This window comes from Pseudophryne corroboree, chromosome 3, assembly GCF_028390025.1.
Source record: "Pseudophryne corroboree isolate aPseCor3 chromosome 3, aPseCor3.hap2, whole genome shotgun sequence".
Lineage (NCBI taxonomy): Eukaryota > Metazoa > Chordata > Amphibia > Anura > Myobatrachidae > Pseudophryne > Pseudophryne corroboree.
Genome location: NC_086446.1, coordinates 290,989,258 through 291,061,346, shown reverse-complemented (window position 1 = coordinate 291,061,346; position 72,089 = coordinate 290,989,258). Strand labels below are relative to the sequence as shown.

Sequence of the window (72,089 nt, the reverse complement as noted above, 5' to 3'; positions counted from 1 at the left end):
TACTGTGTAAAATGGGGACACGTGCCTGCCGTACTGTGTAAAATGGGGACACTTGCCTGCCGTACTGTGTAAAATGGAGACTCTTGCCTGCCGTAATGTGTAAAATGGGGACACGTGCCTGCCGTACTGTGTAAAATGGGGACACGTGCCTGCCGTACTGTGTAAAATGGGGACACGTGCCTGCCGTACTGTGTAAAATGGGGACACGTGCCTGCCGTACTGTGTAAAATGGGGACACGTGCCTGCCGTACTGTGTAAAATGGGGACACGTGCCTGCCGTACTGTGTAAAATGGGGACACATGCCTGCCGTACTGTGTAAAATGGGGACACGTGCTTTCCGTACTGTGTAAAATGGGGACACGTGCCTGCCGTACTGTTTAAAATGGGACTTTTTTTTTTCCTGTGGTGGCCGTGATGAGATCAGATGACTCCACGCCCATTTTAATGAGGCCACACCCATTTTAATGAGGCCACACACCCTTGTCGGGATCGCGCGCGCCTTCGGCGCGCGCTAAGCAGGAGAGGTGAGTTCCCCCACTTCTCCTGGACCACTTTAAGCCCTGTCCTTGTCAATTTCCTCCCCAGCGCCAGCAACACCCATATCCTCATCCTGGTGTACTTCAACAGTGACATCTTCAATTTGACTCTTAGGAACTGGACTGCGTGTGCTCCTTCCAGCACGTGCAGGGGGCGTGCAAATGGTGGAAGGCGCAAGCTCTTCCGTCCAGTGTTGGGAAGGTCAGGCATCGCAACCGACACAATTGGACTCTCCTTGGGGATTTGTGATTTAGAAGAACGCATAGTTCTTTGCTGTGCTTTTGCCAGCTTAAGTCTTTTCATTTTTCTAGCGAGAGGATGAGTGCTTCCATCCTCATGTGAAGCTGAACCACTAGCCATGAACATAGGCCAGGGCCTCAGCCGTTCCTTGCCACTCTGTGTCGTAAATGGCATATTGGCAAGTTTACGCTTCTCCTCAGACGCTTTTAATTTTGATTTTTGGGTCATTTTACTGAACTTTTGTTTTTTGGATTTTACATGCTCTCTACTATGACATTGGGCATCGGCCTTGGCAGACGACGATGATGGCATTTCATCGTCTCGGCCATGACTAGTGGCAGCAGCTTCAGCACGAGGTGGAAGTGGATCGTGATCTTTCCCTATTTTAACCTCCACATTTTTGTTCTCCATTTTTAATGTGTGGAATTATATGCCAGTATCAATAGTAATGGCCTACTACTATATTTACTGTGCACAACTGAAATGCACCACAGGTATGGATGGATAGTATACTTGACGACACAGAGGAAGGTACAGCAGTGGCCTTCCGTACTGCTATATATAGTATACTGGTGGTCACTGTGTCAGCAAACTGCAAAACTAAAATGCACCACAGGTATAGAATGTAGATGGATAGTATACTTAATGAATGACGACACAGAGGTAGGTACAGCAGTGGCCTTCCGTACTGCTATATATAGTATACTGGTGGTCACTGTGTCAGCAAACTGCAAAACTAAAATGCACCACAGGTATAGAATGTAGATGGATAGTATACTTAATGAATGACTACACAGAGGTAGGTACAGCAGTGGCCTTCCGTACTGCTATATATAGTATACTGGTGGTCACTGTGTCAGCAAACTGCAAAACTAAAATGCACCACAGGTATAGAATGTAGATGGATAGTATACTTAATGAATGACGACACAGAGGTAGGTACAGCAGTGGCCTACCGTACTGCTATATATAGTATACTGGTGGTCACTGTGTCAGCAAACTGCAAAACTAAAATGCACCACAGGTATAGAATGTAGATGGATAGTATACTTAATGAATGACGACACAGAGGTAGGTACAGCAGTGGCCTTCCATACTGCTATATATAGTATACTGGTGGTCACTGTGTCAGCAAACTGCAAAACTAAAATGCACCACAGGTATAGAATGTAGTTGGATAGTATACTTAATGAATGACGACACAGAGGTAGGTACAGCAGTTGCCTTCTGTACTGCTATATATAGTATACTGGTGGTCACTGTGTCAGCAAACTGCAAAACTAAAATGCACCACAGGTATAGAATGTAGATGGATAGTATACTTAATGAATGACGACACAGAGGTAGGTACAGCAGTGGCCTTCCGTACTGCTATATATAGTATACTGGTGGTCACTGTGTCAGCAAACTGCAAAACTAAAATGCACCACAGGTATAGAATGTAGATGGATAGTATACTTAATGAATGACGACACAGAGGTAGGTACAGCAGTGGCCTTCTGTACTGCTATATATAGTATACTGGTGGTCACTGTGTCAGCAAACTGCAAAACTAAAATGCACCACAGGTATAGAATGTAGATGGATAGTATACTTAATGAATGATGACACAGAGGTAGGTACAGTAGTGGCCTTCCATACTGCTATATATAGAATACTGGTGGTCACTGTGTCAGCAAACTGCAAAACTAAAATGCACCACAGGTATAGAATGTAGATGGCTAGTATACTTAATGAATGACGACACAGAGGTAGGTACAGCAGTGGCCTTCCGTACTGCTATATATAGTATACTGGTGGTCACTGTGTCAGCAAACTGCAAAACTAAAATGCACCACAGGTATAGAATGTAGATGGATAGTATACTTAATGAATGACGACACAGAGGTAGGTACAGCAGTGGCCTTCCGTACTGCTATATATAGTATACTGGTGGTCACTGTGTCAGCAAACTGTAAAACTAAAATGCACCACAGGTATAGAATGTAGATGGATAGTATACTTAATGAATGATGACACAGAGGTAGGTACAGCAGTGGCCTTCCGTACTGCTATATATAGTATACTGGTGGTCACTGTGTCAGCAAACTGCAAAACTAAAATGCACCACAGGTATAGAATGTAGATGGATAGTATACTTAATGAATGACTACACAGAGGTAGGTACAGCAGTGGCCTTCCGTACTGCTATATATAGTATACTGGTGGTCACTGTGTCAGCAAACTGCAAAACTAAAATGCACCACAGGTATAGAATGTAGATGGATAGTATACTTAATGAATGACGACACAGAGGTAGGTACAGCAGTGGCCTACCGTACTGCTATATATAGTATACTGGTGGTCACTGTGTCAGCAAACTGCAAAACTAAAATGCACCACAGGTATAGAATGTAGATGGATAGTATACTTAATGAATGACGACACAGAGGTAGGTACAGCAGTGGCCTTCCATACTGCTATATATAGTAATCTGGTGGTCACTGTGTCAGCAAACTGCAAAACTAAAATGCACCACAGGTATAGAATGTAGATGGATAGTATACTTAATGAAAGACGACACAGAGGTAGGTACAGCAGTGGCCTTCTGTACTGCTATATATAGTATACTGGTGGTCACTGTGTCAGCAAACTGCAAAACTAAAATGCACCACAGGTATAGAATGTAGATGGATAGTATACTTAATGAATGACGACACAGAGGTAGGTACAGCAGTGGCCTTCCGTACTGCTATATATAGTATACTGGTGGTCACTGTGTCAGCAAACTGCAAAACTAAAATGCACCACAGGTATAGAATGTAGATGGATAGTATACTTAATGAATGACGACACAGAGGTAGGTACAGCAGTGGCCTTCTGTACTGCTATATATAGTATACTGGTGGTCACTGTGTCAGCAAACTGCAAAACTAAAATGCACCACAGGTATAGAATGTAGATGGATAGTATACTTAATGAATGACGACACAGAGGTAGGTACAGCAGTGGCCTTCCATACTGCTATATATAGTATACTGGTGGTCACTGTGTCAGCAAACTGCAAAACTAAAATGCACCACAGGTATAGAATGTAGATGGATAGTATACTTAATGAATGATGACACAGAGGTAGGTACAGTAGTGGCCTTCCATACTGCTATATATAGAATACTGGTGGTCACTGTGTCAGCAAACTGCAAAACTAAAATGCACCACAGGTATAGAATGTAGATGGCTAGTATACTTAATGAATGACGACACAGAGGTAGGTACAGCAGTGGCCTTCCGTACTGCTATATATAGTATACTGGTGGTCACTGTGTCAGCAAACTGCAAAACTAAAATGCACCACAGGTATAGAATGTAGATGGATAGTATACTTAATGAATGACGACACAGAGGTAGGTACAGCAGTGGCCTTCCGTACTGCTATATATAGTATACTGGTGGTCACTGTGTCAGCAAACTGTAAAACTAAAATGCACCACAGGTATAGAATGTAGATGGATAGTATACTTAATGAATGATGACACAGAGGTAGGTACAGCAGTGGCCTTCCGTACTGCTATATATAGTATACTGGTGGTCACTGTGTCAGCAAACTGCAAAACTAAAATGCACCACAGGTATAGAATGTAGATGGATAGTATACTTAATGAATGACTACACAGAGGTAGGTACAGCAGTGGCCTTCCGTACTGCTATATATAGTATACTGGTGGTCACTGTGTCAGCAAACTGCAAAACTAAAATGCACCACAGGTATAGAATGTAGATGGATAGTATACTTAATGAATGACGACACAGAGGTAGGTACAGCAGTGGCCTACCGTACTGCTATATATAGTATACTGGTGGTCACTGTGTCAGCAAACTGCAAAACTAAAATGCACCACAGGTATAGAATGTAGATGGATAGTATACTTAATGAATGACGACACAGAGGTAGGTACAGCAGTGGCCTTCCATACTGCTATATATAGTAATCTGGTGGTCACTGTGTCAGCAAACTGCAAAACTAAAATGCACCACAGGTATAGAATGTAGATGGATAGTATACTTAATGAATGACGACACAGAGGTAGGTACAGCAGTGGCCTTCTGTACTGCTATATATAGTATACTGGTGGTCACTGTGTCAGCAAACTGCAAAACTAAAATGCACCACAGGTATAGAATGTAGATGGATAGTATACTTAATGAATGACGACACAGAGGTAGGTACAGCAGTGGCCTGCCGTACTGCTATATATAGTATACTGGTGGTCACTGTGTCAGCAAACTGCAAAACTAAAATGCACCACAGGTATAGAATGTAGATGGATAGTATACTTAATGAATGACGACACAGAGGTAGGTACAGCAGTGGCCTTCTGTACTGCTATATATAGTATACTGGTGGTCACTGTGTCAGCAAACTGCAAAACTAAAATGCACCACAGGTATAGAATGTAGATGGATAGTATACTTAATGAATGATGACACAGAGGTAGGTACAGTAGTGGCCTTCCATACTGCTATATATAGAATACTGGTGGTCACTGTGTCAGCAAACTGCAAAACTAAAATGCACCACAGGTATAGAATGTAGATGGCTAGTATACTTAATGAATGACGACACAGAGGTAGGTACAGCAGTGGCCTCCCGTACTGCTATATATAGAATACTGGTGGTCACTGTGTCAGCAAACTGCAAAACTAAAATGCACCACAGGTATAGAATGTAGATGGATAGTATACTTAATGAATGACGACACAGAGGTAGGTAGAGCAGTGGCCTTCCGTACTGCTATATATAGTATACTGGTGGTCACTGTGTCAGCAAACTGCAAAACTAAAATGCACCACAGGTATAGAATGTAGATGGATAGTATACTTAATGAATGACGACACAGAGGTAGGTACAGCAGTGGCCTTCCGTACTGCTATATATAGTATACTGGTGGTCACTGTGTCAGCAAACTGCAAAACTAAAATGCACCACAGGTATAGAATGTAGATGGATAGTATACTTAATGAATGACTACACAGAGGTAGGTACAGCAGTGGCCTTCCGTACTGCTATATATAGTATACTGGTGGTCACTGTGTCAGCAAACTGCAAAACTAAAATGCACCACAGGTATAGAATGTAGATGGATAGTATACTTAATGACGACACAGAAGTAGGTACAGCAGTGGCCTTCCGTACTGCTATATATAGTATACTGGTGGTCACTGTGTCAGCAAACTGCAAAACTAAAATGCACCACAGGTATAGAATGTAGATGGATAGTATACTTAATGAATGACGACACAGAGGTAGGTACAGCAGTGGCCTACCGTACTGCTATATATAGTATACTGGTGGTCACTGTGTCAGCAAACTGCAAAACTAAAATGCACCACAGGTATAGAATGTAGATGGATAGTATACTTAATGAATGACGACACAGAGGTAGGTACAGCAGTGGCCTTCCATACTGCTATATATAGTAATCTGGTGGTCACTGTGTCAGCAAACTGCAAAACTAAAATGCACCACAGGTATAGAATGTAGATGGATAGTATACTTAATGAATGACGACACAGAGGTAGGTACAGCAGTGGCCTTCCGTACTGCTATATATAGTATACTGGTGGTCACTGTGTCAGCAAACTGCAAAACTAAAATGCACCACAGGTATAGAATGTAGATGGATAGTATACTTAATGAATGACGACACAGAGGTAGGTACAGCAGTGGCCTTCCGTACTGCTATATATAGTATACTGGTGGTCACTGTGTCAGCAAACTGCAAAACTAAAATGCACCACAGGTATAGAATGTAGATGGATAGTATACTTAATGACGACACAGAGGTAGGTACAGCAGTGGCCTTCCGTACTGCTATATATAGTATACTGGTGGTCACTGTGTCAGCAAACTGCAAAACTAAAATGCACCACAGGTATAGAATGTAGATGGATAGTATACTTAATGAATGAAGACACAGAGGTAGGTACAGCAGTGGCCTTCCGTACTGCTATATATAGTATACTGGTGGTCACTGTGTCAGCAAACTGCAAAACTAAAATGCACCACAGGTATAGAATGTAGATGGATAGTATACTTAATGAATGACGACACAGAGGTAGGTACAGCAGTGGCCTTCCGTACCGTACTGCTATATATAGTATACTGGGGGTCACTGTGTCAGCAAACTGCAAAACTAAAATGCACCACAGGTATAGAATGTAGATGGATAGTATACTTAATGAATGACGACACAGAGGTAGGTACAGCAGTGGCCTTCCGTACTGCTATATATAGTATACTGGTGGTCACTGTGTCAGCAAACTGCAAAACTAAAATGCACCACAGGTATAGAATGTAGATGGATAGTATACTTAATGAATGACGACACAGAGGTAGGTACAGCAGTGGCCTTCCGTACCGTACTGCTATATATAGTATACTGGTGGTCACTGTGTCAGCAAACTGCAAAACTAAAATGCACCACAGGTATAGAATGTAGATGGATAGTATACTTAATGAATGACGACACAGAGGTAGGTACAGCAGTGGCCTTCCGTACTGCTATATATAGTATACTGGTGGTCACTGTGTCAGCAAACTGCAAAACTAAAATGCACCACAGGTATAGAATGTAGATGGATAGTATACTTAATGAATGACGACACAGAGGTAGGTACAGCAGTGGCCTTCCGTACTGCTATATATAGTATACTGGTGGTCACTGTGTCAGCAAACTGCAAAACTAAAATGCACCACAGGTATAGAATGTAGATGGATAGTATACTTAATGAATGACGACACAGAGGTAGGTACAGCAGTGGCCTTCCGTACTGCTATATATAGTATACTGGTGGTGACTGTGTCAGCAAACTGCAAAACTAAAATGCACCACAGGTATAGAATGTAGATGGATAGTATACTTAATGAATGACGACACAGAGGTAGGTACAGCAGTGGCCTTCCGTACCGTACTGCTATATATAGTATACTGGTGGTCACTGTGTGAGCAAACTGCAAAACTAAAATGCACCACAGGTATAGAATGTAGATGGATAGTATACTTAATGAATGACGACACAGAGGTAGGTACAGCAGTGGCCTACCGTACTGCTATATATAGTATACTGGTGGTCACTGTGTTAGCAAACTGCAAAACTAAAATGCACCACAGGTATAGAATGTAGATGGATAGTATACTTAATGAATGACGACACAGAGGTAGGTACAGCAGTGGCCTTCCGTACTGCTATATATAGTATACTGGTGGTCACTGTGTCAGCAAACTGCAAAACTAAAATGCACCACAGGTATAGAATGTAGATGAATAGTATACTTAATGACGACACAGAGGTAGGTACAGCAGTGGCCTACTGTACCGTAATGCTATATATTATATACTGGTGGTCACTGGTCAGCAAAACTCTGCACTGTACTCCTCCTATATTATATTATACTGGTGGTCCCCAGTCCCCACAATAAAGCAGCACACTGAGCACAGATATGGAGTGTTTTTCAGGCAGACAACGTATACTGGTGGTCACTGTCAGCAAAACTCTGCACTGTACTCCTGCTATATAATACAGCTGCTCCCCAGTCCCCACAATTAAGCAGTGTGAGCACAGATATATGCAGCACACTGTGAGCACAGATATGGAGCGTTTTTTTCAGGCAGAGAACGGATAACTTGTGGTCACTGATCTGTAAAACTCTGCACTGTACTCCTCCTATATACAGCTGCTCCCCAGCCCTCCCCACAATTAAGCAATAGTGCACAGCACAATCAAGTTCAACAATAATGGAGAGGACGCCAGCCACGTCTTCTCCCTAACATTTCCAATGCACGAGTGAAAATGGCGGCGACGCGCGGCTGCTTATATAGAATCCGAATCTCGCGAGAATCCGACAGCGGGATGATGACGTTCGGGCGCGCTCGGGTTACCCGAGCCATACGGGAGAATCCGAGTATGGCTCGGACCCGTGTAAAAAGGGTGAAGTTCGGGGGGGTTCGGTTTCCGAGAAACCGAACCCGCTCATCACTAGTTAAAAGCCACTTTAGCATCCAAATATTGATTCTTTATAGCGGGGGAGGGGTTCTGTTTGAATCTCTGATAGGCCTCAGTCAGTCTCTGTTGTGAGTTCTTAAAATTAGAAGCGAATGTCTTTTTCCTTCAGGAGACATATTCAATGAGACGTCCCCTAATGACCGCTTTAGAGGCCTGCCAGAAAACCAAAGGATCGTCTCGCGCCATTTGGGCATTAGTGGCGGAATAATAATCCCAAAATGACTCCAGGTCCTTACGAAATTCTATAGAGGAGGAGAAATCTGTGGGAAAACGCCAGTGCTTAAAGGAACCTACATCTACCTTAGTGGACATGGAAGCCCAAACAACAGAGTGGTCCGACAACGCCATTGGTTCAATAGAAGAATCAAGGGCATGTAAAACCAGGGAGTCAGAGACCATCAAGTAATCAATCCTGGATAGGGAATGATGGGCAGCGGAGAGGCAGGTGTACTCCCTATCCGTGGGGTGTAAAAATCTCCAAATATCTGATACCTGGAGCTGTTGCTCCATATAAGGAATACCAAATTTAGGGGGATTACGGGCAGAGGTGGAGGACTGAACATCCATATACTTTGAAGCAATAACATTAAAATCACCCCCTATAATCAGGGGTGAGGTGGAATAAGGATATAAGGCATTAAGCAGAGAATGGAAAAAGGCTTTTGAATACTGATTTGGAGCATATACCGTACATAGCACATATCTAGCATCCCAAATGGTCACTTCTAAAATAAGATACCTGCCTTCCGGGTCCACCACAGAAGAGACCACCTCCAGTCCCAAGGAGTGCTTAGCCAGGACGAGGACTCCTCTGGCCTTCGAAGAGTAGGGAGCATCAGCCACAACACGCCAGCCGAGCGTGCCTAATTTCTGAGCTTCTGGGGAGAGGAGGTGAGTCTCCTGCAAGAAAACCAGATCTAAACGCAGTTTATTAAGATACAAGAGTATTTTCTTCCTCTTTATAGGGGAGTGGATACCCCCAACATTCCACGTAGCCACCTTGAAACTAGACATTAAACTACAAATCTAATGGTATGTGTTTCCCTCCAATGGCGAGAGGGTCTGCCATCAGGCTCCCAGAAGGAAACCAAGTAGTAGTAGTAATGTACACCCAGTAGGAACAGTAACCTAATATCAAAACCCAAGGACACATTAGGAGGGGAGGGAAGACACAAGACAACAAGAAAAACAACAAACAATATGACAGAAACACCAAACATGTGTCTCTATCATAGATATCCAATAAGGACTTCACAGTGTGAACAACTTAGGTTGATAAAGCAGGGAGTAGTAGGGCTCCTAGCCTCAACCACTTATCAAATAAGATGTATAAAATCAATACCGCATCCAATTTAAGAACTAGAAAACTAAAACATGGGGGGCCTAGATATGATCTCAAGCCTGCAACAGGAGGGGAGGGAGGGGAGGGAGGGGAAGGGGGGGGGGGGCATTGGGGAAGAGATAGAGGCCCCGTTATAAGAACCATCAGTTTCACCATCAACTAGTATTAAATGCAGGTTGGAAAAGGCACATTCCGGGCCGCAAGTCCAGCATCAGGATAGAAATCCGGACACGCCGTTCAAAAGCCTAAGTCGACAGGCATTCAGGGCATGACAGCTGAATATATATAGATTAGTTCCCTTCTTCTTCCATCCTGTCATTCCCCTCCGATAGGAAACTCTCAGCATCCGCAGGTGTGGGGAAATCTTTAAAGGAGTTTCCATCAAAGATTCGTAAGCGTGCAGGGTATAACAGCGCAAATTTACGTCCGGCCGAGACCAGTGATGAGCATATGGGTGTAAAAGCTTTCCGCAGTCGTGTTAATTCCGGAGAGTAGTCCTGGAACAGTAGCAGTTTATTCCCGTCCCATGAGATATCCCTGAGGCGACGAGATGCCGACCACAGCGCTTCCTTATGGAGGAAGTTAAGGCACTTAAACAGGACCGCACGTGGTCTGGAACTGGAGCCCGAGGGCCTGGAAGGGCCGGTTCTATGCACACACTTCCTGTACATCCAAGAGTTCAGGCAACGTGTGGCGCTAGAATTTGTACAACTCAGGGCCGCGAATGGACTCTGGTAAGCCTATGAGGCGTAGATTACATCTGCGCGAGCGATTCTCCAAATCATCTAGCTTCGCCCAAACCTGAGTATCAGATTTCTGCAGACCGGCCACAGTGTCTTTTAAAATCAGCTACATCCTGAAAATTAGAGCCTGCAGTTTGTTCCACATGAGCCAGTCTCTTAGTGAGTTGCTTATATTGGCTTTTTATATGTAGCACTGCTTGCTGTAATGCAGCTGCCTGTGATTGAGCTTGCTCCTGCAATAAAGGTTGCACTGTCTCCTTAACAGCCCGCATAATATCAGCATAGGATAAGGCAGGGTTTAGTGTGGCACTTGGTGCTGCGTCTATAGCAGGAACCTTGCGAGGTTGTTTTTGTACCTGTAGTTCCACGGAATGAGCAGTGTCTGGATGTCCAGGATTAAGAGCAGCTGCGGTGGCCATCTTGGATGTGGCATTTCTGTCCCCGTCCCTTCCCGATTTCTGCTGCTTCTGAGGCATGCTGCCAGCCAGGTACCTCTCCATATAGAGGAGGGGGGACCCCAAAGAAGCTTGAGGGGGTAAGTGGTTGCGGTGGGGTTGCCTAAGGAGGCAATACTCCGGGTATAAAAGCGGCGGGCACCGGAGCTTGAGAGGAGCGCTGCTACTCCATGCGCCGCTGGAACCGGAAGTCACTATCTTCTTTGCAAATTGATAGGGCGTGGAGATCTAGTGGCGTGGTTTCTATAGGCCAACTCTTATCCTGAAATCTTTCACTCAATTACGTAGTGAATTTAATTTACCCACCTCGTTTTGCTATAGGTACCTTCTGCTATGACATGCCTTGTCTACCCAGTTCTCTGATACCCCTCTGCCCATATCACAGTCTACTGTTAATAAGTTTTTGTTATCCCTTGGCCCAAGTGGAACACTCTTATATATGTATTATTTTCTTTTGTCTGCCGTTCATTGTGAACATCACCCTGGCCTTAGGGATAAATGGGTAGCTGATATAGGTTCCATGGGTGATGACTTAAGGTGTGTACACACAGTGAGATTCGGGCTAACCCCGATTCTCACTATGCGACAGGGGATAGATCGGCATCGCAAGCACATAATGAGTGTGCTTGCGATACTATGTGCGATTTTGGCTAAGTGTCAATTTTGACTATCTTTTATACTAGATAGTCAAAATTTACTTGCCTGCACAGTCTATCTAGGCTTGCGATGCCAACCGCGCATCTGCATCAAATCGGGATCGCTAGCTGACTTTCACGTTGCGATTTGCACTAACTTTTCTTACGATTTTGACTATATAGTCAAAATCATAAGAAAATATCTCACCGTGTGTACACACCATTATGGAATCTTGCCCTAGGATCTTCTCTGAGTTCTACTGCCACCATTAGGTTCCAGCAGATACAGCTTTTTTTTGGGTGGTCTTCAGTTTGCCGGCTGTCGGAATCCGGGCGCACAGTGTGCTGGCGCCGGAATCCCGACAGCCGGCATACCGACACGTTTTCTCCCTCTTGGGGGTCCACGACCCCCATGGAGGGAGAAAAAATAGCGTAGCGCGCCACCCTGCCCGCAGCATGGCGAGCGCAGTGCGCCCGCAAGGAGCTCATTTGTGCTCGCCATGCTGTCGGTATGCCGGCGGTCGGAATCCCGGCGCCAGTATGCTGGTCGCCGGGAGCCCAGCTGCCGGCATACCATACTTTTTTTCCTGCATAGGAAATATCTACCACCCGTTAGACTTAAGAAATTTGCTGTGAGAGCCACTGATATAAGTCCCAAATGCAACATCACCCAGGGTCCTTTTTGGCATTTATTGTGGGAATATTCTTTGGTGTGGGCTTTTTGGAATAGTGTCAATCAGGCATTGCTAGTACAGGAGTTATTTTCTCCCTGTTAACGCCCAGGTTGTGTATTCTTGGAATATTGGTACATACAAATACAGCTGTATTTTATTTATTTTTGTTTTTGTTTTGTACATTGACATATTTTAAATAAAAATATACTAAATAAAAAAAATCTGAATAAAGAACATAAAGGTACAAAAGCAGTGATACGACTTTGCTTTCCTGAGCACAGAAAAACTTTCTAATTTCTTTTCTGTGCCTAGCTGTGCACACAGCTTTATTGGTTATTTAAAGTTTAAAACAAATCCATAGCAATTGAAAAAAAATGTTGGGATGACTCTGTTCTGAAATGTACATTAATGGTATGCCATCAATTTGAAATATTTATTATCAGTTTTTTACATAGGGCACACATATTCCGCAGCGCCAAGATTGTCATAAAATGCAATGAACCAGAAGTGATCTAGAAAAATATTTGGACAGACAAGCCAATTCCACTGTCAGACAGGTACATGAAGGGCCAATGGTAGTGACCCATACTTAGGAGTGTGGCCAGCCTCCAGAGGGGTGTTTGGTCAGCCGCCACAAAGGCTTGGCTAACCCTTAGAGAGTGCATGCACTGGGACTCTTTATAAAGATATATATTTAATACTGCTAGTGGAAGCATAATAATGTACCAAATTATTAACAGCAATGAACTATAGAACATACATCAAAGTCCTGTGCAGTATAATATAACATATGTATAATATAATTCAAGTACACAGTCTGGAACCTGATCCCTAAAGGAAGGTGTTGGGCCCTCAGGTAGTTGGGCTTGCCAAGGATTTCCCCTGTACCCCTGTGGGCCAGTATGACCCTGGCTAAATCTTGATCCTGTCACTCAACTCATAACCCTTATATCAAGTGACAAGATTGGCCTATATATTGCCAACCTTAGTATATGTAATCAACTCTCCCTTTTCTGACAATTGCAAATGACAAATGCTGCTTGTAATCATATCTAATAAATATGTTTTGCATATCTCCCAAGAGTGCTGATTCTTGGTGTAGTTTATCAAGAAAAGGGGGTGTGACATCTGATAAATATGGGTAAATATAACAGTCACCAGCAGCAATACCAGTAGGTCATCCATTCATCATTGTTCTGCTGTGCAGAGCGAAGGTGAAGGCTCATACCTCCTAACATTCAGACCGTTGGGATAAAGGTAATGAATCTAGGGACAACGGTATTAACCACTGCCTTATCTGGGACTGACCCTCCTAAATCAGCACAGTTGGGAGATATGTGTGTGCACGAACTCCTGTTCTCTCTGCATTAACGGTCCTTACTAAAGTGATTTGGCCACGCAATTTAACAAGCCCATTTACCACATAGTATCCACTTTGACTATGTTAATTATTTGAGGCTGGCTTAAAAGTATAGGGAAACCAGCATTCTGATCCAGGGCCTGATTCGGATATGTATGCAAACCCAGTGGTATACGTACAAATACGATGGATGGGAAATTGTGCATGTGCAGGACCTGTTGTGCAGATGTGCAGAACGGGTCCTGTGTGATCGCTCACAACCCCCCTAATCTGCAGCATGATTGACATGTTGCAGTGTATGAGGGGGAAGGTGGGGTGGGGTGGGGTGGGGGGGGGAGCAAAGCAGGGTCAGCAACCAGAACTATTCTACAAAATTGGGTTGTGCTGTCACTTGCCACCATGTTGTCGAGTGCCGAGTCCAGAGGACACATACTTTCTGGACTCAGCTGACCAGTACCAACGGCCAGTCTGAGTAAGCTTTGGAGGAATCGTGATGGTGATCCAATGCTGCATCTTTAAATGCAGCACCCAGATTGCAGATACTGTCAGGAGATGTCTTTTTCCTACAGACTCCTCTTGCTGAATTTGCATTTTAGTTGTACAATATTGCTGTGCGGATATGCAAAACCTAACATATCGGAATCGGGCCCTCGGTAGGCTACTCTTCCTAGTGCAGTGTGTTCTAACTCCAGTCCTCAAAGAACCCTGATTATTTTCCATATCTCCTTGCTGGTGCACAGGTGTCTTTATGACATACACATTTTAAAAGATCCACAGGTGGTACCAATTATTTCACTTGTCATTCTGCAAGGATACCTGATACGAATTCAGTATGGGATCTTGACGGTTGGGATCCCGGCGGTCATAAGGCCGACGCCAGAATCCCGACAGGCTGATCCCAATGGCGAGAGCAGTGTTTCCCACCATGAGCTCGCTGGGCTCGCCACGCTTCGGCCCTGGTGGTAAGCTTTGATCGCCACACTAATTTATTCCCCCTTGGGGGGTGGCGTGGACAACCCTTCTAGTGGGGATTCCGGGCCCTGGTTGGGATTCTGACTGCAGGGTTTCCCTTGGCTGTCGGGATTCTGGCATCGGTATCCTGACCGTCATGATCCAGACAGCTGGAAAACTAATGCTGGCCATACACTAGTACGATATCGCGTATGAATGTACAATTTAGACACGTCGTATGATGCATTGTGTGCACATCGTACGTGTTTTGGGTATGATTATTATGATGCGATGCGCGGTCTCATGGGTCGAATGTCACATCCTCAGACCATATGTGCAGCCAACATTATCCGTCGTACTCGTATGCACATTGCACCTTGTTTTATGTACATACAGTGCATTGTATATGATCAGCATCATTATTGAGTGACATTTCCTTCCAGGTGATCACGTGCTTTTTGTGAGGCATACAATCGATTGATAGATTGTATGCTTCATCATATGCACGTAAAACTCCAAATCATATAATTGGGGCTCCCGGAGGATTGGAATTAGGGGTGTGGCCTATTGGCTCAGGGGAGTGACTTGCAATTGCAGCACCTAGCCGATTTCGTGATTATGGGGGCATGACTCCTGTCCCTATCTGTCGGGGAACAGACGCTGTGCGCATGCACACAGCATCTATTCACCGTAGCTCTACTCAGAGCAGCGAGTGACAGGGGGGATCTCCCAACTGCTCTTCCACCTGCTCCCCCACCCCCACCGCGGAACACTGCAATGACTGCTTCCCCTGGAAACATGTACTGTGGAGTTTCCCGAGGCCTAGAGTTGGAAAACAACCCTAAAGGATAAATGAGTGAAATTGCGGCATAATTCCACGTACATTGAGTTCCGCAATTGAACAGACAGTCCAGGTACAATGTTCTTATGGTTCAATAATAGAGTTCCACTATTGCGTTTTCATTGTACTTCATATACATAAATTTGCATTTTATGGAATTTTTAGTTTATGAACAGAGCTAATATAACATTAGTGTCAAATTATGATGCTGCGTGGTGTGACTGGAAACTTTTATTTAAGGTCAAATTAATTACCTGACAGAACATGAAATTCCATGGCTAACAGTGGAACAGCTTTAAGAATTTTCCTTACCACTATGATATGTCCCTTGTGTTCAGCCAAACACTTGACCAAAGACTGAGTTTGTCATGTTTCTATTTGGTTTTAAAGTTTATTTTTTGTTAAAAGATCTGGGAAGCTGGGAAATATTGATTACTGGAGAACTATATTTAACCTCTCAGAATTTGAAAGGGTTAAGTCTTCCCCTCCACTTCACCTGGTGACCTTCCCCTGTACCTGACAGTTAAAGTGTAAAGTTCAGCTCACTACAATCACTGAGCTCAGAGCTAACAAACTGAGAAGTGGTTGCTTGCTTAAGCAGTCCTTTCATGTCCTCATTAATAAGGGCACCGAGACCCTGCCCACTGCACTGCAGACGTTTTTTGGAGACCAAAGGAATCACATAATAAGAAGAAATTTCGTGTGGAACAGAAATAAAAGCTGACACGTTGTCTTTAAGTTGTAAAAGTCGTCGGGGGAGACGACCTTTGTGCAGCTGCAATTGATTTCATAAAAAACAGCTGTATAATGGAGAGATAGCACTGACACAGGCCTGGAGCACACAGTAGCACAAACAATGCCTGGGACTACAGTGGCTGCTGTCTGTATATTGCACATGTATTTTAACTCCAAAGGGCCTTGAATACAGCACTTATCTGTGTGTGATAAAATCCTAATCTCTCCTCCTCTGCTGTCTCTTGTGGTTTCACACTGTCATTTAAAGGGGAAATATAACTATAGTTTATTTCAGTGTAATGAACATAAATCACTCTGCACTATAACCTCCTCTCACCCAGTATTTTCTGCCGTATGCCTGCCTGTATGGAAGAGTAGCTGCCCAATGCTAGGAGTGTTCTCCCACGGTACTGGCAAATATTGGCAAATTAACTGCATCCTATCCAGATACTGCTATTGGACTGTTGCATGAAAGTGCAAGATTGTGGGTACATTTGTCCAACCGAAGGCTGATACTATAAGCACTGAGGTGACATTAAACCACAAGGGGTTCTGAGTGTTGCCATTTAAAATGATGTCATCTCCAAGCGCTGGGAAAACCGGCAGATCGGAACCCTCGGGGCATGGCCTCGGTCACATTAGGCCACGCCACCAATTCGATGCTTCCCACCGTCACTCTGGGGGCAAGCCCAGCACTCTGGAAGCTGCTGGGCTTCCCCCAGCCTCCGGTACACACTTTCCCGGCCAGCGCTGCTGCCTGCATAGCAGGACAGACAGCAGTGCTGCGCTGTCCCCCCCAACCTCCCAAGCGCCCGTGGGACACTGCGGTCAGGGCGGTATGGGCAGGGCCGGTGCTAGGGTGTTCAGCGCCCCCCTGCAAACTATAATTTGAGTCCTATCGGAGAAAGAGCGCTATATAAATAAAATTATTATAATTATTATAATTATTATTATTATTATTATTTTGCGCCCTCCCATAACTGAAAAAGGGACAATGCCGCCACAAAAAAGGGGTGTTGTCTCACAAGGAAGGAGCCTTGCCATACAATAGTACTTCCAGTTCAAATAGTGTCCCTTACAAACATTTTGCCACACAGTAGTGCCCCTTATACAAGTTACGCTACACAGTAGTATCCCTTATACATAAGGCAGGATAGACTCCTGGGCAAAGCAATGCACGGGGGCCCCTTCCCTATTGGCGTCAGCCAGGGACGGATCTAGACTTTTCTTTAGGGGGGGCGGTTTACTGTTTAATCTTGACTCCTCCCTCTACAGTCCCAACTCCTCCCATCTGCAATCCTAACTCCTCCTCTCTCAATTCTGACTGAACTTTTTGAGTGAGACTGAGATAGAGCTTTGTGATTGTTCTATGTACATGTGACTGTGCTATGGGGTAATTGTATTTATTAGCCCTAGTACCCGCACACCAGCAAGTGAGGGTCAAATGCTCTGTAACCCTTGCTCTCCTGGCTCCTCTGTGCTGCTGTGGTATAAGCTGCAGCACATCGTTTTGCCTCAGGCTCTCCCAAGAGAGCTCTCTTCTGCACAAAAGTGGGCGTGGCTATGACTTGTTAGGAGGGGCGGTTGCCCCCTTCGCCCTCCCTTAGATCCGGCCCTGGCGTCAGCTGTGATGTCCGAGGGGTGGGGGGATGAGTGCGGTTTGAGGCACTGGAGAAATGCAGGATTTGCATGGAGGGGGTTTCATGACATGCAAATATATATATATATATATATATATATATATATGTGTGTATATATAACAGGGTTCCATGGAAGTAGCTTGCACATCCTCCCGAACAGCAGGCATAGGAACCAGGCTCGTTTTTTTTTTCAGTAGAAATAACGTGTATTCAATTAGTTAACATATAGGCACATATTTTATAATGAAAAAAAAACGTTGAGTGCCACTTGGTTCCTATTTCAGCTGTTTGGGAGATATGCAAGCTTCCTCCATGGAACCCTGTTTTGCATACGATATTGCTGGACACACCCAGAGTGCCAATTATTTACTGCTTATAGATATATATATATATATAATTTCATATAATACATATATCTCCCAGCTCTGGCTCCACCTCTGCTGCTGGCTCCGCCCCCCCTCCCCCGCAGCTATGGCAACACGCCTGGCAAATTGCCGGGTCGGGGAAGCCAGCAGTAGCGTCCAATGCAGGATCCCACCCGGGAAGGACCTGTTTCCAATTCACGGGTGGGATCCGGCATTGGCGGTGTGTAAGGGGTAATAGAGAGAGAGAGAGGGAGACGGAGGCACAGGGAGAGAGGTGTGGGGAGAAAGAGAGAGAGACATGGTTTGAGAGAGAAAGATAAACATTGGGAGAAAGAGAGAGAATGAGGAATATATGGATAGAGAGAGAGAGGGCTCCCGTGCCATCACACACCTGTAATAGTGGCACCGCTCTTTAAGCTGCCCGCCAATCATTTGACAAGTGCTGGCTGTGTCGGCAGCAAACGTATTGTGCACAGTGACGAGTGGGGGGAAGGGTGGGCGGTACATCAGTACATAGACAGAGAGGGAGACCAACCCCCTCTTCAAGCTGCTGGCACCACACACACACACACACACACACACACACACACACACACACACACTACACATACATACATACATACATACATACATACATACATAGAAACATATATAAATACATACATACATACACATACACTTTCTCTTACTCACTGATGGCTGGCTGGCTTGCAGGCAGGAATCAGGATCCTGTACTGTAGCCTTGTCCAGTGTAGCTCCGCCCCCGTATGGCTCATGTAGCTCCACCCCTTATGCCGTGTAGCTCCGCCCCCTCCACACCATGAAAAAATCCGCCCCTTTTCAGCCGTGCACTGCCGCTGTCACAGGGAAGGGAGGAGGAGGAGGCTACAAGCTGCCGGCGCTGCTAGCTGTCAGTGTGACGGGCACAGCAGCCGGCAGCAGGGAGGCAGCCCAGGTGCAGCACAGGGATGCAAAGCAGGGAGAGCACCTCTCCGGTCCGGCGCCTACCTGCTTTGCATCCCTTTGCTGAGCGGAAAGCGCCGGGCCTGGGTATGGGCTCTCACATGCTGTAAACAGGTCCCGGGTCGGAAGACCCGGTTAACCCGTTTACACTACACTCTTACCTGGGTCATTCCCGGGTCCAACCCAGGTAGCTACCCGGGTAGGATTCCCGGGTCACTTGACCCAGGTTTTTTCAGAGGGAGCCGTTTCCACTACCACAAATGTCATTTTTATATCATTGCCCTTTTCTGCACTATTGACTTTTTGTTTAGGCGTGTAAGTATACAGAGGCAGAACTCTGGGAGGCAACGGAGTCATCTGCTGCCGCCGGGCTCCTGCTCTGAAGGGGGCACCTCTCCTCCCATTCTGTGACACCATTGAATTAAGTTAATTGATAGCTGCCGCTGTCTTTTCAGTGTCCGACTTCCTCACTGGTCCCTGCACCTTACAAATCACACCCTCTTTATTATACTGAATATACACATTTTACAAGTGTCACACCCAGGATTAGAAACCACAACCTATTACACTGGAATCAGTCACTTTACTGATGTATTTTACTGATTTGCTCCTGTATAGGAAATATGCGAATTTTAACTATATGAAGATACTTCTCTGACAATTACACGTAACTTCTACTTCATATAGTTAGAATTCTCATAACTCCATCAGTAAAGTGTCTGCTGTTAGTGTAAAAGGTCATGGGTTCTAATCCTGGGTATGACTGCTAAGAAATGTGTGATTTAAAATAAAAGACAATTAAATGTATAAATACAGTATATACATTTTTTTTCAGAACACACGCACACATACATACATATATTTATCTTAATATAGGAAATAGGGGGGCACCAATATTTATCTTACCTCCGGGCAACTGGGACGAACTTCCGCCACTGTAAGTATATGCTTTAGAGATAGCACTGAAAAAAGGGTACTCCGTCCGATTGGAAGTGCTGGGGAAATTGGCACATTTTTGCTGAGTGTGGGAAAGGCTCAGGAGAAACATTGGAGGTGATGGTAGTCAGGAATCTGCCTACACTTCTAATGTATGTGCCAAGACATAAATGAGGCTTTAACAAGCAGTATTTTAGAATATCATATAAACATTGTAAAGGATGAAAGGGGTGTTCAAGTAGGCAGGACTTAGTGACTTTATAACCCATACAAGCATGTATTTTCATTAATTCCAATCTAGAAAAATAGTGAAACAAAGCATTCTGCATTTATTGCACTTTGTATATAATCCAAGTCCAAAATCTGACATCCATATTCTCTTTTTTGTTATAAAATATATTCTGCAGCCAAAAGATAATATAGATGCCCAGATACACTCCTCTGCAGTCTCAGAATATGTCATATAAAACAGAATATCCCAATTGTGCATTATAATATCATCTTTTTCAAAGTGAGACTCTCCTTGTAAATGACGTTATTCATCGAAACGCGTCGGATGGTTTTGTGTTAGAGCCGTTACTTTTACTTCCTATGCTGTGGACACAGTCCTAGAGCTTGAGGGACATTAACCTGGCTTCTATCCGAGCCCCCCTTTATAGGCCTTTATTTATACATCCTTGTCTGGTAGGAAGAACAAGTAAATGCTGCTACTTGTGGATTTGGCATGTACTGTATATGATTTAATTTTCCCTTTTGCATAATAAATTCTGCCTTGTTATTAAGTAATGGGATATTCTGTTTTATATTACATATTCTGAGAGAAAGAGAGCCATCTAGGAAAGAATCTTGTGAGGAGAGCTTCTGTGCAGAAAGAACCAGTTTCTCGCTGGTCTTCTTCATCATTCCCTTAAGAATACGAGTATACCTTAGGGTGCTTCTGATCCCTATTCTATGTGGAGGAAATATTTGGATCTTTCCCTTTGTCCCTGTAACCATTATACCCCAGGGGTTCCTGATCACCATTATATGTGGAGAATTACTAGGATCGCTTTACTCCTCCACTTTGTAAGGGGACAGCTCACTTTCCCTCACAATCCATCGTACAGGGTGTCACATCCATCGTACAGGGTGTCACATTTCTGAAGATTTGACACTATTACATTCCTTCTTTTCGTTGATTTTATGTTCTACCCACTGTATGGAGGATAAAATATAGTAGGTCAAGCAAAAGAATCCCCAGTTGTTTGTTTGGACATTTATGTTTGAAGACTTTTGGCTTGCGGATGGGACTTTTTCTTTTTTAGGGGCCTATTAATTATACCTTATAGGCCCATTACACATACAGAAGCACTCATTTCTGCGAGTATTAAGTAATGGGCTTATTCATTATTAGTGAAAGTGTTCTGAGTTTACTTGTGGGAACTGACGCAAACTACAGATCTACAGATGCCGTTAGTCCCTGATGGTTCCTATTGGAAGGAGTTTCATAGTGCGTTAAGGGATACAAACGGATCTCTCTGCCTCTAATGGCACTCTCTGTGCGCACTTTTACTGCGAGTAATTAGTGGTGAAAGTGTTAGTAATAGGGAACATGAAACAGTTGCTTTCAGAGTGGCTGTCCTGCGACCAGAGCAATATAGAATTGCTCCAGTACTTAGGTATCCACCACCACAACTCTCGGTGAGTCAGATACTTAATACGCACCCAATAATGAATAGCCCCCTTTTCCTGTATGCGATGTGTTAAACATTATTTGAACGCCTAGTCTCTTGTACCTACAGTATATATTATTCACGTTGTATTATGTGGAGTTTGGAGGCTCTATTTTGTATTAGTAGGGCCGCTGAATGAATAGCGCCTTGGAGATACAGGTATATCATTATTTAATTTATATTAGCTATAATACTGCGTCATATGCTGTACAGCATTGGGATGTGGTTAGAATCTCAGCAGTCGAGATCCCAAAATCAAAAGAGGAACTGTATTAATTTATTCAGGTAGAGTTTAAGGGCGGGATGCTGACCGACCTCAGACTTTTTTTTAAAAGGGCAATCACTTACACAGCATGGTTTTGCCTTGTAAATGATTGCCCCTTTAAAAAAAAGTCCTATATTGTCCGGTGAATTGGGAGGGGATGATGGACCCTTGAAAATTTTAGCTATGGAGCTAACTAATTTTTACTTAATCCCCTTACCATAGTTGCTGCTATTAAACTTCTACTATATTTAGCATCTAAATCTTTTGCCAATAGCTGATATAAAAAGAGCAAAGTGAGTATAAAAAATGGTAATTGATGTAATAAACTTATTTTAACATAATCATATCGCAAAGCAAGCAAACCTCTGTACTGTGACAATTTGCCATTATTTAGACACTGGATCCATGTCACCATATAAACCCAATACAGTCTGAAGAACAAGAAAAGCCATCGTGTCATTATAAATATACAGAAACACTTTATTTTATAGTGACCTTAAGAAAGAATTTTGAGAGCAAAGCTGCTGGTGAGCCAAAGGAAAAAAAAACACCATTATTTCTGTTGACTTGTAGCCTTAATTCAGTTTGATTTATCATGCGGAGTGAGAGCTCACGTATAAATTCTACCCGAAATCCACCTTTCCAAGTGTATTACATCTTCTGTCTTGAGAACAGAACCAGCTATTTCTCTAGTGCAGAGGTCATACAAAGGCTGAGAAAGGAAGGGCCTTGTTTTATTTCCTACACAGTTAATAAAACGGATAAGGAACTGTAGTCACCCTTTTGAAGATCTCTTTTAGTGAGACATTTAGTGAAAGTGTGGAGCCGACTTTTATCTGTACAGCACCATCATGGGGATGGCAGATATTGCCAGGAGCAGTATGCATGTGTAGACGGCAAATATACATACAGTCAGGCTTGGACTGGCCCACTGGGGTACAGGGGAAACCACCGGTGGGCCCTACTGCCTGGGGCCCCACCCCCTCCTCTAGGGATCAGGTTCCAGACTGTACTGTTACTAATTTAGTACATTATCATGCATGCACTACAGTATTTACTGTATATATTTATCTAGGGTAGTGGCTGGGCACACCCCCTCTAGAGACTGGCCACACCCCTAAACATGGGCCCCTACCACTGCATTCCCCCGGTGGGCCCTACATGCCCCAGTCCGACACTGCATACAGTATACTGTATATTGCATACAGCTCTACAGTTGACAAAGAGCAGGGCAATATCAAGCCATTTGTTTTAATATGGCATCATCCTGCGTATAGTTACATAAAAACATAGAACTTCACACCAGATAAGAACCAATTGTCCCATCTAGTCTGCCCTAAACACATGTACATACACACACTTATGCACTAGGGTTTTGGGTCAGGAGCCAATTAACCTACTAGTATATATATATATATATATATATATATATATAAAATTTTATTTTTTTCTGGGGGAAACCCACACAAGCACAGGGAGAATATACAAACGCCACGCAGTGATCAAACCCATGACCTCAGTGCTGTGAGGCAGTAATTCTAACCATTACAACATCCACACTGCTGCACGTAGAATTGAAGTGTGTCATCTACTTATTCAAACAAATTTGCCTTAATCAGATTATATAGCTCTTTGCTTAAACTCAATGCAAACCCTTACAGCTGATATTATGCAAACACGCACGTTAACACATACACACACTCACACACTCAGACACACAGGGCGGGATGTACTAAGGGAAAAATGTGGTAAAACCCCCATTTCTGGGGGTTTTACGGCATTTTCAAATGTACTAAGACCCAGCTGCTGGTTTTTCGCCGCCCAGGGTATCGCCATCTCTGGATGACGATACCCTATAGAAGCCTATGGGCTTCTTATCGCCGGCCGCCGCAACCCGCCGCCTCCACCACCCCCCGCCGCAGGTGCCTCCCCCCCGACATACCTTCCTCCAGGCAGCCTGGACTCGGAAGGTAAACTCCTCCTCCCCCTAGCAACGCAGCCGGAGGTCCTTCCAGGTGCAGGGGGCAGGAGGAGGCGCCGGGGACAGCCTGCTGCCTTGTTCCCAGCAGCTGAGGAGAAGGAGAGCCCAGGGAGGTGACGGAGACCCCCCCCCCCCGCACCACACCACCTCACAGGTATCGCTGGGGGCCTCTGTCACCGCATTGCGATGTTGATCGCATATGTTAGTACATATGCGATCAACATCGCTGCGATGGGCAGCGAGGGGCGGCAATGTATTTTAATACATCCTGCCCACACTCTCTTCCTCTCATTTGTCTAATTTTTTGGGAGCCAATAGACCCAACCGTATTTTTGTGTAAAAAGAACCCTTGAGCCTCTGGATGAAACCCACATCAACATGGACAGAACATACAAACGCCACACAGATCACACCATACTGCAGAGTGGCTAAATCGAACACTATTGCACCTGCAAGACAGCATCAGGCAGTGTTTCTCTCTCTCTCTCTCTCTCTCTATATATATATATATATATATATATAAACGTGGTGATGTGGGCGGCACTCCAAACAGACTTCGCAGCGTAAGTAAACAATACTTTATTAGGCCAACATGTTTCGGGGACCAAACCCCGTCCGTCTGGCCCTGAGGACGGGGTTTGGTCCCCGAAACATGTTGGCCTAATAAAGTATTGTTTACTTACGCTGCGAAGTCTGTTTGGAGTGCCGCCCACATCACCACGTTTGTCTATCCGGGACTCTGTGTCCCTGACTGGGAGGGCACCACAGCAGTTGTCTACATTTGGAGTGGAGTGCCGGGCTGTTCCTGTTTGTTCTATATATATATATATATATATATATACACACACACACACACACACACACACACACACACACACACACATACACACACACACACACACACACACACACACAATCCATTCAATCAATTAGAAGCAATGTAATTGGAATAGACACAAAACTGTTTGTTTAAATGATCCTTAAGCTTAGGATAAGATTTGATAAAATATGAAAACTTATCAGGGATAAGAGGGATAGTTGCTCAACTAACTTGGTCCTAAGATCTCTTGGGTCGAATAACGAAAACTGACAAGCAATATTAATAATAATTAACCTAAACCTAATGATTTTCAGCCTAATTTATGCATAGCCCTTGTATTAGTGAAAATCCAAAATCTGGACCTACAAAAAGGTTCCCCTTGACAGTAAAATGCTATCTCACACTCGACACCACTACCATTTACCACCATCCTCAGTCTGAACCATGAATGGATTAGCTAGGGGGAAATAATTCCCATTTTAGTCTAATTGGACAGCGGCAAATCAGAATTATACTGGAACGGTTTTTAGGAGCCATTCCACACCCCCTTCGTAGACACTCTTGGACAGTCAGATCCAGCATTGCTGTTTATTGAACTTTGCTGTCTACAGTGAATGATGGTTTATGTCAAACCTAGTGAATGGCTTTCAGAAATCTCATTAGTGTAAAGCACCCACTTATATTACCCAGTTGTTTTGGAGGAATAAAATTCAGATGGTTGATGATGTGCTTCAGTTTCAAACCCCTAAATTGCATGCAGGTTAGTCCAAATTCCATCTGTGCATGGAAACGTTCTCCATTCTAGGAGCATACATTTTGCACACCTACACCTAGAGATCAATGGCCAATCCTCACTGACCACCTCCTGGTACTCATGTCCAACAAATTACAGATTGATTAATTCCCCCTTTTGGCGCCATAATACTGTATATATTGTTAGTTGGCCAATTGACTGGAGTGCAATAAATACGATTTCCTTTGCGTTTTGTTTGACTATTGCTCTTTGTATTAACTTTCTTTCATATATTTCATTGGTTGTCTAAAACCACTTCCACATTAGAAAAACCACTGCTTATAGGTTTTGCCAACGCCTATGGGCAATTACTTGTGTTTGTCCATTGAGTCAAATGTTGCCAGCACTCCCGTGGTCTTGGCTATGCTTTGAACTTGTATTACTATATTCTACAACTGGCACAGAGGCAGAACTCTGGGAGGCAACGGAGTCGGCTGCCGCCGGGCTCCTGCTTTAAAGGGGGCACCTCGCCTCCGTTGTCTCCAGTTACGTGAAGGCAGCAATGAGTCAAACTGACTCATTCCTGTACAGTAAGCCCGCCGGCTGCAGACTGTGATGCGGTCCCTCCAGCACTCACCTCCAGGAAGGCATGGCACTTGTGCGCAACTGCAGTGGTTGTGAAAGTTGGGAGAGGAGCTTCTGCTGCTGCGGGAGGGATGGGGGGACAGATGTGCGAGGCGCTGTTATGAACAGCCGGTGTAGCTACAGTGGTCACCTCGGATTCCCTATTGTGGCTGGCGCTCTGCGGGGTGAGCAGAGCCCTCTTTCACTAGTGCAGAGGAGGAGTAGAAGGGGCACCAGGAGAAGATTAGTAACAAGGTGTCTGTGTTCTGTACGTGCCTATATAAAAACGTACGCTCCCTTTCTCCCTCTCTGAGTGCACTGCCATATTCTAGTAAATATATTTTGTGATATACTGTGAGATATATATATATATATACAAAAATAGATATAGCTATATATATACATAGTAGTCACCAATGACCTCCATTCTGCCTCATCCTGTCCTCCACTCTGACCTCCACTGCCACCACCTGCCCCCCCCCCCCCCCCCCCCCGGCTAATATGGTGTCTATGGGCTTCTCCCGCGTTTCAAATAGATCCCTCCCAGTGGCACGTGTCTGCCCACGCATGCGCAGATAAGACTTCAGGAATTCCTATCATAGCAAAGAACAGCCCTTACCGCAAGAGCTGTCCTTTGGAGTTTTTGTCAAGCATACGCCGTTATGCCTGCGAAGAATGGTGGGATATATATATATATCGTCAAGATAAATATTGGTGTCCATACACCTCGCTATATGTATATATATATATATATATATATATATATATATATTTGTCTATATATAGGTGGGGGGCACCGATATGTATCTTGCCTCCGGGCGTCTGGGACAAACTTACGCCACTGAACTGGCACATTATTTAATAATGATATGAGACCACATGGTAAAGCTCAGGCTTTACCCTGGGCACAACAAAACTTTTAAATATGTGTCTTTTAATGGGTAACTGTCAGGCACTTTGCTGTGTAAAGGAAATACGCCTCCTTCATTGGTCCTTCTATAGTGTTTGTGGTCCTTTAAATTGAAGTGAAAAGTAAAAACTAAATGCAGATTTTTTTTTTTAGCAGTGACTACCTCTGAAATAGTAGGTATTACCAGTTCAGCATGACAGTTGTGCAATAAAGGTTATATAATACATAAATCCAAAACATGATAATGCAAAATCCATTGCACCAATTACCAAACTCCTAGATCGCCTGCAGGTTAAGTCAAACTGCACACTGTGCATGGAAAACTGCCCCATTCTAGGTGCATACACTCGGGCACCCACACCCCCTACTAGTTATAGCTACAGATACTATCTCTTAAAAAACAGACATCCAAACCACTTTAAAATTCAGTTACAGTGAATTTGTCATCACTTGTGGCAAAACTAGGGTGGAGGCCTGCAGGGCCCAAGACATGGGCGTCAGTGAGGTATCCGGTCTTTAGGTCAACAGCACTTAGGTCGACACTCATTAGGCCGACCACTATTGGTCGACATGGAAAAGGTCGACATGAAAAGGTCGACATGAGTTTTTCACAATTTTATTTTAACTTTTTTATCTTATTTATACTTTACGATCCACGTGGACTACGATTGGGAATAGTGACCTGTGCCGAGTGCAGCGGTAGCGGAGTGAGGCACCTTGCCTGAAGCATGGTGAGCGAAGTGAGCCATGCGAGGTGCACTAATTGAGGTTCCCAGTACCTTTACGAAGAAAACGACACGAAAAATGTTGTAAAAAACTCATGTCCACCTTTTTCCATGTTGTCCTTTTCCATGTCGACATAATGACTGTGTCGACCTATTTCATGTGTCGAACTAGTCACTGTCGACCAATAGTGGTCGACCTAATGACTGTCGACCTAGTTACTGTCAACCCAAGGCTCCACACCCGTCAGTGATTGGGGAAGAGTCTTGCAGTGGAATCTCAAGATGGGGGCTAAACTATCTATTAGATGCCCTGGGAACCGCACCTCATCAAGCAACTGTGCAATTTATATGTGAATGTAAGAGACAGGATAACCCACCTAGGGGTGTAGTATGGTATGCCGGTGGCAGGGATCCCGGTGGCCAGCATACCGGCGCCGGAATCCCGACCGCCGGCATACCGACAGCTGGGCGAGCGCAAATGAGCCCCTTGCGGGCTCGCCACTCTGCAGGCACGCGCGCCACGCTATTTATTCTCCTTCCAGGGGGGCCATGGACCCAAGAGGGAGAATAGATGTCGGTATGTCGGGTGTCGGGATTCCGGCGCCAGTATACTGAGCGCCGGGATCTCATCAGCTGACATACTGAATACCGCCCCCCACCTAGTTTGCTATTTAATCTGATGCCTTCATGTCTTCATCATCTAATATTAACCACACTTACAGTAAAGAACACTTCCCTATATTGATGGTGGAACCTTTTTCTTCCATGTTGCTTAGCTGCATTTCAGACTTATTAAATGCAGCATGATTTTGCATGATATTTACCATTAAACCGAAACTTTGCAGAAAAAAAGGACTCTCTGAGCTTAGCCTGAAATGGACAGTTTATAAAATTGGTCATGATAAATTTGAAAGAATAAAAAGTCATTTACATCAAGAAAAGTGCACTGGAAATCGTGCTAATATTTAGATAAAATTATTTTTCTCTGTGGCGCGTTATCACTCTTTATTGTAAAGTGAAACTAATTGCACTTAAGGTGTAAGAAAGGAAGTAATCACTATTTGGCAAATTTCATGGAAAATGGTTGTTTCAGTGACAACTGTTTCATTTCCACCAGGCTTGTCCTGTTTTTCAGTTAATAGTCTTTAGTTCTTCAAAACTGAAGTTCAGAGTTTCTTCTGATTGTCATAGATATCAAAGATTTTGCAGCAGTCAGCAGGCACGAGTAGCAAATTCCCTTCTATCCGAGGCTACCATAAGAACACAAACTGGAAAATCACTGTAAAGTGTCTGTGATTGTCATCTTGATCCTGTCCCACCACCTTTTGGATTTCATTAAACCAAGATGCTACATCCTCCTTGGAAAGAGTGGCCTTCTAGTCCTGAGGTTCAGGGTTTTATGACAACCTTTTATTGCCATAATGACAGCATTAAACCCTTCTTTCCGAGATTTCCTGACTCCTGTACATAGTCACTGACTGTCAAAGTGCCAGTCTTGTTCCTTTTCCTTGAACATAGTTTTGTGCCCTCTCCACACGTGTCCGATCAATATAGCAAGTAGAGGCCTCATCCTCTAAGCGTTCCAGGACATTTTGGGTTTAAGCAAGAGCTAGGGCACACCATGAGTCCTGACGGAGAGGAACGCTGAGTCCCGGTTGTTGGCTCAGAGAAGTTGAGCTAAAGGCATAGTCATCTGAAATATATTTTAGCTCATGAGACCCGGAAACGAGTTCGTCTCCTTGACCTTGACCCTACAAACAAAACAAAATAATATGTAATATATCTTTGCAATTACTTTCAAGTCGGTGTAGTCAAACATGGCATTTAGTAAAGAGAAAAATGATTTTCCATGTGACGGGTGGTACTAGAAACATATCCATGACTGCTAACACTAATATGTGGCTGTGTTCATTCTACGTTGGTTACTTGGCTGCTGCTATTATGTTATCATTTCCACATTTTCCAACTCAGCCAACTTCATGCTGTACACGTTTAAGAGAATCTCATGTTGTGCAGCCGATGGCAAGTGCCAAAGCATGAGAAGATACATCACTGGCGTGTTTGTGAAGAATCATCATCCATGGCTTAAGCATAATGATTGTTTCATATTAAAGGGAATTCAAAATGTTTCATTTAAAAAAAAGTAGATGAATTCATTGAAAAATGGACAGGTCCATGCATAACTTCAGGGGCCCTGCAGGGTCGTGATAATTCTGGACTCTAGTGAAGTAATCTTTTGGAATCAGGTTGTACACCTGACATTACACATAAAGCTGAATTTTTTAGTTTCTTGGGGGAATTGGTTCTGATTCTGAGTCAGATGAAAAGTGCTAGCGGACATCCACAACTTCCAGATCTATTACCTAATGCTAATGCTAATGGGTGTTTCTGTCCATCTATGTGAGTATTTGGCTGCTTTCATGCGTATGCATTGCTCCACCCACTGCCCATCTGCAGTCATCAATTCCATAACAGGGCCATACTCCCTGACCAGTATTATCAGTATGGAGCTGGGCCATCGCCGCCGGGACTGGTGACGTCATAGTCGTGGCAGGGCCACCAGGGCCAGTAACTGCAGCATTTCCTGGACACTGCGGGTGGCTGCAGGATGCCTACCTGAAGCATCTGAAAGACGCTCCGGAAAGCTTTGCAGCAGAGATCCTGGCTACAGGATGCCATTCTAGGCAAATTGCTTGCCAGATACAGGGACCTATGGGCAGTGATGGTGCCACCTACAGAGCTATGCACTGGCACCGCTTGCCTAGTTATAGTTGTGGTTGTCATTATTAGAATCAGCACTTACAACCACCCCATGCTCAGAGCAAATGATCCATCTGAAGCAGACGCCACATCTCCGCCAACACGCCTAAAACAAGCACAGAAGACGGGCTACACTTCCATGGCAGTCCTACGAGATACATTTGTTCTGTGCGCCGACACAGTATCCTTCCAGTTGCCGCCCAGAAATGCCCATGTCCCAGACATGCATGGTCACAGTTGGCATGTGCAGTCTGTGATGGCTTCCTGCAGTGCATACAAAGTGCATACTTACGTCCAACTCAGATACGAGCCCATTATCCATAAGTTAAAGTATCTCCATAGTTATGGTTCTGAAGTGTTTCTTTTTTTTAAACAAAATTCTATTAACAATAACTAATGACTTGCTACGGTCATGAATTCATCTTGTTTTGTTTTTTTTGTCACATTGAGGCTGCTCCTAAAGCCCGGCCATAGGAAACACCTATGTGGGTAACTACAATAACACAGGATACAAAAAAATGTATTTGAACCTGGATATTGAATAATTGTAAAACCAGCTCCTAACCATCTTACCTGGGAGCCTGAGCCGATGCTCTGCCCGGGGTACTGTGCAGGTAGTACAGGCTCTGTTTTTAATACCGGAGTGGTGTCTGTTGTAACTGATGAGGGAGAGTTGGTGGCTGAAGTGGTGGACCCTGGAAAAGATGACACAAAATCATTTTTAATATGAAGGGCAAAGTCATTTTTATTTTTATAAATCTTAACACATTTTAAATCATCAAATTTCTCAGTATGGGAACAACTCTTGCAGCAGATTTCAAATATCTTATACAAGGACATCTTCATGCGTTCCAATGCCCCTCTAATCTTTTACAATGGAATATTAGCATGAGTTTTCATCTTCCTAAAGGTAAATATTTGTGTCATCATGGCCTGGCCTCCAGTATACAAAGCTGAGATTTTGCTGCGGAAGAAGAGCAACGAAGATGTTATTAAGTGTAAATCACGTGTACAAGCCCCCAGTCTGCCAACTTCACAATGGGAGGCTGCCTAGGTGCATACACACTGGGCGTTTTTGCCCAGCGTGTATGCACAGCGATGATGGCTGACATCGCTGGGCTGAAAATTGCATACACACTGAGCGCTTTTCCCCCCTGCCCAGCGATGTCAGCGGGGGTGAACAGCTTTCCATAGCAGGACACTATGGAAAGCCGTTCACCCCGCCGTTCATTTACTGGTAATACCAGCGGATGAACGGCAGCCGCCGCCGATGAAGCAGGAGCGCGCATCAGCGCTCATCGCCGGGGCATACACACTGGGCGATTTTGAGCTGAAAGCATCTCAACACACCAAAAGTGACCTGCTTTCAGCTCAAAATCCCCCAGTGTGTATGGGTCTTCAAGGGCCGGCACTGATGGGGAGATTTCCCCAAAGATGTGTGCTGAGCGGTCAAGCACAGACCGCTCAGCACACATCTCTCCCCCCACTCAGCACAACACGATGTGCTGCACGAGGGGGGGGGGGGGCGGACACGGGGGCCGCTCATTTAACCCAGCTGTGAAATGAGCGGCCTGCTAGATTGTGCCTGCATGCCAATCTAGCACCGGCGATAGCGACACGCGGGATTGTGCATCGCTGTCGCCGGCACCCCTACACACGGAGCGATGTTCAGCTAATTTCTAAGCAATCTAGTCAGATTACTTAGAAATTAGCTGAATATCGCTCCATGTGTACCCCCGTTAACTCTCTCAGCAATCTGGGAGATTCCCCCAATATACGTAGGTAAGTATGAACCAGATAACTTCAACCCAACCAGTATAAACACACTTTTATAGCAAACATTTATTTGCTATTAGGTTTGTTTTAAATATAAATCCTTTATTATGAAGCAGATATGCTTTCTCTTGTATGAAGAAAAGTACCCAAGAAATAGTTTTATAATGTTCTCCAGACACATACTTGCCTATTTGTTTTTCTTTCCTATCCAGGAGAGTACCTGGATAGAAGATACAGATATCTATACTGAGGGATGTGGGGTGATCACATCATTCTGGCCACACCACGTGACATAAGCTGTGAACTGCAGCATGACACAGAGGGGTTGGGCCAGAATGGTGCAATTCGTTGCCAATTGCGTCATCATCACCCATTCCTTCCCTTTCACTAGGAAGTGGGCAGTATGTAGGATGGAGGTGCGATCTCTAGGGAATCTGTGGGATTCCTCAATAATTTGGGAGTCTGCTAGAAATTCAAGGAGAATAGGCAGGTATGCCACAAAATGATAGAATAAACTATATGTACTGTAGTAAGCCCCCAAAAGTCTGAAGTACCTCAATGTCCTTTTACAAGACATCTACTCTGTATATGTATTTCTCTTATAGAACAAGACTAATCACTCTCATGTTTCAGAAAGTTTGACGTACATGCAGTATATTTGCAATGATTACTATTAGATATTTATATTTTGTATAGAACAGACTGCTATTTTAGCTGTATTGGTAATATGAAACAACAGGAGCTGTGGTTGAATAAATTATTTTCTGCACAAAGTATATTGATTTTTTTTTTCTTTTAATATAATCATATTGCAGTACACACCCAATAGGAAAATAAAGAGTCTACCACTGGATTATGTACTTTATGATAATTCTACTTATTTCTATGGACTAGATTAATTTATCAAAGCACGGACAGAGACAAAGAACCAACCAATCAGTTATGCCATTTTACAATTTGAAAGGTGACAGGATCTGATTGACTAGTACTTTATCTCTATTCACTTTATCTCTCTCTAAGCTTTCATAAATGTAGATATATGTTTTGGATTATTCTTCATCTGGAGGCTTAGGGGAGCATTTACTAAGCAGTGATAACAGCGGAGAAGTGAGCCAGTGGAGAAGTCCCCATGGCAACCAATCAGCACTGAAGTAACATCTAGAATTTGCATACTACAAAATTATACAGAGCTGCTGATTGGTTGATAGGGAAACTTCTCCACTGGCTCACTTCTCCGCTCTTTTCACTTCTTAGTAAATGTCCCCCTTAGTCATTAATTACCTGTGGTAGTTTTCCCTTTAACACTTTTGGGCTTCCTTTTTCGGGTTTGAATACTTTCTTTCTTCATCGCTAATGGACGAGGAACCTAAAGAAGTATAGACAGCGTTTGTTTTATTATTGACTGTTTTATGTTACAGTTCTATGTGTTCACTTTTTAATTCTGTAATAGTCTGGGCAACTTTTTTCTTTTCAACACAACACATAAACCAATTTCTCTTAAGTGAGGATGAAAGAAATTATCTCTAAGGGGGAGATTTATCAAAGTTTGGAGAGAGATAAAGTGGAGAGAGATAGCACCAGCCAATCAGCACCTAACTTTTCAAACACAGCCTGAAAAATTACACTTAGGAGCTGATTGACTGATACTTTGGGTCAGATGTACTAAGCCTCGCTGAGTGATTAAGTGGAGAGAGATAAAGTACCAACCAATAGGAGATGATTGGTTGGCACTTTATGTCTCTCCACTTTTTCACTCTCCAGGCTTAGTACAGCTTCCCCTTTATCTCTCTTCAAGCTTTGATAAATCTCTCTCTAAATCATAATTCTAGGGACTGTTCTAATTACTGGAAGTTCCCTGACTGCAGTAAAGCCATTACATATTAATATCAGGGACTAGTAACTGTTAGACAGTGACTAGTTGTGATATATATTACGCAGTGGTCAGCACTGAGGCAGTGCCGTCATTATAATACATACACATATATACTAGTGATGTGCACCGGAAATTTTTTGGGTTTTGTGTTTTGGTTTTGGATTCGGTTCCGCGGCCGTGTTTTGGATTCGGACGCGTTTTAGCAAAACCTCCTTGAAAATGTTTTGTCGGATTCGGGTGTGTTTTGGATTCGGATTTTTTTTTTTACAAAAAACCCTCAAAAACAGCTTAAATCATGGAATTTGGGGGTAATTTTGATCCCATAGTATTATTAACCTCAATAACCATAATTTCCACTCATTTCCAGTCTATTCTGAACACCTCACACCTCACTATATTATTTTTAGTCCTAAAATTTGCACCGAGGTCGCTGGATGACTAAGTTAAGCGACCCAAGTGGCCGACACAAACACCTGGCCCATCTAGGAGTAGCACTGCAGTGTCAGACAGGATGGCCGATTTAAAAAATAGTCCCCAAACAGCACATGATGCAAAGAAAAAAAGAGGTGCACCAAGGTCGCTGGATGGCTAAGCTAAGCGACCCAAGTGGCCGACACAAACACCTGGCCCACCTAGGAGTGGCACTGCAGTTTTCTAGCGAGAGGATGAGTGCTTCCATCCTCATGTGAATCTGAACCACTAGCCATGAACATAGGCCAGGGCCTCAGCCGTTCCTTGCCACTCCGTGTCGTAAATGGCATATTGGCAAGTTTACGCTTCTCATCAGATGCTTTTAATTTAGATTTTTGGGTCATTTTACTGAACTTTTGTAGTATACTTGACGACACAGAGGTAGAGCAATGGACTACTGTACCATACTGCTATATATATATATACTGGTGGTCAGCAAAATTCTGCACTCTATATAAGGAGTAGTGATGAGCGGGTTCGGTTCCTCGAAATCCGAACCCCCCCGAACGAATAAGAATCTCGCGAGAATTCGATAGCGGGATGATGACGTTCGGGGCGCGCTCGGGTTAACCGAGCAAGGCGGGAAGATCCGAGTCTGCCTCTAACCCGTGTAAAATGGGTGAAGTTCGGGGGGGTTCGGATTTCGAGGAACCGAACCCGCTCATCACTAATATATACTGCGCTGTATAGGCCCTCCTATTTTCAGTGCCCTTGCCCTCCCAAGGGCTTACTCTGGCTCTGTTAGAAGCAATAAGGCATACTGCATTTATGTTACATCTTTTACATGGGAAGGCACTATTTGTGTTTATTGATTTAAATTTGATTAAAAAAAAACATTTTTATTTCACATGGTGAATACAACTTTATTAGTTATTACTCTTTATTAGTAATAATGTTGGGACTTGTACTATATTGTGTATGAATTGTCGTAAACCAGGCGCATTTGTTACTGTTGTCTCCAGAAGTGGAGGCACAGGACACATCTTGTTTATATGATCAGGTCTGCAAGCTTTCCAGTGCACCTTCAATAGCATTTTGATTCAAATTCCATCCAACTCAGCATCATACTTACCTACTCTCCTGAAAGTTGTGGGAGACTCCCGTTTTTCCAGGTAGTCCCCCACACCCCCGGGAGAGTGTGTACTCCTCCTGCATCCTGCCCGCTTCCTAGGGCAACAGGCAGGATAGGGAGATAACACCGGAAATTGCGGACTGATATGGAGGGGGCATCGCTAAAATGATGCAAATCGTCATCATTTTATCTCCGGCCCTTCCTAGAGGACCTGTGATTTGCGGGATTTACCAACATGAGGCGGGGCCTAATGACTTGGTAGACTGGCCCCGCCTCCTAAAGACATTCAAAAGTCGGCAAGTATGCTCAGCATGAGTCCCGCAGTATGGTGTGCTTCTGGAATCTCTGGTGGTCAGGACACTTACCCCGTGCAGTTTCATATACAGGCCGCATGCATTGCACACAGGTTCTCCCTCTGAGTTTCGTCTCCATAAGGTCGTAGTGGTTGTGTGGCAATTTGTACAACACAGTCCTGCACGGCGAGAGGAAGACTGCATAGAAAGAGAAAGCATAGGTCAGGAAACACAAAATGTACAGAACATACCACCCACTATTTAATAACTATTATCCTAGTAAGATAAGAACGTGGTGTGTCACCCTACCCTAGGACAGCCAATGTTACCTGAATAAAACTTCTAGTTCAAGCTGTTTCTGAGCTGGAGTAGCAGGGCAGGGCATGTCATTCAATGTACATGAGGTATGGAAGGTGGGTAGATCAGTCTGCGCTTTCAGAGAGCAAAATACATGAGTCTTAGATGCACACAGCCAACATGTAGATTTGTCTTGGCTTTAATGTAGACTTCACTGAAATATTATTAACTATGGTTTAGCTGACTTGTCCAGAGATTGTTGATTAGATGTAGTAAACCTTGGTGAGAGATACAGTAGAGAGAGATAATGTACCAGCCAATCAGCTGCTGTCAGTTTAAAGGCTGTGTTTAAAAAGTGTTATGGGTCCTACACATTAGGCGACACGCCACGGAGCTGCCCGATGGCTGATATGGCAGAAGGGCGACCCGGCGGTAGGGGAGTGCAGTTTCTTCACTCCCCCCATCACCCGGGTCCGAAGCAGTGGAAGCTAATATGGATGAGATTATCCATATTGGCTTGCATGCATAAGCGACCCGGCACTAACGATGGACGAGCGCGGGGCCGCGCATCGTTCATCGTTGGTGCCTACACATTGAACGATATGAACGAGTTCTCATTCATTAATAGCCGAGAACGTTCATATCGTTCAGTTATATCGCCTAATGTGTAGGGCCTATTAGGTAGGAGCTAATTGGGTGGTACGTTATGTCTCTCCAAGGTTTGACGCATCTCCCCTTTTGTCACTTCACATCAAGAATCTGGAAAGAAGGATGGAACATAAGTAAAAAATATTATTTGCAATACACAGCAAGTTCTAAGGGGCACATAGCTCTATTGCTAGTTAATAGATTTTGTTGTGAAATAAGCTTGGTGTTACTCTCTAGACTTTATCTTGAAAGACCTGCAATACATAGATGCTGTAAGAAGGGGTTAAGTCATCATTTACTGGCAGCTCCAGGGTTGGAGACAGGCAGAGAAAGGCAGAGTCTCCATTAGCTGCTTCCAAAAATATTGTCTCTGAAAATGTTCCTCCCTAAACCCTAAATCTTGAGCGTTAGTGATGGACGATTGCAAGGCCCAGGGGCTTGTCAAGGACAGAAGAAGAACGATATTTTACTCCTAATTTCCTCTCAGTTTACTTTAAAAGAAAGGGGCCGGTCACATTTCCCTGGCAACGTACTGACCTTGTCTGCAAGAACCTCTGTCTCAAACTTTGAACTGTGCGGTTTATTTATATAAAAATGAATAGTGCAACGTTTGGACAAATATGAGAGGCTATTTCACTTTTCTGTTTTATCTCTGTTGGTTTGTGGCCAAGCGTGTGTGTGGGTGTATATATATATATATATATATATGTACAGTGCCTTGCTAAAGTATTCACACACACACACACCCCCCCCCCCCCCCCATTGCATTTTTCCTGTTTTGTTGCCTCACAACCTGGAATTAAAATGGATTGTTTGACGGTTTGCATCATTTCATTCACAGAACATGCCAAAAACTTTGAAGATTTTTTTTATTTTTTATTATGAAGCAAACTACTAATAGGACAAAATAGGACGCTTCTCTGCCTGTCTTCCTCCTCCCGCGTCTCTGCCTGTCTTCTTCCTCCCGCGTATCTGATATCCCCCGTGGCTGCCTATTGTCTTGCCTAACTGCGGGGACTGGGAGACCTACAGAGCACTGTACACCCGGGGGGCCCGCCTTGTGGGACCATGGAGCTTCTTCCTGACCTGCGCCCAGACCTGCAAGTACTGTAACTGCTCTCCTGGGCACTCTCCTCATCATGCCTCTCTCCCTCGCTCTCTTTTCCCCAATGCCTCTTCCTCCCCCCTCTCTCTCTCCCTGCCCCATGCCTCTCTCTTTCCTAATGCCCCCTCCCTCTCCCCATGCCCCTCTCTCCTGGTAATGCCCTCTCTCTCTCCATGCCCCTTTTCTCTCTATGATTCTCCCTCTCCATGCCTCTCTCTCTCCCCATGCTCCCTCGCTCTACCAATGCCCCCTCTCTCCCTATGCCTCTCTCTCTCCCTCCTCTCCATACCCCCCTCTTTATCTCCCCATGTCCCCCTTCTGTTTCTCCCCAAGCCCCCTCTCCATGACTCTCTCCTCATGCTTGCCGCCTCTCTCCCTCCCTCCCTCCCCATGCCCACCCTCTCTCTCTGCCTCCCCATGCTCGCCCTCTTTCTCTCTCTCCCCCATGCCCCCCCCCCTTTTCTCCATTTCTCTCTCTCTCCCTCTGAATGTCTACCCTGGCTCTGTATGTGTGTGCGCACACACACATGGGGGTATATATATATATATATATATATATATATACACACACACAATGTTAGGTTTGGCACTCCACGTTGATATAGTAATTGTTACCTGCGTGCCCTTCTCAGAATTATGCACAGTCCTAGTGATAAACACCCAGCGACGGGTGTATAGTCACGGCACGGCACTGTGAGTTTTCAAAAGAAGCTTGTTTTATTGTATGAGGTTTCGGGGCTACACACGCCCCGTCCTCAGAAGTGAAGCAAATGAGGACGGGGCGTGTGTAGCCTCGAAACGTCATACAATAAAACAAGCTTCTTTTGAAAACCTGCAGTGCCGTGCTCTGACTATACACCTGTTGCTGGGTGTTTATCACTAGGACTATATATATATATATATATATATATATATATATATTATATATAGTGAGATATATATATGTATCACATATCTGGAAACCCCCCTCTAAAAATCCTGCGTTTGCCACTGGTAGTAGAGAACTTTTTAAAGTATTATTGAAAATGAATAGCAAATCCACATTTCGCAAGCTATAAACAGAGCCAGATTAAGGGCCACATAGGCCTGGGGCTGAAAATGTTCAAGGGCTTATACTGAGAAGGGGAGGAGCTGTGACCCAGGCTGGATACACCCCTGCACTATCAGCCCCACTGTCTTCCTTAATACATGAAATTAGTTAAATTGCATAACTTTTGTAAGAAAACTAGAAATACAATTTTGATTCAAATGAATTACGACTGACTATGTGACCAGCTAGGCAGATGGTCCTCAGCATGCTGCCATGATGATGGGCCTATTTTAATCTGCCCCATTGTTAATCTGGACCTGGCTATAAGCATGGGTGTAAGGTGTAGTTGTCGACTTGGGGAGATTCAACTGATCACTAATGGGGGCAGGATCGGGAGATTCATGACAGCAGGCCCTTCTCTTCATGCCATGGTGCCGCAAATCACACTTCCAGGTGGAGGGAGTGGATCAAAATTCTGCAGTTCTTATATTCGACCCATATTGTAAGCTGCCCCCTCTGTCTGGAACCAGGATTCACGACATTATGCTCCCAGTCATGTTAATTTCACTAGAAATAGGGGAAGATGCAGGAAAGCCACCTACTTTTACTGGAGTCCAGGGTACGCCCCGAAATTTTTTGAGTCTCCCAGTCATTTTGGCAGAGTAGGTAAGTAGGGGTATGTGACGTATCCTCCAACGTAAACCTGGACCATGTACTACTAATGCAAATCTGCACACATCTTGTGACAGTTGCAACATTGCATATGCACGTACTTGTAGTGAGTGCATTTTCCATCCAAGATTAGGGGCACAATTGTCTCAAACTTTACATCAGCCCCTTTATAAGGTTGTGAATATTACATGTTTATGGTTGCCTACGTTCGGCCTCCTATACGGGTGAGTTCTTTTTGATATAGGTCGAGTGTGTGGTGTGTGATGGTCAGTATGGTGGGGATTGTGCAGACTGTTTGCACATCTTTAGACAGATATTCACAGATGTTATTATCTTGCAATTGTTTCCATTACATAAGACAAAAAGTAACATGTGTAACAACCACATTGAGTGTCATAAAACATACACAACCTGGCTGACTAGACCAAACTAAAGTGTCATCACAAGATTCCATGTAATGAGGGGAATAATAGCCTCAATAATTACACATTTGGCTGCAAAATATTGCATACCTCGCCAATAGAATTTGGCCTGAAGTCTTTCCAGTCTTAGCCCAGCCCCACCACGCAGCAGAAATAATTGACAGTTCAAGTTCTATTTTTTGGCTATTTATTCTATGAAATGCAGATTTACAATTATAATGCGCAATGACATTCTGATAAATGCTGAAGCAATAGCACTACTTGGAAGAAACTGGCAGAATTTTAAATGTCTACAAAAAAAACCTATTTTGTTGCAGTTATACTCATGGCTATTTTTAAGCATGAGCAGATTGCTTCCTCTATTACTACTCTGACACACATTTGGAATGCTCTGTGACAGTGGGAGAGATGTGTCAAACCTTGGAGAGAGATAAAGTGGAGAGAGATAAAGTGCCAACCAATCAGCTCCTGTCATTTTTCCAATACAGCCTGTAAAATGACAGAAGCTGATTGGTTCGTACACTATCTCTCTCCAGTTTATCTTTCTCCAAGGTTTGACACATTCTACAACAGATTAACCAACCTGATTGAACATCGTTTTTGTCTTTTCCGATGTTTGGGAGCAAAATAGATGACTGTCATAACCAGATTTCCATTCTAACCAACAAACTAACTGGATGGTTGGAGGAAAGTTGGTCTTGTGTATGTATGGCAAGCTGGCCATACATTAGACCAACTTTCTTCCAACCATCTAACTAGTTGGTTGGTTGGAATGGAAATCTGGTAATGAATGGAAGAGAATGACAATTAGCCTTTTGCTCCCAAAACCAGAAAATTGTCATTTGCTCACATACATTACCAGATTTTCATTGCAACCACCCATGTAGTTGGATGGTTGGAGAGAAGGGGAAACCACCAGTTGGCCCTACTGCCTGGGGCCCAACCTCCTGCTCCAAGGATCAGGTTCCAGACTGTTCATCGTGAATTATACATTATACATATGTTACCTTATAGGTTAGGCTGCAGATAAGATTAAGGTAGGGTGAGGATTACATTTATCCTGTTATTTGCGGTTTCATAAAATCAAGAAAAGTCTGCGGTTGAACATGATGAATTGCTATGCTCAGGTAGCAAGTGGTACAGGTCCATTGGTTTCTAAATTAGTCTGTCAAAATGTATACATATGCTCACCATGTAAATAGTTGTATGTAAACCCCTGAATGGCTAATGGTGGCATTTTGACATCTAAACCATAAAACCTTTTATTATAACTTATTCTTAACATCCCTTCTTCCCACATGTTATAGGCTACTGCCCCCAAGAATTGCCCAGGGACATAAACCACTGCTGCTACCAGCCAATCCATGCCTCCCGTGTCATAAACTACTGCCCCCAACACCTCCCAATGGGGCATAGACCACTGCCACTACTTAACCCCCAGGACGTAAAATATTTACCTGGGTGGCCTGCTGGTAATTCCTGCTGTTATCTCCTCCCAGCAGTCTCAGACAATTCTCAAAGAAGAGGCAGCCTTGCTTTAAATCCAAGATGGCTGCTATGAAACTGCTCTGTCCTGATAAAATAGTTTAACATCAGCAATCTTGCATTAAAAAAAAAGCTGCTTCTTCCCTGGGAGCCACACGCAGCCACTCTGAGGAAAAAATGTTGCTAAACTACCTGGCAGCACAGCCAGGCTGCGCAGGAAGGGGTCGTCCTCTAATCGATGCGCTGCAATTAAATTGTAAACGTATCGCGGGGTGGCGCCACACACATGCTGGGCGACCTTGCCCTGTGCTGGATGGCCACCAGCATGTGAGTACATGGACCCAGATCTTGCTGCAGGAAGCAAGATCTGTGTCCATCTCTGAATAACCCCAATTGCCCACTAACCAATGAAAGTATCACATGCATTGGGGGGGGTGGGGGAGTGGTTATAAGGGGGATGGAACATACTGCCCAAAGATGCCTATCAGCAGGGTTCCCACTTAATCTTCTTATAGCGCCAATGGTACTCTACCTGGACAGGTGATGTATCTGAGCCTTGCCAGGTGGGCATCACCATAGCCCCTACTGCATTCATTCCCAACCTCATCATCAAAGCACACTAATACCCCTTTTCCACTAGCTCAAAAAACACGGGTAAATGCACGGGGGCGCGCATTTACCCGTGTTTTTGGCAAGTGGAAAAGGGTAAACCCGGATCAAGTGACCCGTGAATCCTACCCGGCTATTTACCTGGGTAGGACACGGGAATGATCCGGGTAGGGTGTAGTGTAAACGGGAGCCGTGTCGATGCGACACGGCTCCCGTTTACACTGTATGGATGGGCGGCGCTGGGAGATCATGTGATCTCCCTGCGCCGCCCCTGCCGTGTAGCTAGAAGCGTCACCAACCCGGCATATGCCGGGTTGTGACTGCTAATGGGAAAGGGACCGAGCACGGGTCGCAGCAGGGGGCAGCTCCCGTATCAGGCTCCCGGCTGCGACCCGTGCTCGTAGGTGTAAAAGGGGTATTACAGTCCAGGTTTTAGTGATATCAAGGCTTGAGCACAAGTAACTAAACTAGTACCTCAGTAATTTTGATTTAACCACCTGTGCTGGAGCCTGGATATCACTATAACCTGCACTGTACCCCTTCTGACCTAAAACAGTCAGAAACTGCCGTCTTTCCGACAAGACGGCAGTTTCCGATTTCAATTGAATACCCCCCTATGTCATTGGCTGGCTATCTTACCTATCTGCAAAACACCAAAGAACCAAGCATGAAAGGATGGGGGGGTTAAGTTACAAAGAGGTGTATTCACTGAAAATACAAAGCACAAAGCATCCTAGAGCCTCCTACATTACCCATTCTGTGGCCAACACATTACCTATATCCCCTACAACCACTAAAAACCCACACCAAAAGGATACCTTCCACCCCTATAAGTTTTGTTGTGCTTGTATCAGTGTACAGCAAACTGCTGTTATTATGTTATCCCTCCATGCCTGGTACAAGCAAACGTATGTGTGTTGTGTCTGCCACCCCTTTATTTACAGGACTTTAGGTTCTGGTAAGACTCCTAGTATCATCATTACCCCAGTGGTGTCATAACCTCTCATTGTTCAAGGCACAACATCCCACAAATGGTGAGATGTTTAGCACATATTAAATGGGTTTAGGAAGAAACACAGTTATAGGGGAGGTTTCCTGCTTTGCTCTACAGAAAAATGGAGTTTCATGAGACACCTTTTACACCTTTCAGTTTCATATCTGCAGGAAATATCAATTCTATACACAAATGTGACATGTGTAATGAAGACTAACCCAAAGTTGCTTCACTTGCATGATTAAGCGATGAATGGACACAGGGCCTGATTCAGAGAAGACCACAAACCCTACTCCAATGGTGGGTGGAGTACACATGCATAGGACCCGCATGTGTAAAAGGGGTCATGCGTTGTCGCTAGCAGTGTGTACTAGCAACAGCATGATTGACATGCTGCGGCCATTTGGAGGGGGGAGTGGGAGCGGCGATGGGGACAATTCTACAAAACAGTGGATTGTCGCCCCCCTTTTTGTAGGTGTTCCCTGGTGGGGGTCTGCATTTTCCCATGCAGATTTCCTGGCCCCATCAGAGTGAAACACTGTCCACCCTGTGGGGTTGGGATTTAAATGCCGATGTTTGGGATGTCGACGCTCAGAATACCGACCGCGGCATCCCAATGATCAGAATCCCAACAGGGTAAGACCTTCTCCCAATGGCACCCTAACCCTCCCTTCTGGCAGCCTAAACTTAACCCTTCCAACCCCACAGCCTAACCCTGCCCAGTGGTGCCTAAACCTAACACCACCCCCCCACGCAGCTTAAACCTAACCCTACCCCCTAGCCCCCCCCCCCGCCCCCACCAGCCTAGCAAGTCATTGTCTATAATTGGAAGTGTGATAAACTGCCTACATCTTCAAGTGAAAAGCTTTCACATATACACTTAGAGCAGTGGTTACCAAACTTTCTTGAATCGCAATAACCTAGAGTATCAGCATTTTTTTTCATGGCACCCCTAGGTCATTAGTATTTTATTGCAAAAATTATGTTACATAAATTGTAAATTGTGTTTATATGTTATCCTTAGATTCAGTTATGTGGAGGACAGGGTTGTGCTTCTGTCTGGGTGGCATCGAGAGGGGAGGTGGTGGATACTCCTTACCCGGGCCCGGGTCCCATTGTCCCCCCTTCCCTGTTGCAGACAGCGGGCAGGGAGAGGACTGCTGCTGCTTTACAACCGAATCGTAGCAAAACTAGGGAAACATTGCTATTTAATATGCTTCCTGTACTTCACAAATATATAAATATGTTACTACTCTTATTCTACTGGGGAAATTTGCCAGTAACATACCTCCCAACAGCATGGCCACCGAAGTAGGGACTCCCCTTTCGAGAAAAGGGTGTGGCCAATGTAAAGTGGGCATGGCTTCTCAGGAATGTCCACTATAACAAGCCACGCCCCCATTTGCGACACTGTGGGGGCATGCCCAACGCTCAGTGATTTGCTGGCATGCCCCCTGTCCCCCCTGTCTATTATCACTGGTCTGCTAATGCAGAGCAGAGTAACAAGAGCCTCCCAACTGCCCCCCACCACCACATACATGTATTAGGTTGACAGGATCAAAAGGTCGACATGTAAAAGGTAGACAGTTCAGAAGGCCCACAGGGTCAAAAGGTCAATAATGGCCAACACATATGGTAGACAAGCTTTTTTAATGTTTTGTATTTTTTTCAACTTTTTCATACTTCACCCCCCCCCCTCAAAAAAAGCAAAGAAAATTGTGTTTACCATTGTGATGTCAACCTTTTGACCCTGTCGACCTTTTGACACTGTCGACCTTTCCTACTGTCGACCTATTCTTTGTTGACCTTTTAACCCTGTCTACCTTTGGACCCTGCCGATCTAATGCATGTCTACCATTACTGGTAGACCTATTGACTGTAGCCCTTTTTAGTATAGATCTAATAATCCACAAGGGGGTTGCAACATTTGCACATAAGTCTCCTTATTTGTTTAAACTCCCTGATTACTAAGGGCCTAATCCATGTGTGTACACTAATGCCTGTGCAGCTACGAATTTTCAAGCAAGTAAAGCTGCTGCCCAGAAAAGGATATGGACGCCCACCGGAGCCATCGGAAAGTGCTCAGAAACTGCGTATGCATATGCAGTACCGACACTACAATGAGGAACATCGACTCCTAGGGTTGACCTATGGATACACAGACTGGTCGCGGCAGTACCGATGCAGGCGCCATGTTCCTCTACATACATGATCACAGCTGAAGGCAGATACATGCCTCGGAAATTGGCGTGACACATTTGCGTTTTTACCACCACTCCCAAGTTAACTGCCCCAAACAGTTCCTTTCTGTCAATCACTTTGTGTATAAAATATCAGTGCGAGCGTGATCACAAAGGTACTTTCAGCGTGCGTGTCATGTGATCATGGCACATGCGCAGTCTGATGATAATCGCCACATTGCAAAAACATCGGTATTGTGTACAAACTTAAATTAGACCCTAAGTCTATAAAACTGCAGATACATGGAGTAACAATGCGCTTTAATGGTTTGCTGCGATTCTGCCATGCGCATATTTATCTTATGATGGATTCTCCAGAAGCTGATATTAATGTCAGTAATGCTCTGGAGTGGATATGACTAACTGCTTTCAGATAGTGCAGTGTGCTCTCTAGAGTGGGGCCTCTAACAACCTCTTTAGCCTCAGAAATCAATCTGTATAGAGAGCTCAGATCTAGCACCTCACAGAAAATCTGAGTGCTTGGTGTTAATCTAAAGCAACTGTAGTTTAAAAGAAATACTGCAGAACTTTTCCCCATCTGGTCTTTAAAGGTAAAAGCTGCTCTCGTAACACTGAAACTACCATGACCAACTCTAAGCATTATGTTGCCACCAAAATATCAAATGTGTTCATGAACTGAGGGCCTAATTCAGACTTGATCATAGATTTTGCAGGGCTATGATCAGTTACTCAGACATGTGGGGGGATGCCTGGCACAGGGCTAATCCGCCCCGCAAGTCTGGCTCTGCCCCACCGCACGATGCTTTTGTACTTGACTAGTAGCTCCCTACCTGCGCAGCTTCTGCGCGCTGGCGGGGAGCTACTCATTGCTGTCCGCCCCCCTGCACGGTCCGGGCCCGCCTGTGTTGCATGGACCACGCCCCTAAAACGGCAGCCAAACGCCGCCGGCCCGCCCCCTACAGCCCCCTCCCGCCCAGCGACCGTCTCTGCCTGTAAATCAGGCAGAGGCAATTGCAGGGCTGAAATGGCCGTCGGCTGTCCTGCATGCGCCGGCGCGCTGCGTCGCCAGCGCATGCGCTGTTCAGACCTGATTGGCTGCTGTGTGAAAACGCACAGCAGCGATCAGGTCTGAATTAGGCCCTGAGTCTCTATAGCCCTGCACATTGCAGGATTATTATACAGATTCTTATTGGATATTCAATTCTTTTAAGTAGGGACCTCACCTTCTCTTAATATATGTTACTGTATTAATTTGTAACCAATGTATGTTTTGTGTTATCGGACAATAGTGCAGTGATGTGTAATATATTGACTATATAATATATATGCTTTGTATTTTTCATATACTTTATGTAGTGAAAACTCTGTCTTATACGTTAGTATGACAGGAAAGGCTCTGCCTCACATCACCTCACGTCAATGATATATAGTAATATAATTATAATGATTATGATGACAGTTTATACAGAATAATCCTGCCCAGGTGTAATGCAGGCCACATAGAAATAGACCATGGTGGGCAATGTGGTTGTCTTCTAATAAACGGGCCAGATACCTCTTGATGTGTAAAGGCAAACTGTTTGTTTTATCTGATAAAAATCCAATTAGGGTTGATCAGATTATTAGGAGCATGTTGGTAAATCCAATTTATCAATATCTGCATGTTTGTGTAATCATTAGCTGACCAAACAGCATGGGGTCCTGTGATGGTGTCAGTCAGCTGGCTGATAAATGACCATATACATGCACAATCTGTGCAGATTCGCTGCACAGACAGAAATTGGCTGATTGGACCCAACCAATATATATACCCATATGTGGCCAGTAATGAAAGCTAGAATGTGTCGTTTGTAGCTCTGTATACAAGTGCTTACATCCGCTACAGAACACACTCACACACTCTACTGTATAGAGCCAACTAAGATTAGGAGGTCTATGTACTAAAGCCTTGGAGAGAGATAAAGTGGGTGGAGATAAAGTACCAGCCATTCAGCTCCTAACTGCCATGTTATAGGCTGTGTTTGATAAATGACAGTCAGGAGCTAATTGGCTGGTACTTTATCTCTGTCCACGTTATCTCTCTTCAAGGCATAGTACATCTGCCCCTGTATCTAAAAAGCTATTATTAGCAATAGTTTGTCTTTTTGCATCCAAGGCTATGGGGATTCTAGTCACATTTGTAAGGAAGCCATTTCTGTGTACAAAGATGGACATAAACAGTAGGAAGACAAAGATGAAGGCTTTGTTGAAACCCTAATACCACTACAGTATATAATTCTCTATAAATACAAAATATCTAAATAAATGTTCTTTATTTTATTAAAATTATGCTTTTGTTTAGGTTTTATAAATGTATCTGCATAACACAGCATTGTGATAAACAGTACTGCAATCTAATTTTACTGTCTGTGTCTGGATGGTAGAAACTCTTGAGGAATGTATATGCAAATGGAAGAGGGCATCTTACCAGTCTTTTCTGTGGCTTGATGAGTGGCCTGTTCATACCATTCATTTTATGGTACAGTCCACAGGCATTACACAGGTAGTGTCCAGTGCCATCTCGTCTCCACAGTGGGGTGGACATTGCCCCACAGTTGACACATTCTCTCCCCTCCCCATGGAATTCTTCAAGATATTCTGCAGAGAAGCAGTAGCAATGATTATTAGGAGTTGGAATGTCCATTGTGGGAACACATCAAGCCTTTAATATTGTCAGTGCTATACAGATTTGGTATGGCAATGTGAATATACTAATAGAATCACATTAAAAACACAGTGAAAAGTATTAACACAATAATTTTGAATACAGTGATAAAAAATTGACAATGTCAGCACTTCAGTGTCTATTGGAAATAATAGGATCCCTACTATAGATTTTAAGAATATTAAAATTTGCTGCATTTGTATGTAGTTAAAGAGTTAAGGAACTGCCTGTGAAATACAATGTATCATTTACAGTAAGACCTGCAATTATCCATCAGAATGCTTGTGATTGGATTATCTGTATGAAGGTTTTTGAGTGCCATGCCTACCATCTTCCCTTTTTACAGGATTAAAAGCACTGTTACATGTTATTTTGAATATGTAACACAAAATTAACTACACAGTGACAACTGGCGATATGCCTTTATACCTGAAGGAAGACGAAGACAAAAGTATAAAAAAAAAGTTCTACGATCAAATTTTCAATCAAAACAAAGGTTTGGCTAAATGAGTCTTAAAATACAAACAAAAAAGCTTATTTGGCCAGTTGTTTAAGTAACTGAAGTAACTGATATATAATTTATATATGTAATTATATATCATTGAAACACATGGAGAAAAAAAATAAACTTTTTATTTAAACTTTTTACCAGTGAGGGAAACATTTTGCACTAATTATTCATCAAGTACGTAATGACAAGAATGGTAAAAGCACAGTTAATATCAGACAATGTATAGTCAACTGTCTTGCTTTATGTCAAAATATGAGAATATGATTAATGCAGCATGGAATCCTACAAACTGCTCTTTTAAATAGGACAAGCCTGTATGCCAGCCAATGATTGCGAACAGAATTTTCGCTGTGGTTTTAAAAGTAATAAATAACTGTACCGTGACACAAAAAGTCATTATAAAGTTTGTTTCAGAATATTATGGGACTAAGGCGACAGGAAATACTCAGCGACCAGAGTCATGTCCATTCCCCTAATACTGCCCCTGGGAACATACACAATTTGCTGCTGGAAAATGAATGTTATTTCTTACAGTTTGAAGGCAGAATACTGTGCAGGATTAAATGTTGGTGATGGATCATTATATAACCAGTAAATAAAACTGGAAGCCTAGGACCTGCTTGAAATGAGCAGCCAACAAGTGACATAATTGTAATGTGTCACCAGGTACCAGTGTAATAAGTCTAGATGTTTTCTTTCTGATCTGACTTTCTTCCCCCCATCAGCATTTATATTCCCTGTCACATTTCAGTTGCACTCCAGCTAATGTTAAACGCTGTAATCAGTATTTGGTTGAGCCTTCTGTGACCTGACTTTAATGTATAGATCTACAATATTTTCTCTGTGTAACATAAAAACGATCACTGCTGCCAAGCTCTCTGCACATTAACAGGTATTAATTGGTGCGAGTGATGCATAGCTCCCTACCAGCGCAATGGTGATTTTTGCAGAGGGGTTGGGGTGCTGATTTATTACATTCAGACATTTAACCCTTTGCAGTTTTCCCTGGAAATATCAGCCAGATTAACCCATTCACAGCTAGGCTTGTCTGTTCCCAGAGGTCCTCACAGAGACGGACATTAAATGATTAGTTCAGTGTTATTGTAAGATGATAAAAGGAGGAGGGGGCTTGGAAACTTTCCTGAACTCAATCACATAGTTTTCCATGCTGACTGCTGGCGACAGGCAGGCTGGGGCTGATGGAGAGCTCATGGCTCACAGCTCAGGGCCCGGACAGATTCTGGGGAGCTCCTACAATGCAGATCTATCACATGGGGCTGATAAATGACAGACCCTGGGAGGGGGAGCAGGGGGCAGATTCCCCAGTCACTCTGACAAATACTAGGAGCATCCTCCAGTCTCAGGAAGACCCTAAGAGACTGAGATAAACGAGTGTGCGAAAAAGACAGACACACACACACACACACACACACACACACACACACACACACACACACACTCACTCTCTCTCTCTCTCTGCACAACTGGATAGTATAGAGAACACACATTGTACTCAATCGTATGATGTACACACATGACTGTATTACTGGGCTGTATGATGTACAGAGACATGAACACACGCATAGTACACACACACACACACACACACACACACACACACACACACACACACACACACACACACATATATATATATATATATATATATATATATAGCAATGAGGGCGATCCGGCACTCCAGGTTAATATGCTGTAGCTGCTCCGGTGCCTTTAGAGAGGACAACGCCTCCCACAAACAGACCAGGACAAGAAGCGGCAATCAGGATGAAGGGGGTAACACCCCGAAACGTAGATTGTTTTGCACTTTTACCAAGTCTCTAGAGTGGCGCTTCTTGTCCTGGTCTCGATAGATAGATAGATAGATAGATAGATAGATAGATAGATAGATAGATAGATAGATAGATAGATAGATAGATAGATAGATAGATAGATAGAACCTTATAACACTCCTATTACATTATCAGCCATTGATCTCTTTGTTACCATATTGGAAGATACCTGACTGTGCGCACCCAGAACCGTCGCACATATATGATCCCTCCGCTGCAGGAGAATCTGTAAGGTAAAAATGGAATCTATCACCATCCTGCCACACATGGGGCACAGAGGTGACATTCACTGATTGGTCAGACTTTGTTCATTTAGTAATTACCTTGTTGAGGGTCATGCCAACTGAAAATGCGCACATCTATGGCTGGCTCTAGAAGTAGAGTGACACTTTATAATACACCACATTTTTCAAGAGTCAGGGAAGGGTCAATAAGAACTGTGGAATTGCTTTAGGGGCACTGAAGACCAGGATTTAACCTGTGTAAAATCCATATAAAAAAACAAAAACAAAAAAACGATATTACTAGATTTTATTTAGTTGATCATTTTGTTAGCAACGAGTAGCACATTGGGTGTTGTGGATATTTCTTCCCTACTCCCATCTGTTTCTATCCCCGTCTCCGGCAAGAGCTAACTGCCTATTCCATGCCAGAGGGATTTTGCCTAGGGCTTGGGACGCCAAATACTGGAAGCTACAGTATATACTGTTTCTGGTACGTTCCACCTAACCTGCTCTGCGATCTACATGTACTGCCAAAGCTAAGTCATTATTAGTAATGCTTTACTGGTATTATTTTATACAAAATGTTTTAGAAGACTGCAGTGTCCTTATTTCTATATTTAATATCAATAATTCCTTATTTGTATATAACAGGAATACATTATCAATAAAAAAAAAAAATGGGTGAAAAGCTAATTTACAGACAACAATTGGGATAGGAAACTCTGATCTATATATTAGGCTATGTTAATGACCTACCCTATTAACAGGATAGAAGGAGAGACTGGAAAATGACAGGAAAGGGGGGAGAGTGACAGAGGGACAGCGCAAATTTGAAGAGAGAGAGATAGAGAGAGAGAGAGAGAGAGAGAGAGAGAGAGAGAGAGAGAGAGAGAGAGAGGTGGGACCACTGATAGTGCTCTAAAAGACAGTTACATGCATCGCTTATTTTAGCATATTTCAACTTCCATTCACAATAGAATAAACAGTGATAATTACAGTAACTTGTCTCTGCACATACTGCCTCTGCTCATTAAAGATACAATGTCCGGCTGCCTCAATGTGAAAAGAGCTTCATTTACAAACAATGGGCTCTTGATTAAGGGGAGAGAGAGAGAGAGAGAGAGAGAGAGAGAGAGAGAGAGAGAGAGAGAGAGAGAGAGATGTCTACAAGACCTATTTGCGCATGTCGGGTTAAATAAACGGACTCATTATACCGTCCATCACGTTTACCTCAATGTTTCAACGCTATTTAATTAAATGCTTTTGCCAGGAAGAGCAAATAAATGTGTGTGTGTGTGTGTGTGTGTGTGTGTGTGTGTGTGTGTGTGTGTGTATCTATATAAGTATACTTGTGTATAATAATATATTATATACATATATATCTGTGTGTGTGTATATATATACACATATATATCTATATCTAACTATCTATCTATCTATCTATCTATCTATCTATATATATATATATATACATACATATAAAAATAGACAGATAGATAGATGATACATGCCTGATAATGCCGATTATATAAATCCTGGTGATTAGATCAGGCCTGTGCGTTGGCTTGTGTAACCTTACTCCACACAGTGATCGCTTTGACATTACTAATATTTAGGGTCAATTACTCCCTTGGAGTGATCATTCGCTGATAACTAAACTTGTAGTCATTCCCTTATCTTCACCTGTCAAATCTAGAAAAGTTTTCAGCTACAAAACAAGAGCCAGGCAGCCAAGTGACTTGTTATCCAGAGGTCTCTGCTACCCTTTATTTCCTCCATGGTCTCCTCAAACTCTCATTACTTCTTATGGTGGCATGATCGGGCATAATAGAGAGGAAATAAATAATACCTGACAGGTGATCCATAGTAGGTTTAGGCAACCTACGGCTTTTCTGTTATTGTGGAACTAGAAGACCCAGCATTCCCACTATCAGGACAACCACGGGTTGCTTAAACGTTGTCAAAGGGTAGCAAGCCACGTATAGACTTGTAGTTCCGCAATGAACGATTGGCAGGGCATACTGGGACTTGTAGTTTCACGAATCTGGTTTACAGAGGTTGGCCCAACATCCCACAGCCAGTAGTCCCACAGCCAGTAGTGCTAGGGCAGTAGCAGAAGCACAAGTTGCCTAGTTTGCATTATTACAGTATGCTGGGACTTGTAGTACAGTGAAGCTGGTTTACCGAGTTTGGTCCAACATACTACAACCTGTAGTACTTGGACAGTAGCTGGAGCACAAGTTGCCTAGTTTGTATTATTACAGTATTACAGTATGCTGGGACTTGTAGTACAGTGAAGCTAGCTTACCGAGTTTGGTCCAACATACTACAGCCTGTAGTGCTAGGACAGTAGCAGAAGCACAAGTTACCTAGTTTATATTATTGCAGCATACACCATGAGGTATAGGCCTAGCAGGTACCTTCATGGGCACAACAGGGCTCTTGTGCCCCATATTACTGTCACTTTGTTGCACAGTAACCATATGAAGTGTTACACTTAGAGTTACAACTTCTGTCCCTGACACACATGCATAAATTATCTCACTTGTGATTGTTCTAAAGCAACAAATCAGCGTGTTTGCCCCACGTTGGCAGGAAAGGCACTTGTGTAATGTAATGGAAGTAATACTTTCTGTGCTGCAGTTTATATAAATGTAACATTAATTATAAGAGGTATTTACTAAAAGGTAACCCGTGGCAGTATGTTTCCACCGGTCAGACTCCTCAATACTTTTTCTAGAATAATGGAGGATAGTACCCTCTGTGCAATGCCCACTTATTATTAATCTGTCGTAGTGTATGTCAACAGGTGGTGTTATTATTATGATTATTATTATTATGATTATTATGATGATGATGATTATTATTATTATTATTATTATTATTATTATTATTATTAGCAGCAAAAGCAGCAGGATAGTGTTTTTTTAATTGAATTAACGTTACTGTATTGAAATTCATACATAATAAATGCCAGCAAACTATCCAACCGACCTATACTATCAGTGCTGACATATATTCATGTTTCATGTAAAGCAGTATTTTACTACTAATACAAAGATAATCTGTGCATTGCTTTTTTTCAGAATCGTTATAATTATTTACTGTACTCAAAATCACTAAATATATATACTAATATGTATCACACAGCTGCTTAGATGATGAAGGTGATTGCTGAATAAAAATATGAATAACAGAGTAAAGTAATTAATCAGTATTGGTAATAAAAATAACCGAAACTAAATAACTGACACCTGTATATTTAATAAGGATATTGCTGCAAGTCGGTGGTATGGTCCAGTGACAATGGAATGCAAATATTTTGACTCCATACTTGCAAATATACACATATTTTATATATATATATATATATATATATATATATATATATATATATATATATATATATATATAAAATAGTGCCATACATCCAGAGTGACTTACATCTGTTTCTGTGCATGTGTTCCTATATGTAGATAGATAGATAGATAGATAGATAGATAGATAGATAGATAGATAGATAGATAATAAATATATATATATATATATATATATATATAGTTGGATGGAGATATATATATATATATATATATACACACACACACACACACACACACACACACACACACATACATATGTACATACACACACACAACTGTTTGCACATTATTTTATTATTTATACAAGCCCATGTAACATTATTTTATTATTTATACAAGCCCATGTATTTGAAGACACACTGAGAATTCTTCTCTTTCTATATTATTGTTTCTATATTATTATATTTTCACTGATTCATAAAGGGGTAGAATTTCTCGAGTTAAAAGCACTAGTAGGATGTGGATTTATGATTTTAGTGTAGCCATGTGTTTATTATGCCTGTGTTATTTATAAAGAAATAAGGCTAAGCTACAGTTGTAATGCATCATACAGTACATGCAATTAAATATAGGCAAAATAATACAAAACGTATCATTAATATTTTCATAACAACCCATTTATTTAAGGGCCTGCATGACTGACTTAATATGCGTTTCAGTATCTGAATAATTGCTACAAGTAGTTGACTTAGCTAAATTAAAAATGAATCGTTTAATAATATTGCACATGCAACCGGACACCAGACAGGAATAAGCTGTCACTGTTGGTTACATTTAGCAAGATATTTGTTCCAGTAGAGTTGCTGCAGTTGTCACCACGGCATTCTTTCATGTCTTCCATTGGTGTTATTAACAACAACTGTGCATGTTGCTACTAGATAACATCGCCGCCGATCTCTCGCTATAAATATTATGCCTATTTATCATTCTAGATGTATCTATAGATTGTAAACTCATGTGAGCACGGACATCTACCGTTTATCTTCTCTAGATAATGAAACTACCTGCACACCTGTAATAGGTAACTAGGCGCATTTAAATACTGCCTGAATTAGGATTGGATACGCAAATGATCCATTAAGCATAATAATAATAATAATAATAATAAGAGTAGATATTAGAGAGATTATTATTATCATTACTATTATTATTATTATTATTATTATTATTATTATTACTATTATTATTATTAATTATGTTTTTATTTATATATATAGCACCAGTATACGTCATTGTGCTTTACAGTTGGGGGCAGACAGTAATAAAACTAGACTGTATATTAACATACAAGCACATGATAAAAGGTCTCTGCTTGAAAACTTACATTCTGTATTAAAATAGAATGGTGATACATGAAGTTTCTTGCAGTTAATGCCTATAGGAGCAACTGGAATAAAGTTAACATGCCTATTTTCTATCTATCTATCTATCTATCTATCTATCTATCTATCTATCTATCTATCTATCTATCTATCTAATAAAGCTGAATCATTTGCCTGATATTTTAGTAGCTGCCACTGTCTGTATTTATGTATTCAGTAGTAAACTGCTCAAACATGTTATATTGTAATCTATTTATCTTGACTTCCCGATTGTAGCGAGCAATAAAGTATTAATAAATATACTAAATATTAATACATAGCTAAAGCAAAAACTGAACTGACCCATTTTCTTGAGGGGTCAATATGTATCTCACCAATTGTCCGCATTATTGGCGAATGCCTGCATTATGCATACTATGCTTTTTTTTCTCAGTCAGTATTAGAATGGTAATTAGAGATGAATGCAGGTGAGGAGATTGTCACAAGCCTGAACGGTCACTTTCCGGTTTAATAGAAAAAAATATCAGTGTATATGGAGGGGAAATATAAATACGTTGTATACTAAACAACAAAACGCTGTGACAATCACCTCGAGCAACCTGTGGCTCTCCTGGTGCTGATCCACCACACGCCACTTCTGTAAAGAATAATATGCACCCTCCATCTGCCCAAACTTACAGAGATCTGCTCCGAACCAGGTATGAGAGAAGCCATATAAGAGCAGGGCACAGGGGCACAGGGGTGCATGTACTCACCCAGGCTGGATCTCCTCCCGTGCAGCGCCGACCTGCCCTGCAGGCTGTGCAGCATAGAGCTGTCAAAGTGGCCCGCTGCCCAGGATGGGGGCATCTCGCTGCTGACATAGGGGTAGGGGCTGGAGTAGGAGCCATTCACCGAGCGCACCAGCGCGTTGCTGTACTGTTCCCGGGTGCCCCCGCTCAGCATCAGGGGACTCTGATAGGCTCCTTCCCGCCCACTGCTGTTGCCCACCGGCGGGCTGTGCGAGTAGGAGAACCCGGAGGGTGTATGGGGGCTGCTGGTGTTGAAGGCGTGACTGTCGCTGGCGGTCTGTGGCCATCCCGGGTGGCTGCCCAGGTGGTGCCCCTGGTGGGCGCCCTCGCAGCTCTGCAGGTAGGGTAAGGTCGGCAGCATGCCTGGCACCCGGCTGGTGGGCACATAGACCGGGGGGCTGGCTGCCGGGTGTAGAAAGTTGGCAGAGTCATGGGCATAGGCGGACTGTCCGTGGCTGGAGGTGAGGGCCAGGCTCTGGTACATCTTCCTCCTCCGGCCGCAGTCCCCGGTCTCCGGTTATAGTGATACCGCTCCGGGCCTTGCACGACGAGTCCCCCGGGAGAGTGTTCCTGCAACTGAAGGAGAAGACACAGGTTAGGGAGAGATCTCAGCCCTCTGCAGCCTGGGGGAGGGGGCTTCCTGGGGGTGTAACATGGGAATACACTCGTCTATATACATGGGGAGGGATACACAATATTATGCGGTCAGGTGGGAAAATAACTTGAGTTATAGACTAGCAGGAGAGAGTAACATAGGGGATATACTATCAGAAGAGGAATAACCTGGGGGATTGGGCACATAGGGGCAGTAGAATGAGAGTGAGAGCGGGCAGCGCGGAGTGTGAGCGGTACCGCACTGTGCATGCCTGTGTCCGGGCTCCGCCGCAGCTACATGCCCTGAACGGATCACAGGCTGCTGATAACACGGGGAATAAATCCTGCGTGGAGTGTCTGCATCTAACGCAAACATTTGTACTGTGATAACGCGGACACATCGCTCATTACAAGATATCAGGCAGCGGCGTAAATCAGTGTCCTTGCAGATCTCCCGGCATTGTATCCGCATAAACCTCCCCTGGTTTATCTGTCAGATAAGGACAGCCGTCGAGATAGGGCTGGAGGGGAGAGATACTCACTCTGGCGGGTGTGCGCTGCAGGAGAGGAGAACCGGCTGCCGGGCGCAGTGGATGCAGGAGATGCGGCCGGAGTCATACAGCGCTGGGCAGGGAGTGACGCCCGGATAGGGTGAGATCCGCCTCTCCCGTGCGCTACCGCCCTGTGAGTGAGGGAAAGCGGCTGCCAGCGGCGGGGGGAGAATGTGGGGGGGATTGTGAGGCGTCACGTGACTGCTGCTACTTATTACCACTGCTGTCATTACTGCATGCGCTCACCGGGAAAATAGTAACATAGCGGTCACTATCCTGGCTCCCACCTGGGATCAACCTGTATATATGTCACAGGAGGGGAGATAGACAACCACTTGCTGTGCATTGCATAGTATGTGGGGTCATAGATAGATAGATAGATAGATAGATAGATAGATAGATAGATAGATAGATAGATAGATAGATAGATAGATAGATAGATTCATTATTTAGTACCTTTTATTTCTTTCTATACTCATTTCCGGAAACATTTTTCATTACCAAATAGCTCAGAGCATTGGTAACAATATAGTTCTGGGTATGGTTATTTAATTAAAATATAATTTTGGTTACATACTTTATTTGGTTACAACATAGTTCTGGTTATGAATATAATTTACTGTTAATATAGTTGTGGACATACAACAATAGTTCTGGGTAGAAATTTTATTTTTAAAACAATATAGTTAGTAGCGCTATAGTTTTGGGTATAAATGTTATTTAGCAACAATATATTTTCGAGTATGTCATCACTGAGATGATAGTTTATTATTATTTATGCTATTTATAGATTGATTGATTGATTGATTGATTGATTTGTTTATGTACTTTACGAGTTAAATAATTGATTCAGTTATCTGGTTAATTTTAACTTCCTAGGGTATTCAAATGTCAGTGTATACACATGAAATGGATTTTATAGTTATTGAGTTATAATCCTGGTAACTATTATATGTCTGTAATCACCGCTAATCTCCAATATTTATGTTGGGCGACAAAACAATGAGAAATCGCCTGTAACCGGCCGAATCCCCAGGTGTGATATTAGCCTGTGTATTGTTCCTATATGTTATGTGACTATAGTAATACATGTATTTTCCCAGTTGAACTAATATGATGATGTTACTTTGAGTGCTAGCTCAGTGAAAGCAGACTGCTGCTGATCTCAGGGTTAAATCCATCTATTAATATACAACAATTGCGTAGTGTGTTACACACCAGTCACTGCTTATTTGGACATGAAGGATAGAACAAAAGCAAATCCATTTGCTAATCCCTGTAGAATAAATGCGCATCAAATGACAGTATCACACTGTATATAACAAACACACCAGTCAGATACAATGTAACGACAATGTACACTGGCTAGATACAGTGAAACAGCACCGCAGGCGGCTACAGATAACGTAACAATACTGTACCCAGTCAAGGTACAATGTAAGGACAATAGTAAGTAATACACACCAACTTGATATAATGTAACAACCATGCAGGCGGCTAGATACCACACAGGCTGCATACAATGTAACTACAGCACAGCAACAGATCCGGGCCACTTACCTGCTGTGTTCCCGATGTTTTCAGTCTGATCCTGTAACACCCTTTGGACGCTGAGAAGAAGCCGCAGCTAGTGGATTTTTAGGAAGCCATACGCATCAGTATGCGGTTCTACCTAGTGTGTCAATGGACTAGAGGGTGATTTCAGGCAAACGGAAAACATCTCTGGCTGTTGTGAAACTACAAGTACCAGCATGCGTTACAAGTCTCTGACTTGCATGTCATGCTATTTTTAGTTCCATAAAATTAAAGGAGTCATGGGTGTTCTAATGAGAGTTAAAGAAAAAATGTTATATTCCAAGGGCAGAATATAAACGAATGTCCTATCCACAAGCATATTCAATTAATAAATGATAAACAATGAGTGAATGAATGAATTAATGAATCAATCAATCAATCAATCAATCAATCAATCATTAGATTGACTCCAGAATGGTTGAGCGATACACAATGTATACTGTAGCAACAAGATGCCTACTCAGTCACGTATAACATTGTCTAAGGATACCGTACCATACATCATCTATAATAAACATATGGCAATACAGCATTTAAATGTGTTCTCACGTGTTAAATTAATTTCATATTAAGATTATCATGCAGCATATATATATGGATAGCATATTTTATTCCATATTCCGGCCAACGTATTACGTCTTTATTATACTAAAGCAAAATATGACACATTATTGCATATTTATAATTATAATTATACAATTAGAACTACCAACATCAAATATTGCTTGTTCTGTAGCTACACACTACTTTTCATAATTTTAGGGCAGAAAGTTAGATTTTCGGACAGTCTCATATTTTGGTTAGAATACTACATGTAATCCATATTTTTTTCTATTATAAGTAACATAGTTACAAACTGCAAATCGAATATTTATAAAAGTCTTTACTATACAGATGATGGTAACAGAATAATACATATCATATCCAGTACACACTACACAGCTAGCACTGCATTCCAACACTAGATTACCATACAGTAGAGAGCACCTGTTGATTTTCTAATGCATACAACTTTAGTGCCAAATCGTTCGTTCGTTCATAGCATGAAACATAAATATATGAGATCATTAGATATATATTCTGATTTGATTTTATATATATACACACACACACACACACACACACACACACACACACACACACACACACACACACACACACACACACACACACACACACATATGAGTACCTATTATAGATATTGACATGAGTTTGTCATCTTAACATGTATTGCAATGTGTTGAACATTCCTGTTCATAGCTTTAATATAGATTACATTTGGAAATAGTAATCAGAATGTTTCTGGTGAGTGCTATGGATCCTTTGCTTGCTATATAGATAGATAGATAGATAGATAGATAGATAGATAGATAGATAGATAGATAGATAGATAGATAGATAGATAGGAACAGTGTTATATATTATTTATTCCTTAGCACAAATCTCTTTTGCATCTAAAAGTTCCAATTAAACCTTATAATAAATTCTAAAATAATGAAGCGACTGATGATGCTGCTTCCGATTTGAAAACGATCTGTACATTATACATAAAGGGAGCAACCTAATAGAGACTAATGAATAATCGGTGTAATGTAGGCGCTTGTGTGTGAGTATTTGTACCATACATTAGGGACTAGCATCCCACTGACTATACCTATACATCTAGTGCACGCAGAACGGGACTGTATCTTAACTGCGGATAGGAGTGGGTGATAGAGCAGTTCCCCAGCTGTCCCCTGTCAGACATCACATCAGAGCCGGCTTTCCCTTGTATTTTTAGTCCTGGGGAGACAGCCCTGGGTCACACAGTCTGATCTCTCATTCTGCACAGTGGGGATAAAGACAACAGCATTATACATGCAAATGACCTGGAGACAGCCTAATCTAATAAATGATATTATCTTATCTCCAGTCATGAGTTTAATACTGTGAGAGGAGACATGATATATTACTCAGGGTCTGTACCCCAAGTATCAACTGGGAGGAAAGTTAAGGCTGCTTTTGCCGTATATACATTCATCCAGGTACAGTGACAATTGCAGTATCTGAGGTCAAATACTTCCTATCCTTCATCATGGTCTGACAACTGGAGGTTGTCATACATTTTCTCTGGCTAGGAGGTGCCAGCTCATTGCTGTTACTAATCACCTATTTAACCCCAAAATGCTGTTTATTTCCAGTTAGTTATATAGCGCACACATATTCTGCGGCGCTCTAGAGAATATTTGGCCATTCACATCAGTTCCTGCCCCAGTGGAAGGTACAATCTATATTCCCTACCACATGTTATTGAATGACCTTGTACGACAGCTGGAAAATAATGCTGGGACCTCCTAATAACCTGACTAGTTATTCGCTTCCATTGTCACAGACCAATTTGCAAGGAAAACAGTGCAATTATTATATTATTGTTAATTATCGGCATCATCATCATCATCATCATCATCATCATCATCATCAACATAATCATCCTTTTCAAAGAATGGAGCCATTGGTTGTATAATGGCTTTACATCCAATAGTCTCATTCTAGTTAAACTTATATAATGATGCCAATATGAAGGCAATGGTAAGAAGTAACTTGCAGAAAAAGAATTTCATTAGCAGTAGTAAGAAGAAAGGGCTCTATATTGGGACTTACTACTGGCCATTAACTTTGTTATGTAAGGCAATAATCCGCACGCTGAATGGCACATTACAGCTATATCTAGGGTCCTATTTTCTTAGGGAACTACAAAAAGGTTAAACAATCTGCCAAACGGTTAACACCAATAAACCTCGGCTAATTACTAACATGAAAGACACATGAATATACTAATCATCATATTCTGAATTATTGCCATATAGATCGGTAAATAACTTGGAAGACGCCCTGCCGCATCACGTACACTGTGAGCCACTTGCAATAATATAATGACGTGTATATTAATGATTTGACTTAACTTGTGCTGTTGCTCACACAGCCTATGGCACGCAAAAATACATATTTAGCAACTAAAAGGCCCAACAAAGCCCACTATATAATGTATGTAACTCTTGTATTCCATATAACCTGTTATTAGACAGTACTGCTAAATACAAGGAACTCATGCTGTAGTAGATGATCTAGGTTACTTTACATCTGAATGACATACCACAGCACCATAGAGTACAATAATTCATTCTTCTTTCATATATAACACATTTGATGGTCTTATTACATACAAATTGAATACTACACAGTGTCTATTTCCATCTATTATTTCTTGATGATATGTATGATAACATGTACAATACAAGAGCAAATCGCCGAGCTAACAGTCTCACAGTACCGTAATACATTATTAGGGTGTATTGCTGCCACCTTGTATCCAGCACATGTCCCAATGTGTTTACTATGCCCAATGAGGCTATGGGATAAATTGCCCCACAAAGAAGCAGTAGCTTGGTCACACATTAGCGGGCAATCCGTGGAAATGGGTAACAATGGTCATTTTACTGGCACTGCCACTTGCAGAAATGCTTTAGTTGGATAACATAGTATGGTTAAGTTGATAATTATAGGGTGTATCAAATGCCTCCCATAATTATATTGTAAACCTTTGTACAAGACTTCACAGAACAAGCTTGGCCGCTCCATATGTCTCTTTAGCTGTTGTGGAACTATAAATCGCAGCATCTCCTGCCCAGGCACAGACTGATAGAACCCCACCGGTGGATAGCACCAGGCGTATACACTGAAGAGCTGCAGCTGCGGGACGTTTGCTGCCATTTCACCATACAAAGCACCACACCAAAATTATATTAGAAAGCAGGAAGGGAGGGAATCAGCTAGAGAATAAGATTTTGTTTAAATATCCCCCTTTGGAATTCCAATGTTACAGGTAAATAAACAATAAGTCACGGTAGGTACAGGAGCTGAGCAGGTTACGGTGGAAGAAGTCCAGTTTGGTGTATTAGTAGCAGGAATCTGATTTTTGCCACATTGTCACCCCAGCAATATCACTGCCGTGCACTGACCAATCAATTATCGGAACACTTTATCTGGGATGGAATTTAGTATATTTATCTCCTTTTATCATTATAAGATATATGGTCAGATGACAAGCATTCTCACATCATACGTTTTCACACATTTACTTTCTCTCTCCCTCCTGCTTAATTTATACAATAAAGAAGACAGAACTCAGATAAAAAGTAATCTAAAACAATATGATGTGCTGGCATGGGAGGTCATTTAATTGATTTTACGCATGAAAAGCTATGGGACCACATGAATTGTTCTTTTGTGCACATTAAACCCTGTATAATATGAGGAAGTGTATACACACACACACACACACACACACACACACACACACACACACACACACACACACACACACTTTATTTATTTATTTATTTATTTATTTAATGAGTTAGTTCGTTCATTTTAGACCTGTGTGCAGATACGGCTCAATCCAGACAGAAAGCCAGAAAAACATATCCCTTGCACCTCAGATAGGATAGTGAGACTACAGCGGATCAATGCCTTTAAAAAATATATTTATATTGTCACGCTTCTCAAATCAAGGACAGGGCTAGATTAACGGGGTGGGTGCGGCTACAGCTCTAGGCCTCCACATAAAAAATAGGCCCATCCTCAGTTTAGTTGGTCTCACAGTCAGACATAAATTATAAAAGTCTGAAAACTGTATTCGCAAAAGTCTGCATTTTCTTTTTAACTTCATGTACGTAGGGATGCCCAGGACCACACAGCACTTGTCATAGCTCATTCTCTTCTCAGTATTGAACATTTTCAGCAACAGGCTCATGTGGCCTTTAAACTGGTCCTGGTCACTGCCCTTGATAAATAACCATTTACACTGTCATTAAGAGTGTGTGTTCTAGATGTAATTATTTTATCAGCTATATGACAGAGTTTTAAAATAATAATAATAATAATAATAATAATAATAACAACAACAACAACAACAACAATAATAATAATAATAATAATAATAATAATAATAATATTATTATTATTATTATTATTATTATTATTATTATTATTATTATTATTATTAAAACACAATAAGTAATATTGTCCAATATAGGATAGTACCAAAAGCTTTGGAACCAATTGTCATGGTAACCAAAGATGCATTTAATTGTTTCCTGTAACTGAATTAATTTGGGGGGCTTAGCTCACATGTACAATAATTATAAAGTCATGAACTTTTAGTGGGACAAAATATACATTTACACTGTATTCCATATTTCCCCCAAACTATTTTTTTAATATAACTGTGAAACAAAAGACTATTTTCAAATAAAAAAGAATGTAACAATAAGCTGTGTGTCATTTACAAAAAGAAAATACAGTTATATATATATATATATATATATATATATATGTATATATATATATATATATATATATATATATATATATATTTCCACAATAGAAACATATCCACAAAACATGAATAGTACAACACAGCGCCCAGGGTGTACACAATGTAACTTCCACAAATCAACATCTAACATTTTGATATTATAGCCACATGTCTCTGTCTGAGTAAATTAGAAACAGCTATCTTATATTGACTATTTTATCCTGAATCACTTTTATTAATTATGACAGAAACATTATTCAAGTAACTTAGGGTTATTTGGGGCATCATAGATAGACCAATTTCTATAAAAAAAATCTTTTTCGCTGGAGATAATGTCAGTCTGTACCATGGAAATGTAGATGTTGCCTATTTAAGAAGGGCAGAGGAAATATCAGTGACTGTTCTTTGGTAACTATCGGAATGGTGATAATGAGGACTGGAACATTTGTAACATTTTCTTCTGAAATATATTTAATAATATATTGTTTACTTCAATTTCATATTTTATTTTACAACATATACAATTTTAATTGAATCTGCTATTTGAAGCCTTAAACTGGGTTTCCAGTGCCTGGCACATGTATGACCTGGTAATAGCAGGTCACACATATCCAGAAGAGACCCGGACTGGCAAATCTTTCTGTTACGTAAAGTTCCGTCCTATCCATAAAGCATAAATTATTCATAAACAGCACTAATGTAAATATCTGTCACTGAATCCACATACATTATGCTGTTTCTTGTGATTGCAGAAATTATAGGAAATTATTTTTTACTCCCCTTTGTGGGTCATGTGGGAGAATTAATTACCCCAATCACTGTCTACTCAGGAAGAAATTGTAATACAAGGGCAGAGACAGACTGCCAGACCTGACTTCAGAATTATGTCATACAAATAAATTCTCACATGGAATGTAAAAAAAAATGCAACTAAAGCATGAGCCCTCAAACTTGTTAGGAGTCATGACCCCTCCATGGAATCATTGATCCCTCATTCAATCCAGGCTAAACCCTCCCTCTCCCCCCCCCCCCTCCCAAACAAAAAAAAAAACCCAAACAAAACAACAGAGATAAATTAAAATAATATATAAAAGAGACTAGTTTAATTTATAAATTAGATAATATTAAACATGTTAAGAAGTAATGTGACAAGACCTTTTTTTTATTGAATTGGTTGACATAATGCGAAGGATATAGCTGTTAAATAATAATGCAGGCATTGATGAGATTTGGTCGGAGTTTGGTGAGTTGTAGTTGTCAGTTGCCATGGTTTTTCAGGTTCAGTCTGTTCTTTTGTGTTGTTAAAACTACGTTGGTGGCTCTGATGCCACCTTCTTGGGATCATCAGCTTGTAGAGATTAGGGTTCAATTTAATTTTAAAGTAAATATAGTAATCGGTTCTGCTTCAATAGCTTACAACAACCTGCACTGAATGATATCAATCAGGGCAGATTTAATGAATTGATTCTACACAACTATCATCTCTCACCCTAATCCTATATTCCATGCTCACTGTCTCCTCCAACTGTGTCACCCTTATCTGTGTTCTCCTCCCCTTAAGAATGTAAGTTCTCACGAGCAGGGCCCTCTCCCCATATGGTTTTTCTTCTTTTACGTAGACTATCTTCTACTCCATACTCCCTATGACTCACCTAGCCCTTAGTTTCTGCCACCCTATTGCTTATTTCAGTGTCTTGTCTGCTGATGCAGAAATGTTTATTTGCTATGTACTAATCCTACATTGTCTTGTACTGTAAATTGCTGGATTTTTGTTTTGCTCATGTAGTTTGTTAGGTGCGGCAGATCCCTTGTGGTGCCATATGATGATGATGATGATGATGATGATGATGATGATGATGATGATGATAATAATAATAATTCAGAAGAAGCTAAGGTATTGCAATATTTCAAAAGCAGGCAGTATTTATAATTTTTAAACAACTTGTTTTTGGTTAAAATGAGGTTTATGGCAATAAAACACAACATTTAAATAAAACAAAAATCTATTCTACCCACAAGAACATATCCATATGCAAAGTGGAGTCAAAGAAGGCATTTTAATATGTTAACTTTGTACCCCAAATGTTCAATCGATCACTGATCAGTTCCTTGGGTTTTATTAACCCTATGAATGATCTTATTCCCCACTTTGTGGAGCCCTGATTTAAAGCATGATATTTCAGTGAAGTGCTTGAATGTAATTATTCAAGAAGGTAATGTCTTTCTGATCATAAATAAGCATTATAAAATATATTAGAAAGCATTTCGCTATATTAGTTATCGTAGCCAAGGAATAAAATAATGTTTTACAAATCTTATTGTCCCAGAGAATTCTGTATCATTTGTTTTATAGTAATTCAAGTGGTTTTAACCAAATATACTGTAGCTTTAACTGTCTTTTATATAAAAATTGTCTTATGCATGTATTGCAATCATAGAACAATATTAATATAATTTTTAACTGCCCCTCTTCTCTCCCCAAAAATATATTTACATACTCCCAGAGCAAGTGATGAGAAATGCCTGGATGTTTGTATACAACAAGAGACTTTTGGATCCATTGATCACTATGTAGTGATAGAGGAGGTTTTATGTTGCAGCGACACTAACATCAGTAATTAGAGATTATCTGCTTTGTCGACCAGTCCCTTATGCGCATGCAGGGGTGTAGCGAGGGTGGCACCGGTGGAGCACGAGCTCCGGGCGACGAAAAAGTTAGAGGGCGCACGCCACCTGCTCACCCCCTCCATCTGCCCACTATACCAGGGGCCACTGTACAGGCAGCCGCAGAGCAGGAGGAGGAGAAACAGAAGGCACACACTGACTCGGTCTTGGAGACTAGGTAGTGAACAGGGCAGGCCAGAGGTGACAGCAGGAGACACAGTCGGCACATGCCGGAACTCTGCCACCCTCTTTATACTGTATGTCTCACTGTCTGCTTGTAACTGTGCAGCAGGTTACTTCGGTCCTGCTACACCACTCTCTGCTTTGGCTACTGCAGCACCTCCTTCTGCCCCAGTTGCTGTAGCATCTCTTTCTACCCTGGCTGCTGCAGCACCTCTTTCTGTTTTGCCCGTTGCAGCACCCCTCTCTGCCCCAGCTGCTACAGCACCTCTCTCTACATTGATGCTACAGCACCTTTCTCTGCCTCAGCTGCTGCTACAGCACCTCACTCTGCATTAGAAGCTGCAGAGTAAAATGTATAAGCGGCTCTGCTGAGGCATAACCTCCCCTATATTTTTGTGGCGTACCTTTGACATGTACTGTCCCTGTTTTACTCATGAGGGGAGCCCAAAAGAAACTTCCACCCTGAGCTCCACAATGTCTAGAACCGGCCCTGTCACCAATGTAGGCTTTTGCTATTTTTTTCTTTTGAAATGTAACATGCCCCCAATTAAGTACAGGGGAGGGGGCGCCAAAACATACCCTTGCTCCGGGCACCATGGCAACTAGCTACACCTCTGTGTGCATGCGTGACCGGGGTCATACATGTATGCACATTGCTATGGAAGCCTGGACTTAGGTTGCCGGTAGCAGTTTCAATCTTACAAAAAGAAAGGCGAAAAAGTGAAACTAAGAAAATAAACTTGTTTAAAAAATTGAGAAAATAAAATAATATTTTACATATAAATTTAAATGGAAAAATACTCATTTTTCAATTAAATAGTTTTTTCTTATTTGAATGCCCCTGCTATCCTCATCATCACCTTTTTCAGGGTCTGTGAATTGGTACTGTTCCACTAAAATCAAGACTATCAGTCTGGAAACACTTTATATACCGTATTTTTCGAACCATAAGACGCACCTGACCATAAGACGCACCTAGTTTTTAGAGGAGGAAAACAGGAAAAAAAATATTCTGAACCAAATAGTGTAATATAATATTTAATAAACTATACCGTTACAGTGTCTTATATAGCGCAGCAAATTCTTTTGCGCTTTACAATTGTAAACAGAGATAAAACAAATTGGGTAACAACAGACAGACTTGGAGGTAAGAGGGCCGTGCTGCAAGCTTACAATCTATACTGTAGACACAGACATCAGCTTTACAGGCCATTTACATAGAATACGGTACACAGATTTTTCTGGGACAGTGTGTGACAGAGGCAGCCACACAAGCACAGCCATAGTCACAGTACAGAGCAGACGAGAACCTTTTTACCTGTCAGTTACGCCCGAAGCACACTACTCTGAGGAAGGACTCGGAGGAGGTGAGGGGAGGGAGCGGGGGAGTCACGTAATGCCGCCTCTCAGATGACGGCAAAGCAGAAGCAGCAGTACTTTGGAGGAGGCGAGGGGAGGGAGCGGGGGAGCCACGTGATGCCGCCTCTCAGATGACGGCAAAGCAGCAGCAGACAGGACCCGCCGCTACCCGCACTCGTAACTGCTGCCTCTCCCACCCAGTGCGCTCCCACCCAGCGCATTGAGAGCGCTCCATAAGGTTTTTACTCTGCTCTGTTATTCGGACCATAAGACGCATATTCGGACCATAAGACGCATGTACTTTTCCCCCCACATTTTTGGGGAGAAAAAGTGCGTCTTATGGTCCGAAAAATACGGTAATCATATATATTATAAACCAATGTAAATAGAAACTAGAATGAAACTATAGCATTTATTAGACCTAGTTAGAAAACAGAAAATGTTGGCTTCTGCAGAAAATAAATATATATTTTAGATGATTTCACCAAATTTTGTTTCCTAAGTTTTTGTCATTATAGTCAAACCCATGAGGTCATGCTATGATAAGAGCACACATTGCACCATATTTTGTAGCCTGTAGTCAGCAAAATGCCTTGCCGGGAACAGGCCTACATCCACATAGAAAGAGACATAGGTAAACACTATCCTGTATTAATCATTAGTAAATAGTTTCGGTAAAAAAAAATATGCATTTAGGTAAGTAAATGGAAATGTATGGAGCATGTAAACCCATAATTCCTGGTGAGTCAATATCCATTGTGTTTTGTTTTTTTAATTTTGTTGTGTTACAGTAGTTTTTCATAATGCTGCTTATGGCATTTTTGTGCATTTGGTGAATGTCAGTGCACATATAACTAAGGATCGACCTTTAAAATGTATGCAGAAATGCATTTCAAATGAGCATTGTTTCATAAGTGTTTTTATGAACATTTTTACTACCATTAAAAAAACATATCTTAAAAAATGCCAGGGGCTACGTTGCCATAATTTATTTATTTATTAACAGTTTCTTATATAGCGCAGCATATTCTGTTGTGCTTTACAATTAGAACAACAGTAATAGAACAAAACTGGGTAAAAACAGACAGACATAGAGGTAGGAAGGCCCTGCTCGCAATCTTACAATCTATAGAATAGTTATTATTATTATTATTATTATTATTATTATTATTATGTAACACGTTCCATTACAATGCATGTCAGAATAACAGTTCAATTCCATATGTGTGTTTGCAATATTTGTGGATGAGGTTGGTAAAGAGAGTCATAATTTGGATTAAATGTAAAAAACCCAAGGCATGAAATATATTTATATTTTCTCATTATTAAAAGCTATGGTACAACACTATCATATATAAAGCTTTAAGTACAGTTATCTATCAACAAATACAGCATCACTTAGGGTCAATAATTTATTTATTTAAAAAAAAAAATCAAATGTACACTATTGTTAAAATGACTTCTAATATAAGCTTATAATTTGCCCTTGCCGCAGCACAGTGCCAAATTGAAAAAATAAGCTTTAGGTGAATGAATATAGCTACCCAGTGTGCCACAAATATTGTGCTCATATTCACTGTTAGCTCAGAAAGAGATAAAAGAGACCTCAGGGCAGAATGGGAGACATTACCCCTAGTGGGGCATGATTTATAGATGGATGCAGTTATATAGGCTTTGTATGCAACAGTCGTGCTGAAATTTGCAATAGCAGCAGGAGGTGTCAGCTCAAGTTCAGAACACGGATAAAACTGCTTCAGAACACTACTACTGTTGCTGCTACCACTGCTACTATCCACGTGGACATGGCGAGTGAAGTAGTTTAGTTATGCTAACTGAGGCGGTCCCATGCTCTGAACTTGTATAGGAGCTGTCATTTTTAGAAAGAAGCCTACTGCAGGCTGTTGTGATCAACTGCTGCATCTAAAGCAGCATCGGATCATCTATCTGACCACTGGACATCTCAGTGATCCCTCAGGTTACTCAAGATGACCGGGAAGTTGCAGCCAGTGAAGCTGCATCCGAGGACACGACCAGTGGCTACAGAATGTCCAGAAAATGGGCCAGATGCCCTTGTTTACTGTAATGCTGCCTGTCACCGCCGCCACCAAATGCTAGCAGCATGTCAACCATGCTTAGCCATTTGGGACAATGCGCGCAACATCGCAGCCTCAGATCTGCACACCGTAAATCCAAAAACATTGGAACTGCACATAAACATCAGGTTTATATACATCTCTGCAGTAGGCCCTTGGTTTGAGTTTGGTATGTATTACCGCAAACGGGATGCCGACTGTCCATATCCCGACAGCAGCATCCCGCTCACCAGCAGGGCAAGCACTATAGGTTCTCCTGACGCCATAGCTGTGCCTGCCACACTACGGGCTTGGTGACTTGCTGTGCTCGCCACACGATCTATTCCCACTGTATGGGTGTCGTGGATGCCCAAGAGTGGGAATAGCCCCGGTGCGCTGGGATTCCGGCTGGTGGCATCGTCGCCTGTCAGAATTTCAGCGTCTGTCTCCTGAACGCCGGGATCTTGATCACCGGCAAATTGACTGCATCCCCTTGGCTCTTATAGAAAGCTGTCTTATGAACAAACACAGCACCGAAAATTTTCAATAAAATTTTTTATATATGCCTCTCACTGTACAAAGGAAGACGACTTAGAGATCTGGGAAAATTAATGGCTGTCTCAATAAAGTCTTTACTTTGTAGACATTTACAAATTCCTCCTTAATACTGGTAAAATGAATATTAAGCAGCACCTTTCCATTTTGTTGCTTCCTCTTGTCTTGTGATGTCTGAGCAGTCCCGCCTATAAGGTAGAGTGGGCCGGGGAGAGTGTATTTTGGTAGATTAACCTGACGGTGGCCAGGGTAAAGGTTATATAACATGATTCATTACAAGAAGGGGGAGCTTGGAGTTGCTAGGATTTTAGGGAATGCAGGGGGGCTCCACAGAGGAGTGCGAGTAATCTTTCATGGAAAGAGCCAGGCTCCTGTCTGACTGCTGACTCCCTCCAGCTCTGACTTTCATTTAGCTCTGTCACCATCCTATCTCCCTGCTCACTCCCTGCAAACATCTCA

General features: G+C 42.4%; 1 protein-coding gene across 1 annotated transcript; it reads right to left on the bottom strand.

Annotated features, from left to right (window-relative positions):
• Positions 1-29,167: 29,167 nt before the first annotated feature.
• Positions 29,168-57,271, bottom strand: GATA5 (GATA binding protein 5). Its single transcript, XM_063963500.1, has 6 exons — positions 56,686-57,271; positions 48,407-48,576; positions 36,549-36,674; positions 34,049-34,133; positions 31,565-31,686; positions 29,168-29,982 (listed from the first exon to the last, which is right to left on the bottom strand). Exons 1-6 carry the CDS (start codon positions 57,203-57,205, stop codon positions 29,830-29,832), a joined length of 1,176 nt encoding a protein of 391 aa, XP_063819570.1. The 5' UTR covers positions 57,206-57,271; the 3' UTR covers positions 29,168-29,829.
• Positions 57,272-72,089: the final 14,818 nt, after the last annotated feature.

Bases quoted from the DNA above. Each gene is read 5' to 3' on its own strand.
- GATA5 (XM_063963500.1), bottom strand. From the start codon at position 57,205: ATGTACCAGAGCCTGGCCCTCACCTCCAGCCACGGACAGTCCGCCTAT. The intron at 34,134-36,548 runs GTAAGTGTCCTG...ATACTTCTTTAG, and splicing joins TGTATATGAAACTGCACGGG to GTTCCTCGTCCATTAGCGAT. The intron at 29,983-31,564 runs GTAAGATGGTTA...TTTTGTTTGTAG, and splicing joins GCATCGGCTCAGGCTCCCAG to GGTCAAGGTCAAGGAGACGA.